Source organism: Gopherus evgoodei, chromosome 8, assembly GCF_007399415.2.
Source record: "Gopherus evgoodei ecotype Sinaloan lineage chromosome 8, rGopEvg1_v1.p, whole genome shotgun sequence".
NCBI lineage: Eukaryota > Metazoa > Chordata > Testudines > Testudinidae > Gopherus > Gopherus evgoodei.
Window position 1 is genome coordinate 427,716 of NC_044329.1, and position 60,948 is coordinate 488,663.

At 48.8% G+C, this 60,948-nt stretch overlaps 1 protein-coding gene across 2 annotated transcripts; it reads left to right on the forward strand.

Annotated features, from left to right (window-relative positions):
• The first annotated feature begins 14,772 nt into the window (after positions 1-14,772).
• Positions 14,773-60,742, forward strand: CDC23 (cell division cycle 23). Of its 2 annotated transcripts, XM_030572874.1 has the most exons (16): positions 14,773-14,918; positions 15,252-15,324; positions 32,228-32,365; positions 32,631-32,673; positions 33,567-33,672; positions 46,563-46,695; positions 54,132-54,309; positions 54,400-54,497; positions 54,775-54,856; positions 55,436-55,589; positions 56,123-56,242; positions 56,546-56,621; positions 57,088-57,149; positions 57,591-57,669; positions 57,767-57,886; positions 59,923-60,742. In XM_030572874.1, the coding sequence occupies exons 1-16, from the start codon at positions 14,782-14,784 to the stop codon at positions 60,091-60,093; spliced, it is 1,770 nt and encodes a 589-aa protein (XP_030428734.1). In that variant the 5' UTR covers positions 14,773-14,781; the 3' UTR covers positions 60,094-60,742. The 2 variants fall into 2 exon arrangements, with proteins under 2 accessions (XP_030428734.1, XP_030428735.1); XM_030572875.1 differs by lacking the exon at positions 15,252-15,324 and having other exon boundaries at positions 14,845-14,918.
• The last annotated feature ends 206 nt before the right edge of the window (positions 60,743-60,948 follow it).

Sequence of the window (60,948 nt, forward strand, 5' to 3'; positions counted from 1 at the left end):
GGCTGCACACTCTGGCAGATCAAAGCAAGTTTGATATAACGCAGATTCACCTATAAGATTTTTTTGGCTCCCGAGGGCAGCGCTGCATTGGGGTAGGGGTGTATAATTTTAAATTTTCTCCCCTTCAATGTACTTGAATGTCCCCTTGTTCTTGTATCATAAGAAAGGGCGATTAGCAGTACCTGATCCACTTTCTATAAGTCACTCATAATTTTGTATACCTTAATCATGCACCTTCTTATTTGTCTCCTAAGGAAAATAATCCTAATATTTTAAATTTCTTAAGATTTGAAGTATTCCCCCCACCCCATTCACCTGTTAATGTCAAAGCCTTGTTCGGGTTTATTCATAGACTTTAAGCCCAGAAGGGATCACTAGATCATCCAGTCCATGCGGCCTGCGGGGCTCTTCTGTGCGCCCCGCCAAACTCCCCTCGCCCCCCCCTCGCCCCTCTGTCTACCTCCAGGCCAGGGGTGGGCAAACTACAGCCCACGGGCCGGATTGCCCCCCATGGTGCTGCAAGCCCCGCGCCACTCCCTTAAGCGGCTGGCAGCACTTCCGGCCGTAGGGGAGGTGAGAGGAGGCAGAGGGCTCCTGTGTTGCCCCGCTTTAAGGTACCGCTCCCCACAGCTCCCATTGGCCGGGAACAGGGAACTGCGGCCAATGGAAGCTTCGTGGGAGGTACCTGGAGGAGCAGCAGTGGAGCCCTGTGCCCAGCCCTGCTCCCCCAGGGGCCGTGGTTCCGGATGCTTCCTGGAGTGGAGCGGTGCAGCGCAATGTGGGGCCAGGAGCCTGCTCTGGTCCCGATGCGCGCCACTGCCACCCCGGAGCCACTCTAGATAAGCGGCGCCGGGCCGGAGCTCTCACCCTGAACCCTTCCTGCACCCCAACTACCTCCCTGGGCCCCCTGCTGCACCCCACACCCCTCATGCACCCAACTCCCTGCTCTGAGCCCCTTGCCGCATCCCAAACCCCTCCTGCACCCAACTCCCTGCCCTGAGCCCCGACGCACTCCACACTCCTCCTGCACCCAACTCCCTGCTCTGAGCCCCTTGCCGCATCCCGCACTCCTCCTGCACCCAACTCCCTGCCCTGAGCCCCGACGCACCCCACATCCCTCCTGCACCCAACTCCCTGCCCTGAGCCCCCTGACGCACCCCACACCCATCCTGCACCCAACTGCCTGCCCTGAGCCCCATCTCGCATCCCACACCCCTCCTGCACCCAACTCCCTGCCCTGAGCCCCGACGCACCCCACACCCCTCCTGCACCCAACTGCCTGCCCTGAGCCCCCTCTCGCACCCCACACCCCTCCTGCACCCAACTCCCTGCTCTGAGCCCCTTGCCACATCCCGCACCCCTCCTGCACCCAACTCCCTGCTCTGAGCCCCCTCTCGCTTCCCACACCCCTCCTGCACCCAACTCCCTGCCCTGAGCCCCCTGACGCACCCCACATCCCTCCTGCACCCAACTGCCTGCCCTGAGCCCCCTCTCGCATCCCACACCCCTCCTGCACCCAACTCCCTGCCCTGAGCCCCGACGCACCCCACACTCCTCCTGCACCGAACTCCCTGCTCTGAGCCCCTTGCCGCATCCCGCATCCCTCCTGCACCCAACTCCCTGCCCTGAGCCCCCTCTCGCATCCCACACCCCTCCTGCACCCAACTCCCTGCCCTGAGCCCCCTGACGCACTCCACATCCCTCCTGCACCCAACTGCCTGCCCTGAGCCCCCTCTCGCACCCAACTCCTTGCTCTGAGCCCCTTGCCGCATCCCGCACCCTCTTGCACCCAACTCCCTGCCCTGAGCCCCCTCTCGCATCCCACACCCCTCCTGCACCCAACCGCCTGCCCTGAGCCCCCTCTCACATCCCACACCCCTCCTGCATCCAACTCCCTGCCCTGAGCCCCCTCTCGCATCCCACACCCCTCCTGCACCCAACTCCCTGCCCTGAGCCCCTGCCACATCCCATAGTCCTCCTGAACTCCCTGTACTGAGCCACCTGCTGCACCCTGCACCCCAACCCCCTATTGTATCCCTCACCCCTCTTGCACCCCACACACCAACTCCCTGCCCTGAGCCCCTGCCACACCCTGCACCCCTCCTGCACCCCCTGGTGACAGGGAAGGGGCAGCGTTGGGGTGGGGACTTTGGGGAAGGGGGTGGAAAGGGTAGGGAAGAGGTGGGGCAGGGACAGGGCCTCATGGAAGGGGTGGAGTGGGAGCAGGGCTGGGGGCAGTGAGGGTGGTGGTGTCAGTGATGAAGCCCATGGGCCAATGCACTTACCTCTTGTGGCTCTTGTGATCATTTGAGTTTGAGACCCCTGATCTAGTCTAACCTGTATATCACAATCAATTAAATTTCACCCAAATACCCCTGTATTGAGACTACTAACTTGCACTTGCTTGACTAAGCATTATGTATATTTGGCTAAAGCATATCTTTCAGAAAGGCATCCAGTCTTTATGTGAAGAAATCAGAGATGGAGAATCCATCACTTTTCTTGGTAGTTTGTTCCAGTGATTAATCATCCTCATTGTTAAAAATGTATGTCTTATTTCTAATCTGAATTTGTCTAGTTTCAGCTTCCAGTACCTGGTTATACATTAAATAACTATTTCATAGCCGGTATATTCTCCCCATGAAGGTTCTTAGACACTGTAATCAAGTCACAGCTTAATTGTTTTGATAAGCTATACAGTTTGAGCTCTAAGGGTCTCACTGTAAGGCATTTTTTCCAGCCCTCCAATAATTTTGTGGTTCTTTTTTTACACTCTCTCTAATGTTTTCCTATTCTTTTTTAAAATATGGACACCAGAACCAGATGCAACATTCCAGTATCAGTCTCCCCAACGCCATATACAGAAGTAAAATTACTTTGTTACTCCTACTCATTACTCCCCTGTTTATACATTCCAGGATCACATTAAGTCTTTTTCCCCACAACATTGCACTGGGAGCTCATGTACAGTTGCTGGTGGATGATGACCCCCAAACCTTTTCAGAACCATTGCTTTCCAGGGTACAGTTCCCTGTTGTGCACTTGTTCCTAGATGTACAACTTTGTATTTGGTTGTAATAAAACATATTTTATTTGACTGGGTCCAGCTTACAAAGTGATCCAGATCGCTATTACATCCCTATCCTCAGCATTATTCACCATTCTGTCAATCTCTGTCATCCAAAATTTTATCCTCAGCAACTTTATATTTACTTCCAGACAATTGATGAAACAGTGGAATATTGTCAGGCTTAATGCCAATCCCTGCAGGACCCCATTAGAAACACTCTCATTCAGTTATGAATCCTCAATGAAAGCAGGCGCCCCTGCTCTCAGCCCTGGACGGCCGACAGCAGAAAATCACGGAAAAGTAATAATGGAATTTATTACCACCAATTATAAAGGTCCATTATTACTTTTCTGCAATCTTCCATGGCTTGTCTGCAATTCAGCTGCAATTTTTTTGACAATTTGGCAATTCTTGTAGGGCCTTAGTAATAAGCAAAAGTCAACATGGATTTGTCAAGAACAAATCATGTCAAACCAAACTAATATCCTTCTTTGACAGGTAGCAAGCCTTGTGGATGGGCGGGAAGCGGTAGATGTGCTATCTCAACTTTATTTAGGCTTTTGATACTGTGTCACATGACCTTCTTATAAACAAACTAGAGAAATATAGCCTAGCCTAACCTACAAAAAAGCTGGGTGCACAACTGGCTGGAAACCCATACTCAGAGTAGTTATCAATGGTCCACAATCAAGCTGGAAAGGCATATTGAGTGGGGTCCCACCAGGATCTGTCCTACATCTGGTTCTATTCAATATCTTCATAAATGATTAGGATAAGGGCACAGAATATACTTATAAAGTTTGCAGATAATACCAAGCTGAGAGGGTTTGCAAGCACTTTGGAGGACAGGATTACAATTCAAAATGATCTTGACAAACTGAAGAAATGGCCTGAATTAAATAGGATGAAATTCAATAAGGACAAATGCAAAGTACTATACTTCGGAAGGAATAATCAATTGCACAAATACAAAACAGGAAATGACTGCCTAAGAAGCAGTATCACAAACTAAATGAGTCAACAATGTAATATTATTGCAAAAAACATGAACATCATTCTAGGATGTATTAGCAGAAGTGCTGTAAGTAAGACACGAAATAATTCTTCCATTCTACTCAGCACTGACAAGGCCTTAATTGGAGTACTGTGCCCAGTTCTGGGCACCACACTTTAGGAAAGATATAGGCAAATTCAATAAAGTCCAGAGGAAAGCAACAAAAATTATTAAGTCTAGAAAACATGACCTAAAAGGAAAGATTGAAAAAACAACAACAACTGGGTTTATTTAGTCTGGAGAAGAAGTGTGAGGGGGGACATGATAATATTCTTCAAGTACATAAATGGTTCTTATAAAGAGGAGTGTGATAACTTGTTCTCCTTAACCACTGAGGACAGGACAAATAGTAATAGGCTTAAATTACAGCAAGGAAGATGTGGGTTAGACATTAGGAAAAATTTCCTAACTGTAAGGGTAGTTAAATATTGGAAAAATTACCTAGAAGGTTGTGGAATCTTCATCATTCATCAGGTTTTTAAGAACAGGTTAGTCAAAGACATGTTAGGGATGGTGTTGCGGGGAAGGTACAATCCATCCCATGTGCCAGGTCACGTATGGTGATAAGAAGAGAAACTGTATAGCAGTCAGTTAGGTCCTTTGTTCATGACCCTGACTATAAAACGTGGCCAGGGTCCACAAAGCAGCCTTTCTACTCAGGGTAGTGTGGCCTAATGGCTGGAGTCAGTAAAGATTGTGCGACCGATTGTGGAAGTGGGGCATCACTCAGAGATGTGTGGCATGCAGGGTAGGGGGACTCAGGCCTTCCCTGCTCCTCCGAATCCCAGCCCAGGTCCCTGGCAGTAGTGGGGGTGCTCACCAGCAAGTCAGTGGGAATCCTCATGGAACATGCTGACTGGTTCACTCACCAGAGAAAAGTCTAAGTCCTCTGGGCTGCTTGCTACCCTTTCTCCCTCAGCGAGGCTCCATGGTTCCCCCAGGTCTCTGAAGTCCTCAAGTGGCATAGCTCATGCTGGCGCAGTCCCTTCTCTAGGCTCGTCAGGCAGCCTTGACTCCATCTGGAACTCTGCGTGCTGTGGCCCTGTAGTCAGAGCCTGTAGCAGCTTCCTGGAGAGAGCATGCCCTCCCCTTTCAGCAGGCTGCCCAGACGGAGTTGGGTGCTTCCTTTTATACTCTGCCCGCTGGCTGAGCATGTGCAGCAGAGTCACAGTGATGGGGCTTCCTCAACCTGCAAAGCACAGTTAATCCTTTTGGGGCTGGTGCAGGGTAGGTGCACCCTGTCACAGATGGTCTAGATCCGGGGTTCTCAAATGTCATGACCCCAGGAGGGGGGACCAAAGCCTGAGCCCATCCAAGCCCCACCACCCCATTCGGGGGGGGAGAGGGCAAAGTTCGAGCTCCACCACTCCAGGCGGGAGGAGGGCCAGAAGTCCAAGTGCTTCAGCCCCAAGCTCAGGGCCTGTAATCTGAGCCCTACCACCCAGGGCTGAGGCCCTCATGCTTCGGCTTTGGCCCTGAGCAGTGGGGCTCAGGCTTCAGCACTGGGCCCAGCAAGCCTAATGCCAGCCCTGGCGACTCCATTAGAACAGGGTTGTGACCCACTTTGGGATCCTGACCCACAGTTTGAGAACCGCTTGTCTAGGTAATATTTAGTCCTGCCTCAATGCAGGGGATTGGACTAAATGACCTAACAAGGTCCCTTCCAGTTCTACATTTCTATGATTCTGTGTCAATTTGCTAAAGGCACAGAGAATTGAGAAGGGCTCCTGGTAAAACTGTTTTTCCCAGGAACTTGGGCCACAGGCCACCACATCCCCCAACCTATAACCAAGTGCCAGTGGGAGAAGAGCTGTGGAAAGAATAAGAACATCTGATCTGAAAACTTGCACAGTCCTTTTCTGTGGTGTTTTCAGCAGTGCCCGGACAGACACATTTGATGTTTCACTACACAGAGACTGAGCCAGGAAAAAAGGTGTGAAAGAATTTTGAGCCACTGCTGAAACATGTGGGAGACAGTGTGAAAACAGCTGCATGCCACGTTGGACCACAAGGTAGAAGAGAACAAGGAGTACTTGTGGCACCTTAGAGACTAACAAATTTATTTGAGCATAAGTTTTCAAGGGCTAAAACCCATTTCATCAGATTCATGGAGTTGAAAATACAGGAGGAAGATAGATAGATAGATAGATAGATAGATAGATAGATAGATAGATAGATAGATAGATAGATAGATAGATAGATAGATAGATATACACACACACACACACACACATACAGAGAACGTGAAAAGATGGGAGTTGCCTTACCAACTCTAACAAGACAAATCAATTAAAGTGGGCTATTATCAGCAGGAGGGAAGATCACTTCTGTAGTGGTAATCAGGAAGACCTGTTTCAAACCGTTGACAAGAAGGTGTGAGTAACAGCAGGGGGAAAAATTAGCATGGGGAAATAGTTTTTTAGGTTGTGTAATGATCCATCTACTCCCAGTCTTTATTCAGGCCTAATCTGACGATATCCAGTTTGCAAATTAATACCAGTTCTGCAGTTTCACGTTGGAGTCTGTTTTTGAAGTTTTTTTGTTGAAGAATTGCCACTTTTAGGTCTGTAACTGATTGACCAGGGGGGATGAAATATTCTCCGACTGGTTTTTGTTATAATTCTTGACCTCTGATTTGCATCCATTTATTCTTTTGCGTAGAGACTGTCCAATTTAGCCAATGTACATGGCATAGGGGCACTGCTGGCACATGATGGCATGTATCACGTTGGTAGATGTGCAGGTGAACGAGCCCCTGATGGCGTGGCTGATGTGATTAGGTCCTATGATGGCATCCCTTGAATAGATATGTGGACAGAGTTGGCAACAGGCTTTGTTGCAAGGATAGGTTCCTGGGTTAGTGTTTTTGTTGTGTGGTGTGCGGTTGCTGGTATTTGTTTCAGGTTGGGGGACTGTCTGTAAGCGAGGCCTGGCCTGTCTCCCAAGGTCTGTGAGTGTGATGAATCGTCTTTCAGGATAGGATGTAGATCTTTGATGATGCGCTGGAGAGGTTTTAATTGGGGGCTGAAGGTGATGGCTAGTGGCGTTCTGCTACTTTCTTTGTTGGGTCTGTCCTGTAGTAGGTGACTTCTGGGTACTTTTCTGGCTCTGTCAATCTGTTTCTTCACTTCAGCAGGTGGGTATTGTAGTTTTAAGAATGCTTGATAGAGATTCTGTAGGTGTTTGTCTGTCTGAGGGATCAGAGCAAATGTGGTTGTATCTTAGAGCTTGGCTGTAGACAATGGATTGTGTGATGTGGTCTGGATGAAAGCTGGAGATATGTAGGTAAGTATAGCGGTCAGTAGGTTTCCGGTATAGGGTGGTGTTTATGTGATCATCGCTTATTTGCACTATAGTGTCCAGGAAGTGGATCTCTTGTGTGGAGTGGTCCAGGCTCAGGTTGATGGTGGGATGGAAAACATTGAATTCCTGGTGGAATTCCTCAAAGACTTCTTTCTAATGGGTCCAGATGATGAAGATGTCATCAATGTAGCACAAATAGAGTAAGGGCGTTAGGGGACGAGAGCTGAGGAAACATTGTTCTAAGTCAGCCATAAAAATGTTGGTATACTGTGGGGCCATGCGGGTACCCATAGCAGTGCTGCTGACTTGAAGGTATACATTATCCCCAAATGTGAAATAGTTGTTGTGAGGACAAAGTTACAAAGTTCAGCCACCAGGTTTGCTGTGACAATATTAGGGATACTGTTCCTGACAACTTGTAGTCCATCTCTGTGTGGAATGTTGGTGTAGAGAGCTTCTACATCCATAGTGGCTAGGATGGTGTTTTCTGGAACATCACCAATGGATTGTAGTTTCCTCAGGAAGTCAGTGGTGTCTCAAAGATAGCTGGGAATGCTGGTAACATAGGGCATGAGGAGAGAGTCTACATAGCCAGACAATCCTGCTGCCAGGGTGCCAATGCCTGAGATGATGGGATGTCCAGGATTTCCAGGTTTATGGATCTTGGGTAGCAGATAGAATACCTCAGGTCGGAGTTCTAGGGTGTGTCCATGCAGATTTGTTCCTGTGCTTTTTCAGGGAGTTTCTTGAGTAGACGGTGTAGTTTCTTTTGGTAATCCTCCGTGGGATCAGAGGATAATGACCTGTAGAATGTGGTGTTAGAGAGCTGCCTGGCAGCCTCTCTTTCATATTCCAACTTATTCATGATGACGACAGCACCTCCTTTGTCAGCCTTTTTTATTATGATGTCAGAGTTGTTCCTGAGGCTGTGGATGGCGTTGTATTCTGCACGGCTGAGATTATGGGGCAAGTGATGCTGCTTTTCCACAATTTTAGCCTGTGCACGTCAGCGGAAGCACTCTATGTAGAAGTCCAGTCTGTTTCATCCTTCAGGAGGAGTCCACACAGAATCCTTCTTTTTGAAGTATTGGTAGGAAGGTTTCTGTGGATTAGTATGCTGTTCAGTGGTGTGTTGGAAATATTCCTTGAGTCGGAGATGTCGAAAGTAGGAATCACATAATGAATCGCGGAGCCCCACTGTGCTTAAGCCTGACAAGCTATGACATACTCTAGCCTCAAACAATGGGTGGTGCAAAAAACACTCTGTCATGAGGATGATATGGGAGTGAACACAATATTTTATATTGGTTAAAACATTTTGTAGTTTGATGAAATTACAAACCAGGATATTTCATACATCCCAAAGTAAGATTCCAGGACATCATATGAAAAAATCAGGACTACCCTGGTAAAACCAGAACCTCTCCCAACTCTAACATCTCCCAACTCGGGGAAGGGCTAGTACAAAATGTACTATGTATATATAGCTACATATCCCACAGTTTTTATTCTGGGGGAAAAAAGCAGCCTCACCACATGGGGGCAGATTAGAGTGGTGGCAGTGGGAAAGGAAAGACCTGTCCCTATGGATTCAAAAACCTGAAAAATCTCACCCCTTTAAAAACGAACAACCCTCCATAAAATAGCAATTTTCAAAGTGCTGACACAGATTCCCAAATGACCTGTTTCAGCTCTGGCTCACAAGAGACAGTGTATTGTAGTTACCATCCTTGATCTATGAGGGTTTGCTCCTCAGTCAGGGTGTAAATCAATTACAAATAGTTTCCCTTACATTTTAGGGTCATGTGGTTTCCAAGATCTAATCTGAATCGTATCCTGGCAGACACTGTATTACAAGTACCGATAACAGTCACATGACTATAGCAAACAGGGAATGCAAACACTATCAGACAAAAAATTATGTGTAATTTCACACTGAGAAATCTGGTATAATGAAGCAAGAATCTGCATTCACTGTAGTTTTTCTGTACAGGTTAGAAAACACTTTACAATGTAAGCCACCTAACTAACAAAACAATCCTAATGTAGATAAATGTGAATTATTAGCTGCAGTAAAAGAACACAATTTTCCAATTCTCTAAGAAGGCTAGGAATCAGGTTTATAACTGTATGATGCTCCCCATGTCTGCAAAATGCTCTTTACCACTTATAAAGCTCAGTCCCATTTCTTTTAGCTAACACTGTGGGTTTGAAGACTTTAACCTTAAAAATGAACCCTTGTAACATGACAATTACTGTGTCCTTAGCAATATATTTCTCTAACAGACGCATTAGCCTTCATTTTCCCATTGATCTCCAGTAGATTTTTGTTACCAGATTTTCTAAGGGAGACTAGAGTTTATTAGTCTAAATCATGCAATTGTGCAATGGTGTGATGAACGAAACTTCTGCTTTTCCAATAGTCCCTCAATTAGTGTCAGCTAAGTTAATCTGCAGCTCTCTGAGATGTTATCATCTTCATGCAGAGTATTTAATTAGCCTCCTGCTTTAAAAGCCAGCCCTGGGTGTCACTTAAAAGATGCAGCTATTACACAATGGAGTGGCAGAATGAATTACGATTTCTCATTATGAAGCCAGTCTTAAGAAATTGAATTACTGAACTCTTAGCAATCAGTACCCTTTCACCCTCTTACTGCAGTTCCAAATAAAAGACTAGAGCACCACCTTCTGCTCAACAACTGGAACCAAACCTAATGATGTAGGCAACGGACTCTGACTGAGAAGAATTACTGACATAATTGATCTATCTGGTTGTCAACTGAAAAAAAGTTTTTCTATTAAATTCATCTATACATGCCATACTAGTCAAAATTCATGCTCCTTCAAATCAGCAATCTGTAGACCATCTATTCTAGAACAATTAAATTATCACACTCGAGAGTTAAACTTCTGAGTATGGGAGCTGCCCTAGCACATGGTCCACGACTTTGGAATGCATTGTGAAGAGAGAGCAGACAGCAGAATGACAACAACATTAATTACCTACAGAACAAAATATAACACCAACTTCTTAAACTTCACATTCCCAAATAAATATATTATTTAAAAATTTCTTGGGGGGGGGGGGACTGAGACAGATCCTTTGTACTCTCTGTACCAGAATTATATGTGCCACTCCACAAGCACTTAAGATTCCATTTACATTTCCAATGTATAGGCTGAAAGAGTCTGGAAAGCAATACACGTATTTATGTTGCAAGTTCTGTTAAATCTTTAACAGCAATCAGACATGGAAATTAATCTGAAATAGAAACAAAAATGTAGTATTAAAACAGACCCCATCATCCTCCAGACTGATTTGTTTGGTCTATTTGAAAGAGCGAGAGACTAAAAATACCTCATAATTTTCCATTTTAAAGACAAATTAACTATCCATTTCTGTCAATCTGTAAAAGACAAGACAACCCTCATTTCAGCAGTCAGCTCCAGATGACATGGGCCTGAATCACTGTACAATTACAACTGCAATATCTCTGTACAGTTCTCATCAACAGACACTTGAATAACCGGTGGTGGCGGTCATAGAAGTTAATTTGGATTCACAGCAATAAGAAACAGATGACATTCAGCAATAGCAGCTTTACAAAGGATCACAGAAAAATTCCTCCATTATGATAATTATGAATAAAGTGTGGTGACATCATGCTAATCAATTATTCTCCTTTTATCACCAATTCATGTTCTGTGACCTCTGACTGAAGTCACTTTTGTTATGATAGAAAGGACACATGAGCAGAGTCGAGGAACCGTTGCTTCCCCTGATACAGATAACATGGAGTCTTCATGGTCATGAAAAGAGATGGCAGCATGATTAGGATGCGACACTGCAGCCAAACAGGAAAAAATATTCCCATAATACTCTTTTATCACCTCTCTTTAGAGAATAAGCAAAGCTGCTGTTCTATGCAGCTAGGCCAGCCTGTGCACTTTAACATATTGACTACCTTTCTGAGAGAAAGGGCTAACAAGATGTTGGTGCAGTGGAAGACTTGTGTAGAATGGTTTGGAAACATCTACTTTACACAGCTCAGATTTCTGTAATGGTATAACCAACGTAAAAACGTGCTAGGCCAAATTAACCTCTAGTGCTAGGATCTCAAACTCAAATCACCATGAGGGTCACGTGAAGACTGACAGAATACATTGGCCCAAGGGCTGCATCACTGAAAACTTTTCATACAACGATACAAAAGTATAGTAAAAAATGAAGAGTAATATAGTATGCTATTAAAAGTCAATGTATTTACTTTTTTAAAACTGTAATGCGAAGAGGGGTTTTAATAAAATATAAACATCTGTAACTATTCCTTATGTGGTCAGTAACACTGATGATGATCTACACTAACAGTCTATCAACTAAGCTGTAATGGCAGAAACTTTTTAAAGTAACTATTCATACAAAATACGTTGCCACTTTTAACAAACATTCTTCCCAACTACTCACAGCAAAGAATCATACCTTCTGAACTTCATACCTCAGACTGCTCATCTAGTCCATGAGGCTCCACCCCTACCCCATCTCTCCCAACCCCTTTCCCAAAGTCCCCGCTCCAACTCCACCTCCTCCCTGTCCCTATTCCAACCCCTTCCCCAAATCCCCACCCCAGCCTGGCCTCTTCTCCACCTCCTCCCCTGAGCATGCCACGTACCCGCTCCTCCTTCCTGAAGAGTCCTAAGCGCTGCCAAACAGCTGCTTGGTGACAGGAAGCACTGGGAGGTAGGTGGAGGAGTGGGGATGTGGCACCCTCGGAGGTGGGAGGGTGGTGAGGGGAGCTTGGCTGCCGGTGGAGTTGGTGCCTATAGTGGGCCGCTGGAAATAACTCTGCAGGCCGCATCTTTGAGACCCCTGCTCTAGTGTAACATCAAATAGGTCTATGGAGTGTGTCTAGGCTAAGACCAAACATGGAAACTTCTGGGAATGCTGACTCTGTATACATTATAGAGCCAGTCCAGAGAATGGAGCACCAGGGTGCTGCATTCACAGCAATGCATATTGCTAAATAGAGAAACTACTGTAGGTTGTATTACGTGGAGGTTTTTCAGACTGTGGCTGTATTATTGCTATAACAAACTGAAGTCTGAAGGTGGCAAAAGCTCGTTTGTTGAAGATAGGTTTGTGTCCAACAGGTTTAGGTACAATAAGCAGGCCAGTCACAATGGAAGCGGATGCTTTTTTGTCATCATGGTTATTTAGGCATCCAGAAGTACTGAGGAATCCAAAAATTTCCCCAGGCTGTGAACCTACTTACTCTGCCTTTGATAACGGGGAATGCTATAGAGGCATGTTCTTCAAAGCAGTTGCTCTCTCCTTAGCAACATCACCTCTGTTGCGCCCAGATTCATCTTTAGCCAGTTGCTAATATTAACTAGGCATTGAGAACACAGGATGCTATTCGTATTTTGTGTATAGGAAATGTAGAGTTGGGCATTGTTTGCATACTCATAATGCTGGCGCTTCAGCCCATGTTTCTCCAGCTCTCCCAATGGCTTTATATATATGTTGAATAATATGGGGAGAGTAAGATTATACATAAGATGCCTACACAAGTTGCATCTGTTAAATTTAAGGTGCAATTTCAAATTATTATAGTTAAATTGATGCAAATCACCATGTGGACACTTATCTCAGTTTAAGCATGCCTTATTTTGGTTTAACTTAATTTATTTTGGAATAGATTTAAGATAAATTGAAATAAGTCACCCTTAAACCAAAAGAAAAGTGTTCATGCAGGTGGTTTCTACAGTTTAACTAAACTGCTTTAAAAACTGATATAAGCTGAAAGGGTGCAATTTTCCTGAGTAGACAAGGACGGAGTTGCAGGTGTTGGTCCTGACTTCTATCAGTGCTTCCATAACTACTACTAGTTTCCAAGGATACCTGCAAGCTGAGCAAACAAGAAATGCAGGAATTACCATACTAAAGCAAAACAGTGGTCCATTCAGTCTAGTAGCCTGTCTCCAGGGGAAATCGGTGACTGAGGGGAGCAGGATGGCAAAGGGGTGCACAGAGTGACCAAGCAGGCCTGGCAGAAGGCGAGAGAAGTGATTTGGCAGGTAAGGTGAGAGAAAGGGGGAGAAATAGAGGTGATGGGGAAGGGGAGATAGAGAAGACAGAAGTGCAAGAAACCCTGCAGCAGACATTTTTGGAATAACATGCCCAGAGGGGAAGTTTCTTCCTGACTGCGGCCAGTTAATGATTGTTTATGCCCTGAAAAATTAGGATTTACATCTCTTACATTCACCAGTCTAATGTAACTGTAGATGTTCTCATCCATAAAATGTTGTTTTGAGGACTACTAAGATCCTTGCCCCAATGATATCTTGTGGGAGTGAGTCCCAGCACTTATGTGTTGTGTAAAAATGTTTATCAGTTTTAAGTATTTTCTTGTTCTTTTGCACATCTGTGCCCTACCATTGCAACATAGAGACAAGTTAAATACAAAAAACAAGGACTAAAGCTTACCCTGAAAAGATCATCTCGGTGCTAAGCCTGGTGGTGAGATGATGACCGTAGCATGACATGATACAAGCAACCGGCAACAGCAAAGCACCAGGGGAACTCAATGACTGAGGGGCACAGGGTGGCAAAGGGGTGCATAGAATGACTGAGTGGGACAGGCAGACTTAGAGGTGAATGACTTGGCAGGTAGCATGAGAGGATGGGTGAGAAATTGAGGTAATCAGGGAAGGGAGGATGGCAAAGAGACAGATATGAACACACAGGACAGATGGAGCAGTCAGAGACACAGGAGAAAAATGCTTGGAGAAGGGCCCTATGCCTGGTTCCTCAAGCCCCTAAACAGCAACCTGGGTGGGCTGTTCCATAGTTGTGGGGATATAGGAGTCACCTTGTGAGGGCGGCACCTGGGGGTTCACAATCATCCTGTGGGGAAGAGAAGTGATGGGTGCAGGGTCACCCTGTGAAAGGGACACTGAAGGATGCAGATGGTTCCAGGGTCACCCTGTGGGGGAGCAATGAAAGGTGCAGGTTCACCCCGCAAAAAGGGCTTGGGGTCACCCAGTGGGGTAGGGGCTCTGAGAGATGCAGGGTCACGCTGTAGGGTAGATGGGGGGGGCAATGACTCGGCAGACAAGCCCTAGTCTACCCATAGCCCCGACTTCCCAGCGAGGGAGGGAGGCACCCAAAGGCGGCAATTAACCCCCTTCAGCTTTCTCGCACAAAGCATTCAATTTCTCAGCCAATCAGCAGTCATGAATCTGTGTCTCTTGCTTTGATTGGATGAGCTGCACGGGCTGTTGCCCAATAGGAATAATAGTTGTTAGTGCCGCTAAGCGCGTTGTGGATGTCGTGCTGCGATTGGTCTGAGAGGGTATGGGCAAGATGGCGACTACTGTGGTTGTGCCCGGTTTGGGAAGCTGCGATTTCTCTGACTTGCGCGAGATCAAGAAGCAGCTTCTGAGCGTGGCGGAACGGAGCCGCGAGCGGGGCCTGCAGCACAGCGGGAAATGGTGAGGGGAGCGGGGCCCGCGGCACAGCGGGCAATGGTGAGGGCAGCGGGGCCCGCGGCACAGCGGGCAATGGTGAGGGGAGCGGGGCCCGCGGCACAGCGGGCAGTGGTGAGGGGAGCCGCGGAGCGCAGTGGGGATGGTGTTGGTGTGCGTCTGCCGTGCTGCCAAGACCTTCTCCCTGGTTCTTGGGCATGCCAGGTGCCTGGGCTCCTTGCTGAGCGTTGCAGCTGCTTCTGGGTTGTGGGAGCTGGCTCCGTGCCTGCGTGAGGGCTGGGGATGTGTGCGCGGTGTGGTCTGTAGGGTGCTAATGTGTCTGAGGTCTCTTGGTTTCAGGGCCTCTGAGCTGGCATTTGCCCTGGATCCTCTGCCACTGAGCGAGCTGCCTGCTGCTCCTATGCTTACAGAGGTATGGATGGCAAAGACAATGACACCAGCCAACAATGAGCAGAAGGGGCTGTCTCTCTTGGGTGTCCTTGCCTTACACCCAAAATGTTTTAATATGCCTTTTAATATGTGAATGGTCCTGTGCGAGGAGACCTCAAGGCCTAGCAGTGCATCCTGCTATGCTCCATTTGACAGAGGCAACTCCATTTTTCTTACTGGTGCATTAGGACTGCTGTGGTGTTGCCCTTGCTATATTACGACCAAAGCAGGGGATCATCTTATCACACTGTTGTTCCTTGACCTGGTTGCAATGCCATCCAAGTTTGTAGTGTAGGTAGTACCTCAACTATGTTCTGAACCACAATAAAACTCCAGACACAAATTTAAAAATGTTGGTCTGGGGCAATGTTTCCCAAACTGTGTTCTGTGGAACACTGGTGTTCCGCACAATGTGAATAAGTGTTCCGTGAAAGACTCTTGCACTTGATTTTTGTACTATTTTGTACATGCTTTCCAGTTAGAAATTGTTAGTTCAAGTTATTTTTAATTTGTATTTTTGCTTTGTTTTATAAAATAAAATATATTTGAGCATAAATAACGCAATTTTTTACTTGAAAACCAAACTGCTACAAAATAATATTATAAGTGTTCCGTAATAGGCTAAAAAGTGTTCTGTGGCCAAACAAGTTGGGAAACGCTGGTCTGGGGAATACGACTGAAGTCTTATCTGTGCTGTGGAATAGAATCATATTATAACTAATTGCGGGCCGCTCCCTGTAGTGTAGAGGGCTTTGCATTGAGACCACTTTCTCCGATGGGTGTTAAACCTTCCCAAACAATTACCCTTTGACTCAAATTTGGGGAAGTTTGTTCTCTGCCCAAAGGTGAATGTCTATTGGAAAGTTGTTAGCATTCTCTTCAGCTCTTCTTTACTCATCTGTAAATATATATGAGAGATGATGGAGTCTTTCACTTCAAGAACGTTTCAGGTGTTTTTATTTGTATTCGGCTACCCAAAAACTCTTCAACATCAAGTTCAACCTTGGCCTTTTCATCGTCCTTACTGAGGAATATACTTTGCCAGAGCTGTAAAATAAAATATAAATGGTTGGAACTAGCACTGTTAGTTGATATCCTTGATGATCTATAGTCACACTAAGGACAGTATCCAGATACATGTGGGAGATTTATTCTAATATGCAATTGTTTGTGCTTTTTTTAGTTATTTTTAAACAGGGAAAGTGCAAAAATCTGTATTAAAACAGCATTATAGAAGTGCATTCCACAAAAATCAGAAATTCCAAATTTGAGTCCCATAGCAACCATAACTCGGCCTCCATTTATGTGTACTTACTCTTAAGGCAACAGTATACATTGAAATTATGCTTTAGTACAGTGGTTCTCAAACTGTGGGTTAGGACCTCAAAATGGGTCTTCACCCCATTTGAATTGGGTTGCCAGGCCTGGTGTTACACTTGCTGGGGCCCAGGCCTGAAGCCCAAACCCCACCACCCAGGGCTGAAGCTGAAGCCCAAGATCTGTTCTGAGGGCTGGGCTCAGGTTACAGGCCCCCTGCCCACGGGCCTTCTTTGAATGCTTGCTCATATCCATTCCAATTAGGTGCGGGGGCGCCGCGTGCACGTTCGTCGGAAGATTTTTACCCTCGCAACACCCGGCGGGCTGGCTGGGCGCCTCCTGTCGTGGCGCCGTTATGACACCGAATATATACCCCTGCTGACCCGTCCGCTCCTCAGTTCCTTCTTACCGCCTGTGTCGGTCGTTGGAACAGTGGAGCGCGGCTTAGCTGATCTCCACTTCCCTAGCTATTCACTCGTTCTAGTACTTATTGTGTATATAGTTTAGTTTTATAGTTGTAGTTAATACTTTTAATACCCTTTTGTAAACGTAGTTAGTGTATATAGTTCAGAGGGTTGGGGATTAGCCCCTTCCTCTCTCCCGGTGCCCAGGCCCATGCCTGGTTCACCAGGTTTCAAACCGTGCTCGGCCTGCCAGCGGCCGATGCCAGCGGGAGACCCCCACGACTCCTGCCTTGAGTGCCTGGGGGAATCCTATCTTGCAGATAAGTGCCAGATTTGCAAGTCGTTTAAGCCGCGGACAAAAAAGGAGTGGGACTTTCGCCTTTAGCAGCTCCTAATGGAGGCAGCCCTCACTCCTCTGTCTTTGGCACTGAGTGCCGCACAGTCCGCACCGGGGAGAAGTGCCTTGTCGGCACCGGAGAGCGCCGGCACCGCGAAGATGTCCCGGCACCAGCCGTCACCGGCCCAGAAGCCAGCCTGGTACCGCTCCCTCTCCCCGCGTGCCAGAAAGCTCAAAGCTCCTGTGGCTCCAATGTCTGCACCGCAGTCTGAGCAGCAGCCGAAACCGAGCCGCCCGGCACCAGCAACTGCCGTGGCAGTTGCAATCTCGGCACCGTTGATTCCAGCCATTGAAGAGCCGTCGAGTCTGGTGCATGACAGCTCCCTGGCACACGCCTCGGTAGAGCTTATCGTTCCCACCACGCCAGAGACCTTTTCGATGGCGAGGGAACTCATTGCCCTAACGGAGCCCACCCTGCCTCAACCCCCGGCACTGGCGGTGCGGGTTGTTACGTCAACAGGGGAGCCTGCCCTGGTCAGGCCACCTTCCATCGATGCCGCAGGCAGGCAGCACTCAAGATCAAGGTCCCGCCAGCGCTCCCAATCTCGCCACCGGTCCCGATCTAGGCGCCGCTCACAGTCCCGGTACCGTTCTCCTTCTCGGTACCGGTCATACTTGCGGCACCGCACAAGATCCCGCTCTCTGGACCGATATGCCAGATGGTGGTCCAGCTCCCGGCACCGTTCACGCCGCAGCCGCTCTCACCATAGAGCTTCACGATCCCGGTCGACCTCCTGGCACCACACTGGTCGCAGGTCCTGGTCACCCTCTCGGCTCCGGTACGACTCCTGGTACCGCTCTCCAGTGCGGCACGACATACGGTACTCTGCGCACAGGGCTCCTCCTTACGTGCTCTCTGCTCCGCCATGGCCATCACGGCACCCATCTGAGTCTTCGCACGCTGATAGTGCCACCTACGGGGATTCAGAGACGCATAGCCGTGTCCTCCAGGAGGCTCAGGGCCCAGAACAAGCACCTCAGTGGTCCTCCTGGATGCCTTGGGCATATCACCAGGCCCAAGGCGAACCCTCGGTACCATCTCGTTCTGCCCCATCGGAACATCGCGCTCAGAGGCCACTGTTAGCCGCCCTCCTCTAGCGGGTACAGACGAATTGGCTCTGGTGCCGGACCTTCAGGTGTTCCCGGACCCTGATGCTCCTCAGGAACAGGAGATACTGCATGAGCCAGTCGTGCCAGGTCTGTCGTCCTCTTCACCAGATGTGGCAGTAAACGGTACTTCTTCATCGGGCCCACCCCTGATCGACCTCCGAGCCCACCAGGACCTTCTGAGGCGAGTCGCCTTAAATATCAATCTCCAGGTGGAGGAAGTCCCCGAGGTGGAAGACCCGGTCATAGACGTACTGTCGGCGGATGCGCCAACTTGCGTGGCTCTGCCATTCATCCATTCCATCCAAGCCAAAGCGGACACCATTTGGCAATCTCCGGCGTCTATCCTTCTCACAGCCAGAGGCGTGGAAAGGAAATACTTGGTACCCTCTAAAGGGTACGAATACTTATATACCCATCCTCCTCCATGCTCTCTGGTCGTTCAATCTGTGAATGAGCGAGAGCGCCATGGCCAGCAAGCCCCTGCCCCAAAATCGCGGGAGGCTAGACGGATGGACCTATTGGGACAAAAAGTCTACTCCGCCGGAGGCCTCCAACTGTGGGTGACTAACCAACAGGCCCTGCTCAGCAGATATAATTATAATACCTGGCAATCGATGGGTAAGTTTGCTGAACTGGTCCCACAGGACTCCCACCAGGAATTCCAGGCCCTTCTGGAGGAAGGGAAGAAAGTGGCACGGACTTCCCTGCAGGCCTCACTCGACGCTGCTGATTCGGTGGCCAGAACCGGGACCTCGGGAATTACAATGTGGAGGATATCGTGGCTGCAGGTTTCAGGCCTACCTCCTGAACTGCAACACACTATCCAGGACCTTCCGTTTGATGGAGAGGGCCTTTTCTCTCAGAAAACGAACCCTAGACTCCAGAGTCTCAAGGATAATCGCGTCATCATGCATTCCCTCGGGATGCATACTCCGCAAACCCAATGGAGGTCCTTCCATACCCAGCCTCAGCGCCCTTACTCCCCACCCAGGCCACGACAAGACTTTGGCAGAAGGCGTGGTCGCGGGAACCGTAGATGGCAATCGGGTTCCCAAGGGGGCCAGAATAGCGGTCCCGCCAAACCATCAGCGGGACCCAAACTGAACTTTTGAAGGTTTGCCCAAGAGCAGAGCACCAGTCCTTCCCCAGGATCCCCTTCAGTTTTCCAACCGCCTTTCCTCCTTCCTCTCTGCGTGGGCGCAATTAATCTCAGATCATTGGGTCCTACGCACGGTGGAATTTGGATATCACCTCCAATTTATTTCACCCCCTCCCTCCCACCCCGTCCCTCTTCAGGGACCCCTCTCACGAGCAATTCCTCTGGCAAGAGGTTCGTACACTCCTTTCTATCAGAGCTATAAAGGAGGTACCGGAGGAATTCAGGGGCAAGGGATTTACTCCCAATATTTCCTAATCCCCAAGGCAAAAGGAGGTCTCCGTCCCATCCTGGACCTGCGCGGACTCAACGTCTTTCTGAAGAAGTTGAAGTTCCGCATGGTGTCCCTGGGGACCATCATCCCATCCTTGGATCCCGGGAGACTGGTACACTGCTCTCGACATGAAGGACACATACTTTCACATCGCCATTTACCCTCCGCACAGACAGTACCTGCGGTTTATGGTGCACCATCAACATTTTCAATTTGTGGTCCTTCCGTTTGGCCCCTCTACTGCCCCGTGTGTGTTTACAAAGTGCATGGCTGTAGTGGCCGCCTTCCTCCGTCGTCAGCGAATAGACGTCTTTCCTTACCTAGACGACTGGCTTATTCGTGGGACCTCCGAGGCCCAAGTCACCAGGCATATTGCCATCATCACGGACCTATTCGAGCAGTTGGCCTGATGATCAATCTAGAGAAGTCTACTCTAGTGGCCACTCAAAGAATAGAATTCATTGGGGCCATTCTAGACTCCAAACTCGCAACAGCCTGCCTTCCACTACCCCAGTTTTGGGCACTAGTTTCGGTTATAGAAAGCCTCCAAACTTTTCCGACCACCTCGGCCTGCACTTGCCTCAGCCTTCTCGGTCACATGGCCGCATGCACTTTTGTAACCAAGCACGCCAAACTATGCCTGCGTCCCCTTCAAATCTGGCTCACCTCAGTTTACTGCCCAGGCAGGGAGGCCATAGACGTGGTTGTCACCGTTCCTCAGAGCGTTTTAGGCTCCCTCAACTGGTGGCTAACACCTTCCCTGGTATGTGCAGGAATGCCATTCCAACCGAGACAGCCCTCAGTATCCCTAACGACGGACGCGTCGTCTCTTGGCTGGGGGGCACACCTAGGCCATCGTCGCACGCAAGGCCTCTGGTCATCTCAAGAGCTAGCGTTGCACATAAACGTCTGGGAGCTGAGAGCAGTCCACCTCGCATGCCAGACGTTCCAACATCATCTGCAGGGCCGTTGTGTTGTCCGTAAGTACTAGAACACAACAGCAATGCACTACATAAACAAGCAGGGAGGGACTCGATCCTCCCCCCTTTGTCAGGAGGCGATCCAACTGTGGGAATTTTGCATAGCCTACTCTATAGACCTGGTAGCGTCCTTCCTCCCAGGGGTCCGGAACACTCTCTGGCAGACCACCTCAGCATATCCTTTCTCTCCCACGAGTGGTCGCTTCGTCCGGACATTGTACATTCCATCTTCCAGAAGTGGGGCTTTCCCCACATAGACCTCTTTTCTTCCTGCAACAACAGGAAGTGCCAGAGGTTCTGCTCCTTCCAAGGTCTCGCCCCAGGCTCAATACCGGACGCCTTCCTAATCTCTTGGGCGAACCACCTGCTTTACGCCTTTCCCGATGGTGCACAGGGTTCTCGTAAAGCTTTGCAGGGACAGGGCTCGCCTGATCCTGATCGCCCCTGCGTGGCCCCGGCAACACTGGTGCACTACGTTGCTGGACCACTCGATAGCCAACCCAATCCCCCTGCCCCTTCATCAGGATCTGATAACGCAGGACCACGGCAGGCTTCACCACCCGGACCTGCAAACCCTCCATCTCACGGCGTGGCTCCTGCATGGTTAACCCAATCGGAGTTACGCTGCTCTGCCCCGGTGCAAGAGGTACTCCTGGGTAGCAGAAAACCTTCCACTCGGTCTACTTACTTGGCCAACTGGACGCGGTTTTCCTGCGGGTGTCAAACGTGGAATGTCGCACCTACGGAGGTTCCCATCCCCACTATTTTGGACTACCTCTGGTATCTTAAACAGCAAGGCCTCGCTATCTCATCTTTGCGAGTGCACTTGGCGGCTATTTCTACTTTCCACCCTGGAGAAGGTACTCACTCTGTCTTCTCCCACCCTATGGTCTCGAGGTTTCTCAAAGGCTTGGAGCATCTATACCCCCTAGTACGACACCCCACCCCTTCCTGGGACCTCAATTTAGTCCTGACGAGATTTACGTCCCCTCCATTCGAGCCGTTGGCAACCTGCTCGCTCCTATATTTGTCATGGAAAACAGCCTTCCTTGTAGCCATCACATCGGCTAGGAGAGTCTCTGAGCTTCAGGCTCTGATGGTGGACCCACCATACACGGTGTTCCACAAGGACAAGGTGCAGTTACGCCCACATCCGGCGTTCCTCCCTAAAGTAGTCTCGGCCTTTCATCTCAACCAGGACATATTCCTCCCGGTCGTCTTCCCCAAACCGCATACATCTCGTAGGGAGCAGCAGTTACATTCGCTCAACGTCCGTAGGGCGCTCACCCTCTATATCGACCAAACGAGGCCCTTCCGCAAAACGCCCCAACTCTTTGTTGCAGTGGCGGACCGGATGAAAGGCCAACCTGTCTCTTCTCAGAGGATTTCGTCCTGGGTAATGGCGTGCATCCGGACTTGCTATCATCTAGCTCATGCCTCTCTGGGTCATATTACCGTACATTCTACCAGGGCCCAGGCCTCGTTGGCCACCTTCTTAGCTCGAGTACCTATTCGGGAGATATGTCGAGCAGCTACATGGTCTTCAGTACACACCTTTACTTCCCATTATGCCCTGGTGCAACAATCCAGAGACGGTGCAGCCTTCGGCTTAGAAGTTTTGCATTCTGCAGTATCTCACTCTGACCACACCGCCTAGGTAAGGCTTGGGATTCACCTAATTGGAATGGATATGAGCAAGCACTTGAAGAAGAAAAGACGGTTACTCACCTTTGTAACTGTTGTTCTTCGAGATGTGTTGCTCATATCCATTCCAAAATCCGCCCTCCTTCCCCACTGTCGGAGTAGCCGGCAAGAAGGAAAAGACGGTTACTCACCTTTGTAACTGTTGTTCTTCGAGATGTGTTGCTCATATCCATTCCAGTTAGGTGTACGCGCCGCGCGTGCACATTCGTCGGAAAACTTTTACCCTAGCAACTCAGTGGGCCGGCAGGTCGCCCCCTAGAGTGGCGCCACCATGGCGCTCCATATATACTCCTGCCGGCCCACCCGCTCCTCAGTTCCTTCTTGCCGGCTACTCCGACAGTGGGGAAGGAGGGCGGGTGCGGAATGGATATGAGCAACACATCTCGAAGAACAACAGTTACAAAGGTGAGTAACCGTCTTTTCTTCTTCGAGTGATTGCTCATATCCATTCCAGTTAGGTGAATCCCAAGCCTTACAAAGGCGGTGGGGTCGGAGTGAAATGTGGCAGAATAAAACTGCTGAGCCAGAGGCTACAGCCTCTCTTGACTGCTGAACCAGGGCATACTGCGAAGCAAAGGTAAGGACCGAGGACCAATGGAGCTTCGCGACAGGTCTCGTGGGTAGAAACACGAGCCAGCAAGGCGGCAGATGAAGCTTGAGCCCTGGTAGAATGCACGGTGATGTGGCTTGGGGAAATATGAGCCAAATCATAACAAGTGGGGATGTCCGCCATCACCCAAGATGAGATCCTCTGAGAGGAAAACAAGCAAGCCCTCCCTTTGGCCCGCTACCGGGGCAGAGCTGGGGCACCTTAGGAAATGATTCTGTCAGCACAATATAATGCGAGCACTCCACAGATGTCCAAGGAGTGCAACGGTTATGCCCATTGCGTTGAGCTGTGGGTAACATGAAAGGCCAAAACACCTTAGGGAGGAAAGCCGGGTGCGGTCATAACTGCACCTTGTCTTTGTGGAACCTTCGTAAGAGCTCTGATCTCAGAGACCCGTCTGGCCAAGACTAGGTTGAGGTCCCAGGGCGGGGCTGGGCGGCGCACCCGAGGGTGCAAGCGCTCCAAGCCCTTGAGGGACCTCGAACCCATAGAGCGTGGGACACTGAACGTCCATCTTAGCCTGCTGGAAGGTAGGGATGGCCACTGAGAGTGTCCTCAGCGATGATACCGCCAGATCCTGCCGCTGAAGGCCAGAGGCAGGCCAAATAGAGGGGATCGAGACCTCAGCAGGAGCAAGATCGAGCGTACTGCAGCTGTAAAGGAAACGCTTCCACCTGGCTCGGTACGTTGACCAGGTGGAAGGCTGCCTGTCACCCCGACTCAGGTACGCAGGAGCCACCGTGAGGCGAAGAGGCTGCAGGTCCGAGTGACGAAGCCTGTCATTGCCCTGAGTGATGAGGTCTGGGCTGACAGGCCGAGCAACGTGGTATGTCAGTGCTGTCTGGACCACTCTGGAGTGATCATGATGATGCACGCTCTGCCCCTGTGGAGTTTGAGCAGGACGTAACGAACCAGCGGGAACAGTGGGGAGGCATAATGCAGTTGGCCGTTCCACGGCATCAGGAATGCGTCCAAGATCGATTCCGAGGAGAGACCTTGGAAGGAGCAGAACACCTGGCATTTCCTGCTCTCGCGGTGAGCGAACAGGTCTGTGTGAGGAAACATCTCCACTTCCGGAAAGCGGGACGCCTCACATGGGGCAGAGTGATCACTCGTAAGACAGGAAAAACCTGCTGAGTCAAAGAGTTAAGACGTTCCGAATGCCTGGGAGAAAGGACGTCGCCAGCTCCATCGAGTGGGCCATGCAAAAGACCCGGAAATGGATGGCCTCCTGACAAAAAATGGGGGAGGACTATGTCCCCCCTGAATACTTATGAAGCACCTGGCCCTTGTGTTGGCTGTAAACACCGAGATACAACGGCCTCGCAGCTGCCGCTGGAACCCCTGGCATGCCAGGCGGACTACTCTCATTTTTGGGGCATTAACGAGGAATGCCAGCTTCTTAGAAGACCAAAGGCCTTAAGCTCGGAGGCGACCATGAGCACTCGAGCAGAGAGATGATGCGTCCGCCGTCAGGGGCAGTGAGGGCTGGGGCGGATGAAACCGCATCCCTGTCCACACCAAGGAGGGAGTTAGCCACCACTCTAGGGAGCCTAAGACGTTCGAGGGAACGGTGACTACCATGACCATTGGCTCCCTGACCAAGCGGTACGCCAAGGTGGGCCGGACTTGGAGAGGACGGAGGCGGAGCTTGGCGTGTTTGGTTACAAACTTGCGGGCAACCATGGACCCAGGAGACTGAGACAAGAGCGAGCTGAGGTCGTTGGGAAAGCCTTCAGACCTCAGATGATTGTTGCCCTCGCCTAAAACCGCAGTTGTGATAAGCAGGCTCCGGCTAGGTAGGAGACCAGGATAGCCCCTAGGAAGCCCAACCTCTGCGTGGGAACCAGAGTGGATTGCTCTATAGTAATCATCAGGCCTTGATCTGTGAATAAGACCGTGACGATGCCCACGGCTGAGCGGTTTGTGTCTCAGAGTCTCCTCGGATAAGCGAATCGTCCAGATACGGAAAAACGCATATCCGACATCAGCGACGGAAGGCGGCGACTATGGCCGTAAACCGGGAGTATTCACCGCTGGCTATAAAGCGGAGGCATCTCCCGTGTGGAGGGAAGATGGCACTGCGAAAGTACGCGTCCTTCATATCCAGGGCGGCATAGTAGCCCCCAGGAGGCAAGGATGGAATAATGGTTCCCAGGGATACCATGTAGAACTTCAACCTTATCCTAAACCGGTTGAGTCCATGCAGGACCAGGGAGGTCTGAGACCTGTGTTCGAGTGGGGGACTAGGGCATAACGGGAGTAAAACCCCTTGCCCCTTTCATCCGCTGAAGGGGGACAGGGCTGGAGCAAATTAAAGGTGGTACCTATGCTCCATCGTGCGCAGGACCCAGCGATCTGAAAGTAACTGGGGCCATGCCAGGAGAAAACGGGATCGGGATCCCGTCCTGCGACTGGTACACCGCCCTCCGGCGAACCTTGGAAGGTCCGTCTTTGGTCCCAGTGGTAATTGCGAGGGACCTTGACTTTGGCTTTTTAGGGGGCCTGACGTTTGTCTGCAACCACCTTGGCCTTGCCGTTTTCCAGAGTTCTGCCTCTGGCTAGGCACAGAGTATGGCGGCTGGGGCCATAAAGGCCTGCGTTTGGTCGCTGGCGTATACATGCTGAGACGCATTAGGACCCTATTGTCCAGCAGGCTTCGCAGTCTGGGGCTGTCTCTGCCGCGAAGATGCCTTTACCAACAAAGGGTAAATTCTTTCCCCCGTCCTCCAAGACGGCAGCGAACTCCAGGTGGGAGGTTCGAGGGAGAAACTCCTCCACCCAGGTGCTATAATTATCGCAGCTAAGCAAGGCTTGTTGCTTTGCTACCCAGAGGTGCAGGGCCCCTGCAGAGTACACCTTGCATTCACCAAGGCTCTTTCTGCTTCGGGGCTGGCGCCCGCTGGCCATCATATCAGGATCGTGGTCCTGAGCATAAAATCTGCGCATATGGGCTGACACGGATGCGTGTCCGGACGGCCATGGAGGTACTAAAAGAAGGCATGGGCCGAGTCTCTGACTCACTCGGACCTTGCCCAACTCGGCACCGGGGACCGGCATCGGGAGGCGTATCGGTACCTGGAACGAGATCCAGACCCGCAACCAGAACGGTGTTGGGAGGTCGACCGAGATCTCGAGGCTCGGAGAAGAGCTACAGGAGTCAAGGTACCTGCCCCGGTGCCAGATGTCGGAACGGTGCCGATAGCGGGTCGGCGAACGGGATACCGACCGGTGCAGCGAGTGTGACCAGTACCGAGGAAAACAGCACCGGGACTGCCAGTGGTGTCCGGCGTGCCGACAGGACTTGGAGTGTCTGCGGGACCGTGATCATGAACGGTGCCGCTCTGCTGTACTGACAGGGGACAGTCCCTTGAAGAGACTGTATTACCCGTACCGGCGGTGCCCGGGTCAGGCAGCACTGACTCTGTCATGGCACTGAGAGCCCTCGCCGTTGGTAACATCTCCGGCGTGCAGGGAACAGCAGGCTCAACCACAGTGCGTACTGGGGAGCTGTCAGGCACCGGATTCGACGGCCCTCGTGGGGCCGGGATCCACGGTACCGAGGTCATCAGAGCTTCGGTAGGAGCCGGTGCCGGGCGAACCGATTTAGATAAGCTGTCTGGCTGCGGTGCCGTCAGCACTGAAGCAGCGGGAGTAATACGCTCAACCACGGCGCGTGCCGGGGAGCCGTCGGGCACCGGATTCGATAGCCCTTGTGGGACTGGAATCGACGGTGCCGATGTTGTCGGTGCCTCAGAGGCTTCGGTTGGCATGGAAGCAGCCGGAGCAGGAGCTCAACCACGGCGCGTGCCGGGGAGCCATCAGGCACCGGATTCTACGGCCCTTGCGGGACCGGGATCGACGGTGCCGACGTCATCGGTGCCGCAGCAGGTGTCGGTGCCGGGCGATCCGACTTAGACTAGCCCTCTGGCCGCGGTGCCGTTGGCACGGAAGCAGCCGGAGCATTAGCTCGACCACGGCGCGTGCCGGGGAGCCGTCAGGCACCGGATACTACGGCCCTTGCGGGACCGGGATCGACGGTGCCGACGTCATCGGTGCCGCAGCAGGTGTCGGTGCCGGGCGATCCGACGTAGACGAGCTCTCTGGCTGCGGTGCCGTTGGCACGGAAGCAGCAGGAGCAATACGCTCAACCACGGCGCGTGCCGGGGAGCCGTCAGGCACCGGATTCTACGGCCCTTGTGGGACCGGGATCGACGGTGCCGACGCCATCGGTGCCGCAGCAGGTGTCGGTGCCGGGCGATCCGACGTAGACGAGCCCTCTGGCTGCGGTGCCGCTGGCACGGAAGCAGCAGGAGCAATACGCTCAACCACGGCGCGTGCCGGGGAGCCGTCAGGCACCGGATTCTACGGCCCTTGTGGGACCGGGATCGACGGTGCCGACGCCATCGGTGCCGCAGCAGGTGTCGGTGCCGGGCGATCCGACGTAGACGAGCCCTCTGGCTGCGGTGCCGCTGGCACGGAAGCAGCAGGAGCAATACGCTCAACCACGGCGCGTGCCGGGGAGCCGTCAGGCACCGGATTCTACGGCCCTTGTGGGACCGGGATCGACGGTGACGACGTCATCGGTGCCGTAGCAGGTGTCGGCGCCGGGCGATCCGACTTAGACGAGCTCTCTGGCTGCGGTGCCGCTGGCACGGAAGCAGCAGGAGCAATACGCTCAACCACGGCGCGTGCCGGGGAGCCGTCAGGCACCGGATTCTACGGCCCTCGTGGGACCGGGATCGACGGTGCCGACGTCGGCGGTGCCGGGCGAGCCATCTTAGACGAGCTGTCTAGCTGTGGTGCAGCTGGCACAGAAGCAGCAGGAGCAGTAAGCTCTACCACGGCGCGAGCCGGGGAGCTGCCAGGCACCGGATTCCATGGTCCTGGGGGACTGGAATCGACGGAGCCGAAGTCATCGGTGCCTCTGCAGGTGACGGTGCCGGATAACGCAACTTAGGCGAGCTCTCTGGCTGCGATGCAGGTGGCACGGAAGTAGCGGGAGCAGGGGGCTCAACCACGGCGCGTGCCGGGGAGCTGCCAGGCACCAGCAGGAATCGTAGACTCTCTCGACCTCGGAAGAAGGGAGCGGTGCCGAGTCGACATCGGTGCCGGCGACAGTCGGTGCCGAAAGGCCTTGGTGGTACCGGCGGGGTCCGGTGCCGAGGAGGCGCTTCTGCCCGCCGCTTGAACATCGCTCGGCGCCCAAGGTGGAGGGATAAGTGAAAGTCCCGCACCTTTTTGTTCTCGGCTTAAAAGCCTTGCAAATGGGGCACTTATCTATTAAGTGTGATTCCCTGAGGCACTTCAAACAGGAGTCATGTAGATCTCTCTTCGGCCGCGGCTTCTGGCAAGCCGGGCCCCTTTTAAAACCGGGTGAGCCATGCATGGCTCCGGCACTGGGCTCATGGAAGGGCTACTTCCTGAACCCCGCTAACTAAACTAACCATGTTAGCAAAGAAACACGTATAACCATACAAATATATATATAAAAGTGTTATAACTGCATAATTATATACGAGAAAACGAGTAGCTAGGGAAGTGGAGGTCAGCTAAGCCGCGCTCCACTGTTCCAACGACCGACACGGGCGGTAAGAAGGAACTGAGGAGCGGGTGGGCCGGCAGGAGTATATATGGAGCGCCATGGTGGCGCCACTCTAGGGGGCGACCTGCCGGCCCACTGAGTTGCTAGGGTAAAAGTTTTCCGACGAATGTGCACGCGCGGCGCGTACACCTAACTGGAATGGATATGAGCAATCACTCGAAGAAGAACTGAGGAGCGGACGGGTCGGCAGGGGTATATATTCGGTGCCATAACAGCGCCATGCCAGGGGGCGCCCAGCCGACCCGCCGGGTGTTGCTAGGGTAAAAATCTTCCGACAAACGTGCACGTGGCGCACGCACACCTAATTGGAATGGATATGAGTAACACATCTCGAAGAACAACAGTTACAAAGGTGAGTAACCGTCTTTTCCCATCCCTAAATATGGCAGTTGATTGGACCCTGAGAATTTTGGCAAGACCCAACAGCTGGGAAAGAATTCTCTAGTAGCAACAGAGAACCCTCCCCATCTAGTGTCCCATTACTGTCTGTTGAAGATTTGCTGCTATTAGTCGCAGATCGGTTACATGCCATTGTAGGTAGTCTCATTATACCATCCTCTCCACAAACTTATCAAGCTCAGTCTTGAAGCCAGGTTTTTGGGTTTTTTTGCCCCACTGCTCTGCTTGGAAGGCTGTTTCAGAACTTCACTCTTCTGATGGTTAACTTCATCTAATTTCAAGCCTAAACTTGTTGATTTGCCAGTTGATTGCCAGTGGGGTTGTTGCAGGGGCACCCCCTAGAATGGCATGCAGCTCATCATTTCTGCAGGATCTGACAGAGAACGGCTGTGCTCTCTGTAAAAGCAGCAAAGAATCCTGTGGCACCTTATAGGCTAACAGACGTTTTGGAGCATGAGCTTTCGTAGGTGAATACCCACTTCGTCAGATGCATGTAGTGGACATTTCCAAGGGCAGGTATATATAAGCAGGCAAGCTAGAGATAATGAGGTAGTTCAATCAGGGAGGATGATTACTGCTAGAACAGGGCCTCATCCTCCCTGATTAAACTACCTCATTATCTCTAGCTTGCCTGCTTATATATACCTGCCCCTGGAAATTTCCACTACATGCATCTGACGAAGTGGGTATTCACCTACGAAAGCTCATGCTCCAAAATATCTGTTAGTCTATAAGGTGCCACAGGATTCTTTGCTGCTTTTACAGATCCAGACTAACATGGCTACCCCCCTGATACTGTGCTTTCTGGTTCTCTAGCAGACTTGCCCCATATTCTAGGCAGGACTGACTCTAGTTTTAGATAAAACATAAAGGAGGGAATGATCCGGGAAGTCTTTCCTACTTTTGTCTTTGCACCCCCAGCCAACCTCCGCGAAGGCCAGCCAGGAGCACCCATGACAGCAGCAGACGGTACAGAACGACTGCTAATTGCCAATTTCATTGCCAATTTACAATGGCACGGCAGACGGTACAGTAGGGATGGTAACGGTCTCTGCTGCCTTGCAAAGGCAAATGAATGCTGCTGTGTAGCACTGCAGTACCGCATCTGTCAGCATCATCCAGTACACATACGGTGACAGTGACAAAAGGCAAAACGGGTTTCATGGTTGCTATGCTATGGCGTCTGCCAGGGCAATCCAGGGAAAAAGGGCGCAAAATGATTGTCTGCCTTTGCTTTCACTGAGGAAGGAATAAGTGACGACATTTACCCAGAATCACCCACGACACTGTTTTTGAACCATCATGCGTTGGGATCTCAACCTAGAATTCCAGTGGGCGGGGGAGACTGCGGGAACTATGGGATAGCTACAGGATAGCTACCCACAGTGCAATGCTCCAGAAATTGACGCTAGCCTCGGTGGTACATGGACGCACACCGCCGAATTATTGTGCTTTGTGTGGCCGTGTGCACTCGACTTTATACAATCTCTTTTACAAAACCGGTTTATGTAAAATCGGAATAATCCTGTAGTGTAGACGTACCCATAGTTATCCTGTGATCCACCAATACACCCGAGTGTCTCTGCTCCTCTGTCGCTTCTAACTGATGAGTCCCCAGTTTACAGCAAAAATTCTTGTTAGTCCCTGAGTGCATGACTTTGCACTATTAAATTTAATCTCATATCTATTACTCCAGTTTTGAAGATTGTCCAAAAAAACCCTGTTAACACAGGCATTAAGGCAGCAGAGTTAAAATCATAAAAACAATAATGTAGTAATTGCTGTAACTGATCAGGGATGCATCTACTACAGTATCCTGTTTTCTACAGGGATCAATACCAGATGCTTCAAAGGCAGCTATAATCTCTGTAACGGACAGCTGTGGAATACCTAACTACAGGAGAAGTTTCTTCCTAATCCTACATGTTCCTGTCATATCTCTTCTCTGAACTGTTCTAATCTTAATTTCTGACATGGAAGTCTTCTGGTCTCTGATAACTTTCCTGGCTTGTCTCTAGACCCCTTCTGTTTCTTTTGTATCTTTTTTTTTTTTTTTTAAATATGGAGTGATCAAAACTGAGCAGTTTTCCAAGTGAGGACATACCACTGATTTATAAAATGACATAGTAGATCACATTATGCAGATTGAACTTGGAAATCATGGTTATTAATATTATTCACAACTTTTCCCAGTCTTTTTAAAAGCCCAAATCAGTATAATCCTAGAAGAAAAAAATCATAACGTGAAACTTGTAGACGAATGTTAACCAGCATTTTTAGTAGCTCAAGACCATTCTGCAAGAAACAAATTGTGTACAGGCCTCCACCATTTTGTAGGGAGAGTGAGGCAATAATTGGGCAATGATTAAAGATGTGCTTCTGCAAAAGAGAATCTGTTTTCTCACTACACCAATTTAGTTTATAATTGATGCGTTATAAAGCATGGCTAACTATAAGTCTTACGGTGAGGCTGTATGGAGGCAGTTATAATAAAGGAGATTTTAAAATTCTCTGACTTTAAGTTTAAATTTGCAATCTTAAATTCTCAGTTAAATTACTTGCGTTCCCTTCTCTCCCTTCCCCCACCTAAATTTATACTCTGCATTCATTTCTGCTCGGCATTCAGCTAACTCATCTATTCTAGTGGTTGATCACTTTAATATTTTATTTTCTGGAATTTCACTGTTTTCATACATAGTTTGAAACTAAGATTTAAATCTGTTTTATATAAAAGGACTGGGTGGTTAGGATGAAATGAGGAGTGAGGGACAATGTCTGAAAGTATTCAATTTTTATTTGGTGTGGCAGAGAATATTAAATCTGAGCTTCCAAGGCTGTATGTTTCTTTTTTCCTTCCTAACCATTTTTCACCATGAGAAGACTTTCAAGGAACTCAAAACTGTTGATTTAATGAACTCTCTCCTCTTTAGGAAGATGCTCGTGATTTGGATGCTTACACATTAGCTAAATCTTATTTTGATCTAAAGGAGTATGACAGGGCTGCGTACTTTCTGCGGGGATGCAAGAGCCAAAAGGCCTACTTCCTGTACATGTACTCCAGATACCTGGTAAGACAATGAGGAAAGCCATCCTTTAATATTGAATTTGCCACTTCTGTCTTCCCACAGAGCCTTGCGGGTTATAGTCTTCCACTTATTCTCTTCCCAGCAACAATCTAGAAAGCCGGGTTAATCCCTTGTTTCCTTGCTAAACCTAACGGAATTTTTTGTTGGTGCTGTTGGGAGCTAGACTCGGGTGCTGTTAGCAGAATTATACTGCAACCTGTGAAATAGTGTATTGTAAAACTAGGTTTTTTTTCTTCTCTTTTTACAGTCAGGAGAAAAGAAGAAAGATGATGAAACAGTGGATAGTCTGGGTAAGGATTTGCTTTTCTCACTGGGAATAGAGAACTCAAACTAATGCAGACAGAACTGCCAACATCATCTCTTTATGCAAACCATAATGGCTTTGTGGCCTGAGAGACTGTGGTTGGGCAGTGTAGCTCTGTCTGCTGGGCCTAAAGGCATTTGCTACAGATTCTCCATGGCTGACCCATTTCTAAAGAATGTAGGTCACACTTAATTAATTGGGAGGGCGAGGGGATTGGATGTCTTTCTAAGAAGAAGATATGGTCTAGGAATTATTTTGGGGAAGTTCTACGGCCTGTGCTGTACAGGAGATCTGGCCTTAGAAGCTGTCAGGCCTACATGCCTGTTACTGAAAAGGATTAGAGGTCATAATAAACAAGCAACTGTGATACTGTAGCAAAAATAGCTAATGTGATCCTTGGACGTATAAACAGGGGAGTAGGGAGGTGACTTTTACTTCTATATACAGTACAGGTCAGATCAGTACTGGAATACTGTGTTCAGTACTGGTGTCAACATTTTAAAATGTGTTTAGTTTACCAAAAACATTAAGAAGTGATTAGATTAGTATATAAGTAACATTATTTTTAACAGTGAAGGTGATTAACCATAGGAACAAACTACTAAAGGATGTGGTGGATTCTCTATTACTTGCATGTCTTTAAATCAAGACTGCATGTCTTTCTAAAAGATGCTTCAGTTCCATCAGAAGTTATGGACTTGATACAGGAATTACTAGGTGAAATTCTGTGGCCTGTTATGCATGAGATTAGACTAGGTGATTGCAATGGTACTTTTCTGGTCTTCAAAAATCTGACTCTCTAAACTGGTGAAGCCACAAGCCAATGAAGAATCCTGAAAGGCAGGCAATCACTGAAAGCCAGTTGTGTGCTTTTTGCAGGCCCCTTGGAGAAAGGACAGGTGAAGAATGAAGCACTAAGAGAGCTGAGGGTGGAGCTTAGCAAGAAACACAAAGCACAGGAGCTGGATGGTTTTGGCCTTTATCTGTAAGTATCTGGGAGTTTTCATATGAACCCTTCCCTGAGGAGGTGGGACGGGGATGCAGTAACCTCTGGAGCACTCTGTTCTTCCTCTGCCCTTTTCCTAAGGGAGAAGTAGTATCTTTTTGGAGAATTAACAAACATCCTGTTTAGTGACTGGTAAGATTGCAGCAGGACATGCCCTATCCACATTAACGGGAAAGATTAATGTATTCCTATCCATCTTTGTCTAATATTTTGCATGAGAGTGCGGGGTTCGTGATGCTTTTTGATATCTGGAGATGTGTGTGTGGATGTGTTTTTGACAGCATTGTGTATTCCTTTCCATCTCTATATTGATAAGTCTATCCCCTTAACTTATTTCCACTCTCAAGGTTTGGGGTCAATAGTATGTCCTGCTGCAATAGTAAATGCCACTGAATTTAGGTTTTTTTGGTCTGCCAGTTTCCTAGAGGTGTGCATATGTGGTGTTTTGTGTTTTTTACAGCTTTGTTTTACCTCTGTTAAGGCTCTCTAGATTCGGGGAGAAGGGAAGCTGCCCGTGCTGGGGAATATGGGAGAAACTGCACTACTTTCTACATTTTATCCCTGTTTAAAAATTGCTGTTACAGGGTGGATTAATTTAAATTACAGTTGAAATCACCAAATGGAAAGTCTTGATTTAAATTGATGATATAAATTGATGCTTCCATTTGTACGTCTGTTATTTTCTAAAAAAGATGCGGTCTCATTGGTTGATATAACCATTAATACTTGGGTTTACAACTAAATAGAGATTTTATACTACCTTTGGTACGTCTCTTTACTACCAGAGAAAGTACACTAAAACTATATACACTTAAGCAATTATATAGCTTAATATTTTCAGGTTCTTCTTAATTTTTGTTTTTAGTATGTTAGAAAATAGTGAATGACATATTGCTTATTTACTAGATAATTAACTTTTTGCTCCTAATTTGTGCCAAGCGGCATGAGGATAGTAACTGGACTTTAATTAAACTCACAAAATACCATGTAAAATATATTTTTATTAAACAAAGCAAGACCATAATACAGTGCTGTATTACAAAATATTGTACCATATTTATAAACCTTGACCTCAAAATTTAGAAAAACAGCCATTAACTCAAAGATTTTGATAGAGGTTCATGGATTCAACATATTTATTTAAATATTTTAAGAGATTGTAATAAATGAAGGCCTTAGCACATTTTGTATTAAATTCAGATTTCATTTAAAAAAAACTTTTAAAAATTTTTTACTATAAATACCTGATTTGAATAAAATTAGCTGAATGCTGATGCACATTGAGCAGATGTTTTCAGAGAATTATCTACAGTGACTCCAAGCTGTTTCTTGAGTGGCAACAGCTAATTTAGATGCCATCATTCTGTCTGTAGAGCTGGGGTTATGTTGTATTTGTCAGTGTTGAATTTCATCTGCCATTTTGTTGCCCAGTCACACTGTTTTGTGAGATCCATTTGTAACTCTTCAGTCAGCTTTGGACTTAACTGTTTTTGTGTGATTTTTATATCATCTGCAGATTTTGCCACCTCACTGTTTACCCCTTTTTCCAGATCATTCATGAATATGTTGAACAGCAGTCGTCCCAGTACAGGGCCCTGGGGGACACCACTATTTAACTCTCTACATTCTGAAAGCTGACATTTATTTTTACCTTTTGTTTCCTACCTTTTAACCGGTTACTGATCCGTGGGAGGACCTTTCCTCTTATCCCATGACTGCTTACTTTACTTAAGACCCTTTAGTGAGGGACAGTGTCAAAGGCTTTCTGAAAGTCAAGTACACTGTATTGACTGGATCTCCCTTGTCCATGTGTTTGTTTGACACCCCCCCCCCCAGGGAATTCTAATGTATTGGTGAGGTATGATTTCCCTTTATAAAAGCTGTGTTAACTCTGCCCCAATAAATCGTGTTAATCTGTGTCTGATAATTCTACTCCTTACTATAGTTTTCAATCAGTTTGCCTGGTACTAAAGTTAGGCTTACTGGTCTGTAATTGCCAGGATTGCCGTTGGAGCCTTTTTAAAAATTGGCATCTTATTAGCTATCCTCCAGTCATCTGGTACAGAAGCTGATTTAAGTGATAAGTTACATACTACAGATAGCAGTTCTGCAATTTCACATTTGAGTTTCTTCAGAACTCTTGGGTGTCATGTGGTCCTGGTGATTTATTACTGTTTAATTTATCAGTTAGTTCCAAAACTTCCTCTATTGACACCTCAGTCTGGGACAGTTCCTCAGTTTTTTCACCTAAAAAGAATGGCTCAGATGTAGGAATCTCCCTCACATGCTCTGCAATGAAAATGGATGCAAGGAATTCATTTAGCTTCTCTGTAATGGCCTTGTCTTTCTTGAGTGCTCCTTTAGCAACCTGATTGTCTACTGGCCCCACTGATTGTTTGGCAGGCTTCCTGCTTCTGATGTACTTAAAAATGTTTTTGCTGTTTGAGTCTTTTGCTAGTTGCTCTTGAAATTCTTTTTTGGCCTGCCTAATTATACTTGACTTGCCAGAGTTTATACTCCTTTCTGTTTTCCTCAGTAGGATTTGACTTCCAATTTTTAAAGGATGCCTTTTTGTCTCTAACCACCTTTTATTCTGTTGCTTAGCCATAGTCGCTTTTTTTTTTTGGCCCTCTTACTGTTGTGTTTTTTTTTTTAATTGGAATATAAATTTAATTTGAGCTTCTCTTATGGTATTTTCAGAAAGTTTTTCCAGGCAGCTTGCAGGCATTTCACATTTGTGACTTTTTCCATTTAATTTCTATTAACTAGCTTTCTCACTTTCGTGTAGCTACCCTTTCTGAAGTTAAATGTTATTGTGGTGGGCTTTATTGGTATTTTCCTCCCCTAAGGATTTTAATTTTAATTATATTGTGGTCATTATTACTGAGCAGTTTAGCTATATTTACCTCTTGGACCAGATCCTGTGCCCCACTTAGGACTAAATCAAGAACTGCCTCTACCCTTGTGGGTTCTAGGACTCTCTGCTCCAAAAAGTAGTCATTAATGACATCTAGAAACTTTCTCTGTATCCCATCCTGAGGTGACATGTACCAGTCAATATGGGGATAGTTGAAACCCCCCGTTATTATTGGGTTTGTTTTTGTAGCATCGCTAATCTCCCTGAGCATTTCACAGTCACCATGACCATCCTGGGCAGATGGTTGGTAGTATATTTCTACTACTATACTCCTCTATTATTCAAGCATGAAATTTCTATCCATAGAGGTTCTATGGTACTGTTAGATTCATTTAAGATTTTTAGTATATTTGTCTCTATGCTCTCTTCCACATATAGTGACATTCTCCCACCAGCACAACCTGCTGTCATTCCTGTCTATTTGGTACCCTGGTATTACTGTGTCCCATTTACTGTCCTCATTTCACCAAGTTTATGATCTCAGTATCCTCATTTAATACCATTCAAATTCACTCATCTTAGTATTTTAGACTTCTAGCATTTGTATATGAGGACTTATAAAATTTGTCATGTTTTAGTTATCTGCCTTCATATGATGAGAGAGAATCCCATTCAATTACATTTGAGTGTTTCTCTTCAGTTCCTACCTGTGCTTAATCAACTTCAATCCTCTCCTCTTTACTAGGATCTAGAGAATCCTTTAGGATATAGAGAAGCCTGCTAAACAATCAGTGGGACCCTTGGATGACAAAGATGCTAAAGGAGCACTCAAGGATGATAAGGCCATTGTGAAGAAACTAAATGAATTCTTTGCATTGGTCTTCACGGCTGAGGATGTGAGGGAGATTCCCAAACCTGATCTATTCTTTTTAGGTGACAAATCCTGAGGAACTGTCCCAGATTGAAGAGTCATTAGAGAAGGTTTTGGAACAAATTGATAAACTAAAGAGTAATAAGTCACCAGGACCTGATGGTATCACCAAGAGTTCTGAAGGAACTCAAATGTGAAATTGTAGAACTACTAACTGTAGTTTGTAACCTGCCATTTAAATCAGCTTCTGTACCAAATGACTGGAAGATAGCTAATGTGACACCAATTTTTAAAAAGGGCTCCAGAGGTGATCCCAGCAATTACAGGCCTGTAAGCCTGATTTCAGTATCGGGCAAAATGGTTGAAACTATAATAAAGAACAATACTGTCAGACATATAGATTAACATAATTTGTTGAGGAAAAGTCAACATGGTTTTAGTAAAGGGAAATCATGCCTCAGCAATCTACTAGAATTCTTTGAGGGAGTCAACAAGCATGTGGCCCAAGGGGATCCAGTGGATATAGTGTACTTAGATTTTCAGAAAGCTTTTGACAGGGTCCCTCACCAAAGGCTCTTATGCAAAGTAAGCTGCCACAGGATAAGAGGGAAGGTGCTCTCATGGCTTGGTAACTAGTTAAAAGATAGGAAACAAGGGGTAGGTATAAATGGTCAGTTTTCAGAATGGAGAGAGGTAAATAGTGGTTCCCCCCAAAGGTCTGTTCTGGGACCAGTCCTATTCAACATATTCATAAATGATTTGGAAAAAGGGGTAAACAGTGAGGTCAGAAAATTTCAGATGACACAAAATTATTAAAGATAGTTAAGACCCAGGCAGACTGCAAAGAGCTACAAGAGGATCTCTCAAAACCGGAGGACTGAGCAACAAAATGGCAGATAAAATTTAATGTTGATAAATGCAAAGTAATGCACATTGGAAAGCATAATCCCAACTATACATATAAAATAATGGGGTCTAAATTAGCTGTTACAACTCAAGAGAAAGATCTTGGAATCGTCATGGATAGTTCTCTGAAAACATGCACTCAGTGTGCAGCGGCAGTCAAAAAAGCGAACAGAATGCTGGGAATATTTAAGAAAGAGATAATAGGACGGAAAATATCATGTTGCCTCTATATAAATCCATGGTATGCCCACATTTTGAATACTGTGTGCAGATGTGGTTGCTTCATCTCAAAAACGATATATTGGAATTGGAAAAGCTTCAGACCCTAAGGGCAGCAAAAATGATAAAGGGTATGGAACAGCGTCCATATGAGGAGAGACTAATAAGACTGGGACTTTTCAGCTTGGAAAAGAGACGGCTAAGTGGAGATATGATAGAGGTCTATAAAATCATGACTGGTGTTGAGAAAGTAGATAAGGAAGTGTTGCTTACTACACCTCTACTCCGCTATAACATGGTCTTGGGGAGCCAAAAATCCCTACCGCATTATAGCTGAAACCCCGTTATATAGGGATAGGGGTGGCAGGGCTCCAGCAGGATTTAAAGGGCCCGGGGCTCCCTGCAGCAGCCAGAGCCCCAGACTCTTTAAAGCGCCACCGGAGCCCCGCTGCTAGGGCGCTATATGTGAATCCATGTTACATCGCGTTGCATTATAGCGGGGTAGAGGTGTACTTCCAATAACACAAGAACTAGGGGTTACTAAATGAAATTAATAGGCAGCAGGTTTAAAACAAATAAAAGGAAGTATTTCCTCATACAACGCACAGTCAACCTGTGGAACTCCTTGCCAGAGGATATTGTGATAAAAATAACTAGATAAGTTCATGGAGGATAAGTCCATCAATGACTATTAGCCAGAGGCTGGGAATTGGTGACAGGGAATGGATAACTTGATGATTACCCGTTCTGTTCATTCCCTCTGGGGCACCTGCCATTGGCCACTGTCAGAAGACAGGATACTGGGCTAGATGGAGCTTTGGTCTGACCCAGTATGGCTGTTCTTATGTTCTTACTGTTTGAATTAGTTGCAACCATACTGTTGCCCCTATCCCCACAGAACTGCAGCAGGATTTGAACCCCCTTGATCTTTAGATCTATGGCTTAGACTCTTACTACTTGCTGAAGTGCAGGCTCCTTTGAAACAAGTCATTGGAGGTGGGCTTGATGCAAACTTTCCCTGAGGGTTCTTAAGCATTTATTAGTCAGCTGTAGAACACTGATGTTCGGGAATTCTAGATTGTATCCCTGGCTCTGGTACAGGAGTGTGGTTTACTGTGGTTAAAGACAGGATAACCAAAACGGGTTAAGTTACTCTGAAAGGCTCTGTGGTGCAGTGGATAAAATTGGGGTTAATCTTGTTAGAGACCTGGGTTGTGGGCCTGCAGTGACCTTCCATAAGGTCTCTGCTAACTTATTTTTTAAAATGGGATGTGTTCAGAAACTCTTCCCTGGGTTTTAGGTTGGGGTTTATGACCTTAGTCAATAACAAGGTTAGTTAATTGCATGAGAATTCAACCAGTTAGGTGTGGCATTTGAACTCCTGGCCTCTTATTTCACAGCTATCTGCTAAAATTTTATGATTAAAATTTTCTATAGACACACATTACCTATGTATAAAAGACGGTTACTCACCTTTGTAACTGTTGTTCTTCGAGATGTGTTGCTCACATCCATTCCAGTTAGGTGTGCGCGCCGCGCGTGCACGTTCGTCGGAAACTTTTTACCCTAGCAACTCCAGTGGGCCGGCAGGTCGCCCCCTGGAGTGGCGCCGCCATGGCGCCCAATATATATCCCTGCCGGCCCGCCCGCTCCTCAGTTCCTTCTTGCCGGCTACTCCGACAGTGGGGAAGGAGGGCGGGTGTGGAATGGATGTGAGCAACACATCTCGAAGAACAACAGTTACAAAGGTGAGTAACCGTCTTTTCTTCTTCGAGTGATTGCTCACATCCATTCCAGTTAGGTGACTCCCAAGCCATACCTAGGCGGTGGGGTCGGAGTGAGAAGTCGCGGCACGGAGCACTGCAGTTCCGAAGGCCGCATCCTCCCTCGACTGCTGGACCAGGGCGTAGTGGGAAGCAAAGGTGTGGACCGATGACCAGGTCGCTGCCCGACAGATTTCCTGGATGGGCACACGGGCGAGGAAAGCCAGCGACGACGCCTGCGCCCTGGTAGAATGCGCAGTCACACGGCCCGTAGGGACATGGGCCAAGTCATAACAGGTCCTGATACAGGACGTAACCCAAGAGGATACCCTCTGGGAGGAGATAGGAAGCCCTTTCATACGATCTGCTACCGCCACGAAAAGCTGGGGGGATTTTCGGAAGGGTTTAGTCCTCTCTATGTAGAACGCGAGGGCCCTACGGACATCCAGCGAGTGGAGCTGCTGCTCCCTGCCTGAGGAGTGAGGTTTTGGGAAAAAAACTGGAAGGAAAATCTCTTGGTTGACGTGGAAAGCTGAGACCACCTTGGGCAGAAAAGCAGGGTGTGGTCTCAGCTGCACCTTGTCTTTGTGGAAGACCATATATGGGGGGTCTACCACAAGAGCTCGGAGTTCCGACACCCGTCTAGCTGAGGTGATAGCCACTAGAAAGGCAGTCTTCCAAGAGAGGTAGAGCAGGGAGCAAGTAGCTAACGGCTCAAAGGGGGGCCCCATGAGCCGGGATAACACCAGGTTAAGATCCCAGGTCGGAGCAGGGGGACGGACGTTAGGGAATAAACGTTCCAGCCCTTTGAGGAATCTCGGGTGAGAAAAAACGGAGCGACCGTCCGCACCCGGGTGAAAGGTGGAGATAGCTGCTAGGTGGACTCGCAACGACGATAAGGCCAGACCTTGCCCTTTGAGGGACCAAACGTAGTCTAAGATTTCGGTTACCGAAACTTCCATAGGGCGGAGATTTCTCTCTACGCACCAAGAGGAGAAGCGTTTCCATTTCGCCGAATATGTGGCTCTTGTGGACGGTTTCCTGCTGCTCAAGAGCACCTCTCTCACAGGCGTGGAGCAGCGCAGCTCGGAACCAGTCAGCCACGCAGGAGCCACGCCGCCAGGTGCAGCGACTGCAGGTCTGGGTGACAGAGGGTCCCGTGGTCCTGGGTAATCAGGTCCGGATGAAGGGGCAGGGGAACTGGGCCGGCTACGGCCAAGTCCAGCAGCATGGTGTACCAGTGTTGCCTGGGCCATGCCGGGGCCACCATGATCACGAGAGCCCTGTCTCTGCGCACCTTCAGGAGGACCTTGTGGACCAGAGGGAACGGGGGAAACGCATAGTACAGGTGGGTCGACCACTGGATGAGGAAGGCATCCGCTATCGACCCCGGCTCCCTGCCCTGAAAGGAGCAGAACGCTTGGCACTTCCTGTTCCCCTTGGACGCGAAGAGGTCCACCCGGGGATAACCCCACCTCCGGAAAATGGAGAGAGCGACGTCCGGGCGAAGGGACCACTCGTGTGACAGGAAGGATCTGCTCAATCGATCCGCCAGCGTGTTCCATACTCCAGGGAGGAAAGAAGCTCTGAGGTGAATGGAGTGGGCTACGCAAAAGTCCCAGAGTCGTATCGCCTCGAGGCACAGGGAGGAGGACCTGGTGCCGCCCTGCTTGTTGATATAGTACATGGTCGTCGTGTTGTCCGTGAACACGGCGACACAACGACCCTGAAGCTGATGACAGAACGCTTGACAAGCAAGGCGGACCGCTCTCAACTCCCGCATGTTGATGTGTAGCCCCACCTCCTCCTGGGACCACAGGCCCTGTGTCCGCAGGGTCCCTAGGTGGGCCCCCCAGCCTAGATCTGAGGCATCCGTTGTCAGGGATACCGAGGGCTGAGAGGGGTGGAAGGGAAGACCCGCACATAATACGGACTGGTCTAGCCACCAGCCGAGAGAATCTAAGACCTTCTGGGGATTGTGACTAACATGTCTAACGGTTGCCTTGCCGGCCTGTAATGACTGGTAAGCCACAGCTGGAGAGGCCTCATGCGGAGCCGAGCGTAGTCGGTCACAAAGGTGCAAGCCGCCATGTGGCCTAGCAGGGTTAGACATGTCCTCACTGACGTCAGTGGGGCTGACCGCAAACGTTGAACGATCGCCACCATGGTCTGGAACCGTTGCAGAGGCAGCGAGGCCCTGCCCACAGTGGCGTCCAGGACGGCCCCGATAAATTCCACCTTCTGAGTGGGCCTCAGGGTGGACTTGTCTGTGTTTATCAAGAGGCCCAGACTTGCAAACATGCCGGTGATCACGCGGACATGGCTGTTGACTTGTTGTTCCGACGTGCCCCGAATCAACCCGTCGTCCAGATAAGGGAACACGTGGACACGGTTGCGCCGAAGATGCGCCACGACAACTGCCATGCATTTTGTAAACACCCTCGGGGCCGTGGACAGGCCAAATGGGAGGACTGCAAATTGATAATGAAGAGCCCCCACAACGAAGCGGAGAAAGCGTCTGTGGCGCGGCCAAATGGCAATGTGGAAATACGCGTCCTGCATGTCGAGGGCGGCGTACCAGTCTCCCGGATCCAGGGATGGAATAATGGTCCCCAGGGATACCATGCGGAACTTCAACCTCACGAGGTATTTGTTGAGCTCTCGCAGGTCGAGGATAGGCCTGAGGCCCCCCTTGGCCTTGGGGATCAGAAAGTAGCGGGAATAAAACCCCTTGCCTTTCTCGTTTTCCGGAACCGCCTCTATAGCTCCTTTGCTGAGGAGCGTCTGCACCTCCTGCCGAAGGAATTGCTCGTGAGAGGGGTCCCTGAAGAGGGACGAGGAAGGAGGGCGGGAAGGAGGAAATGAAACAAACTGCAGGCGGTATCCCGTCTGCACCATGCTTAAGACCCAGCGGTCCGATGTTATTTGGGACCACGCCGGGAGGAAAAACGAAAGGCGGTTGGAAAACGGGGGGGAAGGATCCATAGGGGAAACTGTTACTGCGCCCTCGGGCACACCTTCAAAATGAAGGCTTAGGTCCAGGCGGGGGTTTTGAGGAGCCTTGGTTCTGCCCCCCTTGGTTCCCCGACTGCCTGCGCCTTCCGTTCCTGCCGCGGCGCCTGTAAAGGTCCTGCCGCTGGCGGAACTGGGAAAACGGCCTGCGTTGTTGTTGTTGCTGCGACCTAAAGGGTCTACGCTGCGTCACGGGGGTGTGCATCCCGAGGGACCGCATAATGACCCGGTTATCTTTCAGACTCTTGAGTCTGGGGTCTGTCTTGTCAGAAAACAGGCCCTGGCCTTCGAAAGGAAGGTCCTGTATAGTATGTTGGAGCTCCGGCGGAAGGCCGGAAACCTGCAGCCAGGAGATGCGACGCATCGTAACTCCTGACGCGAGGGTAGGGCAGCCGAGTCCGCAGCGTCCAAGGAGGCTTGTAAGGCCGTGCGTGCGACCTTCTTGCCTTCGTCCAAGATGGCCGTAAACTCTTGGCGAGCATCCTGTGGCAGCAGCTCCTTAAATTTGTCCACTGCCACCCAGGAATTAAAGGCATATCTGCTCAGCAGGGCCTGCTGGTTGGAGACCCTGAGCTGCAGCGCCCCAGCCGAATACACCTTACGGCCAAGGAGGTCCACCCGCCTGGCTTCTCTGGATTTGGGGGCTGGAGCCTCCTGGCCATGACGCTCCCTATCGTTCACTGATTGCACCACCAGTGAACCCGGAGTCGGGTGTACATGGAGATATTCGTATCCCCTAGAAGGGGCCATGTACTTCCTCTCGACTCCTTTCGCTGTCGGAGGGATGGAGGCCGGGGACTGCCAGATGGTGTTGGTGTTGGCCTGGATGGTCCGTATGAAGGGTAGGGCGACCCTGGTGGGAGCATCAGAAGAGAGGATGGTTACAATTGGATCCTCTATCTCCGAGACCTCCTCTGCCTGCAGACTCAGATTTTGAGCCAATCGCCTGAGGAGGTCTTGGTGCGCCCTGAGATCCAGCGGGGGGGGACTGTTGGAGGAGGTACCCGCCACCGCCTCATCCGGGGAGGAGGATGAGGAGACCCCAGGCACGAGAGTGTCTAACTGAGGGTCTTCCTCAGCCCTCGCCTCTGCCTCAGGAGCCACAGCGGAGTCTTGCTGCTTGGACCCTTCCTCCCCTTCCGGGGAGGGAGGGGGGCGAGACAGCGAGGCTTCAGGAGCCCTACGCTCCGCAGTCGCCGGCCTAGCAGGGAGCTGCTGGGGGCCCTGGGCCTGATGGTATGCCCAGGGTGTCCAGAATCCCCACTGTTGTGGGCCTTGGTCCTGCAGCGGCGGATCACCGAACAGCGCCGTCTGCCAGTCGGTGCCCAGCGCATACCCGCTGTCCGTCTGGGAGGATACGGACGGCTGTCTAGAGGGCCATGGAGGGGCCGACCCTGGATGGTAAGGGTCTGCGCGGGCCGGCACGGAGGATCGTCTCGGTGCCGGGGACCGGTGCCGGGAGTCATAACGGTGCCGGGATCGGGATCGGGACCGAGTTCTGTCGCGGTGCCGGGATCCTGATCGGTACCGGGCGCCGCTCCGGTGCTGGGACCTGCCACCGGCTCGGTGCCGGGAGGTCGACCGAGACCTGCCACCGGCTCGGTGCCGGGAGGTCGATCGGGACCGGGACCTGCCACCGGCTCGGTGCTGGGAGGTCGACCGGTGCAGCGAGTAGCGTCGGGACCTGCTCCTAGAATCGCGGTGCCGGCCTCGGCCACTGGAACCTGACCGCGATCGTCTCGATGTCGACCGGTGCCGCGAGTGCGACCGGTACCGCTGAGGGGAGCGGTGCCGGGACTGCGAGCGGCGGCGGGATCTGGAGCGCCCAAGACGTCGGGACCTGGATCGTGAACGAGATCTTCTGGGCGGTGCCGACATCATGGGCTTGCCTCTGGACACAACCCGCACCGGAGGTACCGGGGGTGGCAGCCGAGTGGGCTCAGTCAAGGCTATGAGGTCCCGAGCCGAGGCGAAGGTCTCCGGTGTGGATGGGACCAGAATCTCAACCCCAGATCTCATGGGGGAGCTCGGCGGTACCGGACTCGACGGACCCGCTGGGCCCGGAGTCGACGGTGCCGGCGGCGCCGCGGCCGATGTCGAGGCCGGGCGCTCTAGCTGGGTCTGCCTGGCCGGAGTATTGGACTTCGACGGCCTTGGTTCTGACTCCGGTGCCGGAGAGGGCCGGTGCCGGGGAGTCTTCTCAGTGCCGGTGCGATCTGGTGCCGGCGCCGAGATCACGGCCTGCGAAGCCGTCGGGTCAAGTGCCGCCTCCATGAGGAGAGTCCGGAGCCTTTGATCCCTCTCCTTCTTTGTCCTTGGCTTAAAAGCCTTACAGATGCGGCACTTGTCAGATCTGTGCGATTCCCCGAGGCACTTCAGGCACGCTTCGTGGGGATCGCTGGTAGGCATGGGCTTCTTGCAGGCCGCACACTGCTTGAAGCCCGGCGAAACAGGCATGAGCCTGGCGCCGGGTGCCGGGAAGGGCTAAGCCCCCGGCGAAGAACTACTTAACAACTATTTAACTTAACTATCTACTTAACCAACTAATTAACAACTATAATGGACTAGAGATGAACGATAGATAAACGATAGAGAACTAGGAGAGCTAGGGACGTGGAGGGCAGCTATGCCGCGCTCCACAGTTCCAACGACCGGCAGGGATATATATTGGGCGCCATGGCGGCGCCACTCCAGGGGGCGACCTGCTGGCCCACTGGAGTTGCTAGGGTAAAAAGTTTCCGACGAACGTGCACGCGCGGTGCACACACTTAACTGGAATGGATGTGAGCAATCACTCGAAGAAGAACTGGTATTAAAGGAATCAACACGGGAGAAGCAACCATGTGGCCAAAAGACAGGTCCTGGCATAAAATAGGTATTTTGCAAAATGAGAGACAAAGAAAAGTGAGACTGATGGAAAAATTTCCAGAAGGATGACTTTTTAATTTTTCTCTCTGTACCATTTTTCAAACCGCTATGAAAAATTCAAATAGGGCTCAAAGTTTATATTCTTTGGTTTGGTTTTTGCTATTTCAATTTGATTTTTACAGAGTAAAGATGTAAGGCTCCTGTTAAGCTGAACTCTTGTGCTGTTGCTGCGCCATAATAGGGAATTTGTCACTGGGGAATTTGATTTTTCCCTTCTTGTAGCTCTGTCACTTGTTTGAGGTTATGACTAGATGGGTACAACTAGTAGAGGTGGGTGATGCAAAGAGTTACACTGGTCTCTTTCTCTACTCAGGTATGGCGTTGTGCTGCGGAAGCTGGACCTGGTGAAAGAGGCGACTGATGTGTTTGTTGAAGCTGCCCATGTTTTGCCTTTGCACTGGGGAGCCTGGCTGGAGCTCTGTAATCTGATCACAGACAAAGAGATGGTAAAACTTGTCTTGTATCACAAAATTAAAGCTAATGGTTGATGGAATAATGTCCTGGGATTGGCATTGCCCTTGGTTTTATTCTTAGTTCAGAAGCTCATCAGATAGGCAAGGGAACCTTGACATTGTTTATCTTGTTGAAATCACTGCTATACTGCACCTATTTACTGCCACGTAGTCTGGGATGCTTTACTGCAGGCAGGATCTGGTAACCAATTTTTCTTATCTCCGACTTTTCCATGTGAGTCCAACCCTCTGTGTAAGTGAAGGCAGCACTTAGAAACAAATGATAATAACAAATCGAAAGGTAGACAGCAGTCAATATAAATTAGAAGTTATTGAAGTATAAAAAGTTGAGAAGGGAAGCTAATAACTTCAAGGCAAAATCTCTGATTGTCATGGGCAAGAACATCAAGATGACTTTTTTTAAAGTATATCAGGAATGAAAGAAATCCTAACACTGCCTAGGCCCATTGCTAGATGACAATGGTAAAATTTAGTGAAAAGTCAGAAGTGACTCATAGACTCTAGGACTGGAAGGAACCTCGGGAGGTCATCGAGTCCAGTCGCCTGCCCTCATGGCAGGACCAAATACTGTCTAGACCATCCCTAATAGACATTTATCTAACCTACTCTTAAATATCTCCAGAGATGGAGATTCCACAACTTCCCTAGGCAATCTATTCCAGTGTTTAACTACCCTGACAGTTAGGAACTTTTTCCTAATGTCCAACCTAAATCTCCCTTGCTGCAGTTTAAGCCTATTGCTTCTTGTTCTATCATTGGAGGCTAAGGTGAACAAGTTTTCTCCCTCCTCCTGATGACACCCTTTTAGATACCTGAAAACTGTTATCATGTCCCCTCTCAGTCTTCTCTTTTCCAAACTAAACAAACCCAATTCCTTCAGCCTTCCTTCATAGATCATGTTCTCAAGAGCTTTAATCATTCTTGTTGCTCTTCTCTGGACCCTCTCCAATTTCTCCACATCTTTCTTGAAATGCGGTGCCCAGAACTAGACTTAATATGTTTTCTGTTCTGTTGTTTGGAAAGAAGCAGAATTATTTCATACTGAATGAGGATGAACTACCGTACTTTCCAGTGCATTAGTGACTAAGGATGATACTAAACAGCATCTGCCGGGGTGAATATTTTTAAATCAGCAGGCCTGTATAACTCAGGAGTCCTACAAAAATTGTCTGAGGTGATCTCTGGCCTGTTAATGTTAATTTTTGATAAATCTTGCCATAGTGGAGAAGTTCCTGAAGCCTGGAAGAGTGCTAATGTTGTGCCAGTTGTGATGGGGCAAGGCCAGATGGCTACAGTAAAGTAGTGAGGAACAGGTATGTTAGCCCCAGGCTACACAAATCCCTGGTACCATGGTAAACAAATGGCAGTTGCTCCAGGTTAATCAAGACACTACATTGACTGGGACACCTGAAGCCAATCAAGGGCTGGCTGGAACTAGTTAAAAGCCTTCCAGTTAGTCAGTGAGATTCGCATGTGAGGAGCTGGAAGCAAGAGGCACAAGGAGCTAAGAGTGAGAGGGTGTACTGCTGGAGGATTGAGAAGTACAAGCATTGAGGAGTACAAGCATTATCAGACACCAGGAGGAAGGTCCCGTGGTGAGGATAAAGAAGGTATTTGGAGAAGACCATGGGGAAGTAGCCCAGGGAGTTGTAGCTGTCATGCAGCTGTTACAGGAGGCACTATAGACAGCTGCAATCCACGGGGCCCTGGGCTGGAACCCGGAATAGAGGGCGGGCCTGGGTTCCCCCTAAACCTCCCAACTCCTGATCAGAGACAGGAGGAGTTGACCCAGACTGTGGGTTCCACCAGAGGGGAAAATCACTGAGGAGGAAATCCGCCAATAAGTGCAGGACCCACCAAGGTAGAGGAGGAACTTTGTCACACAATATTCAAAAAGTACCTGTTTGAGTTGGATTTTCTATTATTTTGTCAGACCAACTGGCCTATTACTATCTGATTAAATAATTAAAGCTAATCAACATAGTATTATGGAAAATGTCTTGTCAAACCTGATTTCATTTTTTTTAAGTGATGATAAATTTGGTTGATGAAGGTAACTGCATAGATGTAACTTATTGTTCACTGTTTGTATTGCTGTAGTGACTTGGAGCCAGTGCTTATTTTGTAATGAAACAGGTTCTGGGGCTCAAGCAATGATTTCCTTCATAACTGATGTGGCAAGCCGAGAGGTTCCAGGGCTTTGAACTGCCGGGGCTCAGCCCTGACACAAATTAAGCACTGCTCAGAGCCCTAGTCATGGACCAGAACCCCACTGTGCTACGTGCTCTACAAACAGAACAAAAAGGTGGCACCATGCTTAGGATTCTATAAAGTGTCTGATATTAGATCACACTCTGATCTAAAAAAAAAGAGCACTGTACAATTTCAGTAAAGCCTGTCTCAACTGGATTAAGAACTGGCTGACAGACGGATCTCAAAATGTAGCTGTCAAAGGAGAGTCTTCATCAGATAGAGGTGTTTCTGATGTGGTTTCACAGGAATTGGTATGAGGCCTGATACTATTCAACATTTTCATCAGTAATCTGGAAATAAATATAAAATCTATAGATGACACAAAGATTGATGGAATGGTAAATAAGGAAAGGGCAGCCTTGTTTGTAGAGCAATCTGGATCTCTTGGTAAGCTGGACCCATTCACACAAAATGCATTTTAATAAAGTCAAGTATAAGGTCATATCTAGCAACAATGAATGCAGGTCATTCCTACAGAATAAGGACTCTATCCTGGACACCTCTGACTCTGAAAAGGGTTTAAGTGTCCTAGTGGACTCTGACAAGGGGCCCTGTTATTGGGCCGGGGATGAGTGGAATAACAGGATGCAATCACTGGGTTCGAAGGTCCAGAGATGGGTTCCCTGACTGTATCTCTGCTCCTGAGTCTGTTGTGTTTTCATTAAATTTTCACGAGCAAATCCTCCGACCTTCCTAAGGCGCTCCTGCAGTTCCAGTAAATGTGGAACTGACCCCGTAACCTGAGACTCTTGTTCCTCCCAGGTCTGTTGGAGGAGGTCCAAGATCCCCCTGGGTTGCCTACCATACAGCAGTTCAAACTGGAAGAACCCCATAGATGCTTGGGGTACCTCCTGCACTGCAAACAGCAAGGCAGATATCAGTTCATCCTAATGTCTTGGATCATGCTCAACAAACTTGCGGAGCATTGATTTTTAGGGTCCTGTTAAACCTCTCAATGAAGCCATCCATTTGGGAGTGGTAGATGGAAGTCTTCAGGACCCGGATGTTTAGTAGTTTGCACAGCTCCTCCATTAGTCAGGACGAAAAGTTGGCTCCCCGGTTGGTCAGTATCTCTTTTGGTATCCTGACCTGGCTGAACATTTCCAGGTTCTTTTGCTATGGCGGTTGTGGTTGTTGAACATAAGGGGACAGCCTCAGAATATCGGATTGCATAGTCTACCACCACCAGTATGTAGCAGAACCTCAAACTGCTTTTCTCTAAGGGTCCCACCAGCTCCATATCTATCCTTCCAAATGGTACTCTCCCCCCACTGGAAGGGGGATCAGGGTGCCTTGCATATCCCTTTGGAGCTAGCACATTGGCATTCTGGACAGGAGGCACAGAAGTTGCTCACTTCCTTATGGATGCCTGGCCAGAAAAAAACTAAAGGCCTCTCGGTGTAGTCTTCTCCTGCCCAAGGTATCTGGCCCAGGGCACCGAGTGAGCCAGCCGCAGCAAGTTACGGCGGAACTTGTTATTGGATCTCTTCCTGGGTTTGGCGATCTTTGGCCATCTGGTGTAGGCATTCATTGTGACCCTCGAAGTGGAATTCTTGGGGTGTTTGTAGTTTGATGCCCCTTTCCTCCTCAGCATTGGGCAGTTGCTCCTAAGCACCACTCAGGATGGGGTCCTCCCTTTGCTCCCTCAGGAAGTCTCCATCAGCCATTCACGCTCCACCTCCTCCAGCATCTCTCCTCCCATGGGATGTGGTCCAGGACCTTGTAAAGGATCAGGGAGTTCCTTCTCTCATCCTTCCTATTCTCTTTGGTTCAGGAGCCCCCTTGCTCATGATCTTGGGTTTGTTTCCACCGGCAGCCGATGCCCCCATTCTTTCATAGCCTCCCTGAACCACTGCCATTCCTGACCTGGGACCACGAGATATGCAAGCTTTTTGGCCAGGCCAACCTAGTAGGTTTCCTCGTGACAGCCAGCCTCTGGCTTTACCCTCATGGTGGGGTATGGCTATATGTCCTGGTGGATACTCTGGAGGTATATAGGGGCTTCTGTCTGATCCAATGACTTCATCAGATCGGCCCACGTGAGTGTCTGGCTGCACACTGAGTCGACAAGATATGCTACTTGGATGCCATTGGCCTACACAGGGATTATCAATTTGAGTGAGTCTTTCTTCGAGGCCCGAGTGCCTGCTACTCACACCTAGCCAAGCTGCAGTCCATAAAAGGGCAATCACGTCTGAAGTGCCCCTCCTGGCCACATTCATAATGTCGATCCTTCAATATCTCTGTTGTGGAGTTCTGTGGCGCTGGTGTAGGTCCACCGGATGGGGCCTCTTCCCCTCGGGGTCTCATGTTGGGTTTTTGCTTAATTCCCGGGTGGGAGGTTACCCTCTGTGGCCCCAGTCCTACTAAAGGGTCCCACTTCCTTGGAGTTGAGCTATCTCTCATCTGGGTCCCTCTTGTGGCCTCCAGAACTCCATGGTTTAGGAGATAGAAGTCAGGGGCCTTCTGTGGCTAAGTAATCCTCCATCAAGGACACTGCCTCTGCGAGTGTCGTCAGTCGATGTTGGTGGACCCACTCCTTCCCCACAGGGGGAGGCTCTGTGTAAACTCAAGGATGATGGCCTCTGCCACTTGAGGCCCAGTCAACTTCTCAGGTTCCAACCACCTCCAGCAATAATCCTGGAGCCACTGAGCCACTGCCTGAGGTCATGCTCGAGGGGGACACCTCTTCCATCTAAATCACTGACAGAACATTTCGGGGCTCACCCCGTGTGGTCTGAGATGGCGGCCTTTACATTGGCATAATCGAGAGCTTCTGTAGGGTCTCGACTCCAATAGGCAGTCTGTGCAGTTCCAGTTAACTATGGAGCCACTAGGGTAGCCCAGTGCCCTGGAGGCCAATGGGCTGCAATGGCTACCTACTTAAATGTGACCAAGAAGGCCTCCAGGTCGTATCCGAGCCCCATCTTGGCCAGCCTCACTGGTAACCCAGTCAGAGTGCTCTCTGAACCCTGGCTCATCCCAGCAGGTCTGAGTGGTCCCCTCAGTTACAGGAGCGCCTCCATCTGCTGAATTAGCTGCTCTTGCTGAGATTCGTGCTGTGCTGCTAGCTCCCTAATCCACTGCTGCTGTTGCTCTTGGTGCTGGGCCATCTGTTGTTGTTGGGCGGCCATTTGCTGTAGCAACTGGGCTTGTTGTTGCTGGGTAGCCTGCTGCTGCTGGCTTTCCAGCATCCATTTTAATATCTTGTTGGTATCCATAGTGGCTGTGGGGTTTTCTCACCCAGCTCTCCTCATATTAGTCATCTTAGCAGGACCCGACTGATGCCCGCATTCTCTAGCACGTGTGACAAGAACAGTTAGAGTTCTGGCCGTCTGGATAGGATGGAACAATGGTCAGCCTGTAGCCCCCAGGCAGGGCTGGGCAAACAAATAGTCTATGGTCCCCAAGCCTCCTGGCTGCGGCAGGTAGTAATAATTGGGGTTCTGGTCATCTGGGTAAGACAGAACAGCAGTCAGTCTATAGCTCCCAGGTGGGGCAGGGAAAACAATTAGTCTGTAGCCTGTAAGCTTCCTGGATGGGGCAGACAGTAGCAATTGGGGAATCAGCCTCTGGGGCAGGGCAGAACAGGAATCCATCTATAGCCCCTGGGTGAATCAGAACAAACAGTCTATGGTCCCTGAGTTCCTGGGCTGGGACCGAGAGCAAACAGCAGCCACACTTAGTGATCTGTGGGGTGTGGTAGGGGAACCCGGCCCCTCCCTCTCCACCAGGTTCTGACCCAAGGCCCTATAAAGCCAGAGACTTTCCCGCTGAGGGTTTAGGCATCTGCTTCCACTACAGCCCCTGGGTCACTTTCCTACCACAATTTGCATCCCAGGCATCTCCTTGGCTGGTGACAGCTTGGCGCCCTTGTCAGTCTCTGCAGTCGGCGAGTTGCCCATAGCGTAGTCCAGGTCCATGGACTCTACTGCTTGGAGAGTCACCGGGCCCTCTGGAGAAACCTGCAGTACACATCCTTCCTCCTCTGCAGCCAGCCCTGACTGAGCTGGGCTTCCTCCTTTTATCTGACTCTTCCACCTCAAGCATGTGCAGCAGGGTGCGGCCTCCTGGGCCCACAGTGATTGGTCCGTCCCCATTAGCCTAGTGCGTGGTTGGTACACCCCATCACATGGACCAGTAACTGAACATCAGCTCCCAGGACAATGTTATGGCAAAAAGGGCTAATGTGATACTTGGCTGTGTAAACAAGGGAGTAGTGAGATGATTTTACCTCTGTAAAGGGCATTGCTGAGACTGATATGGCAATACTGTGTATGTGTGTGTTTGTTTTTTAGTGGCCATAGTTTAAAAAGAGTATTGAAAAAATTGAGAGGTCCAGAGAGGAGCCACAAAAATGACACGAGGGTTGGAGAAAATGCCTAAAAGCGAGAGACTTAAAGAGCTCAATCTGGTTAGTTTAGTTTATCAAAATGATCAAGTGGTGACTTGATTATCGTGTACAAATATCTTACTGGGGAGAGAATGCCAGGTGCTAAAAGGCCTTTTAATCTAGTGGAGATTGTTTCTTGTTCTGACCATCAGTGGAAGTGACACAAATTCAAATTAGAAATGAGGTATATGTTTTTAGCAGTGAGGATTATTTAGTAATTGGAACAAACTACCGTTTGTTACTGTGGATTCTCCATCTCCTGAAATCCTTGGATCAGTGCTGGATACCTTTCTGGAAGATATATTTTAGCCAAGTAAGTTATTGGGCTCAGTGCAGGAATACCTGGATGACATTTTATGGCTTGTGTTTTTATATAGGATGTTGGACTAGATGTCTAAGAGCCCTTTGGGCCTTAAAAAAAAATCTATTAATCTGTGGTCAGGATTGAATTCCTGCTATAGAATGTCTGATATTAAGTTGATAGAATTCTTTAGTTCACACTTTTGTTTCTTGGTCTTTGCACCACTGAGTGGAGTTAGCTTATGCTCAAATAAGTTTGTTCGTCTCTAAGGTGCCACAAGTACTCCTGTTCTTTTTGTCTAAGGAGAAGGCTTTGTTGCGGGAGGGAGGGAAGTGTTGCCCTTTGTCCTCTAAAGATCCAGCCACTGGGTGAAGAGAGAGCTGATGTTTTCCCTTTTCTGCAAGAGGCATTGAGATGATGTGGATTGTTCTCTTAGTGTGTGTTTTGTTTGGTTGTTGCCAGCTGAAGTGCCTGTCCTTGCCAGATACCTGGATGAAGGAGTTTTTCCTGGCGCACATTTACACAGAGCTGCAGCTAATAGAAGAGGCTCTGCAGAAGTACCAGAGTCTCATTGATGCAGGATTCTCCAAGAGCACCTACATCATTTCCCAGATTGCAGTTGCCTACCACAATATCAGAGGTCAGTGAACTCAGCTAAGGGGGTGCCTCTTGCTACAAACTCTGCATCAATCAGCAGCACTCACTGATGTTTGCCTTCCTCTGTCTGCAGATATAGACAAAGCTCTCTCTATCTTCAATGAACTAAGAAAACAAGACCCATACAGGATAGAAAATATGGACACCTTCTCCAACCTGCTGTATGTCCGGGTGAGCAAACTTTCTTTCACCCATATTCCGATGCTATAAATTACACCAGCTCACATAGCAAGCATTTTATGGCTTCCTAGCAGAATACCTGAATTAAGTCTGTCCAATCATATGAATGCTAACGAGTCCCTCTGGCCATAAACTTGCAGCTGTCTTCTTTCCCCTTCCTCCCAGTGGATTGATATGCTTGGTGTGCGTTTCTAATCTCCCTACCCCTCTTCGCTCTAAGTAGTGTCACACTTGTCCCCCCAGCAATCTCCTTCTTCTTTTCTACCAGAGCATGAAGCCTGAGCTGAGCTACCTGGCTCACAATCTGTGTGAGATTGACAAGTATCGTGTGGAGACCTGCTGTGTGATAGGTGAGAGGCTGCTCTTCTTCTAGTTTGTCACCCAGGCTACAGGGAGTGGGAAGGCAGCTTACTGATCTCTCTCCACAGGAATTGTTAGCAGGTCTGTTGAGGCTAGGCTGGCTGAAGCAGCTCTCTCTCATGGTAAAACAGCAGATGAAATGATACAGCAGCAAAAGAAGTCAATGCGGTGTTGGCAGTGCACAGAGATGATGATGCAGGCCTTTGGTAGAGTGTATTGGTGGTGGGTTCTCTATGCAGCTCTGAGATACTGGAATACTGTTGTTTGGTTCTGGGCACTTAGTACCCAAATAGATAAGTGGCATTTATTAGTTTGTGGGATAGTTTTCCAAGGTAAGGGCTGGGAGCTTCATTGGTTTGCACAAATGAAATGGATTGGACAAAAGCACTGGAGATCAAACTGAGTTCAGACTGGGGCTTGGAGTTATGCAGTGAACTGGATCTGATTTAACAGGTTTCTCTCCCTTCTCTAATTTATATGGAAAAAATAATAGATGCTGCAGCTTGTATCTGTTTCCTAATCGCCTGCTTCCTTTTCCTGTTCACTTGATTGCTCTGATCATCCTCTAGGGAATTACTATAGTCTACGCTCTCAACATGAAAAAGCAGCACTCTATTTCCAGAGAGCCTTGAAACTGAATCCTCGGTATCTTGGAGCCTGGACCCTCATGGGACATGAGTACATGGAAATGAAGAACACATCTGCAGCTATCCAGGCTTATAGGTGTGTGTGCAGGAGCTGTGCAAGGCAGAGAATGGTCTCTGGGAGTGCATGAAGTAGTGACAGGTTTGGGCGGAAGGGGAGGAGTATCTTGTGTGGCCTTGTTAGGAGCCTTCTTTTGTTGGTCCATATTCCAACCCCTCTATGCAGGGGTTCCATAGAGGATGGAGCTCGGCTGTTCTCAGTGGTGGCAGATGGCTGGACAAGAAGCAATGGTCTCAAGTTGCAGTGGAGGAGGTCTAGGTTGGCTATTAGGAAACACTGTTTCACTAGCAGGATGACAAAGCACTGGAATGGGTTACCTACAGAGGTAGTGGAATCTCCTTCCTTAGAGGTTTTTAAGGCCCTGCTTGACAAAGCCCTGGCTGGGATGATTTAGTTGGTATTGGTCCTGCTTTGAGCAGGGGATTGGACTAGATGACCTTGTGCGGTCTCTTGCAACCCTAATATTCTATGATTCCTAACCCCGTGAACTCACTTGCTTTGGATCCTGCCTGTTTCTGAACACTTACACCACTTTCTCTTTTCTTTGGCAGACATGCAATAGAGGTGAACAAGAGGGACTACAGAGCCTGGTATGGACTGGGACAAACCTATGAGATCCTCAAGATGCCATTTTACTGTCTGTATTACTACCGACGGGCCCACCAGCTCAGGTAAAACTGGGAACGTAGCCATAACTGTTGGCAGTTCAGAGTGAATGATATAAGCTGAGTTGCAGGAGGTATCAGTGACTTAGTGTATGCAGTGTCATTTAAGTGATTACATTCTGTAGAGATTCTATTCAGTCTCTTCAGAGGCATCAATAAAGGTTTAGTATTCCATGTATCAGCAGGGTATAGAAGAGCGTGGTTAGGTAGTGTATGTAGGGCTGGATTTCAGTGGTAGGATCCATCCTTCAGTTAGCTTGAGATAATACCATGTTCTGAGCTAGCTTGACTGGCTGTTGTTTCTCACAGACCTAATGATTCCCGTATGCTGGTTGCTCTGGGAGAGTGTTATGAGAAACTCAATCAGCTGGTGGAAGCCAAAAAGGTAAGTGAGGGCACAGATGTGCTGCAGGGCAGGCTGGGTATCCAGGTGGCTGCCAGGAGAGCAGGCAGAGGCACAAGTCTCGTTAGTACTTCGGGTCCTCCTGAGTTGTCTTCCTCTGCATACCTGAAAAGTAATGGATGTGGGATAGTGCTCAGAATGGCTATTCTGTCCTCCTTCAGTCATGACCTTGATCCCAGGGTGAGAGTGGGGAGCTGTGTGCAGTCTGGGCCTAATCTTAGCAGGTTTCTGTTATAATTGTGACTTCAGGGGAAGTTCTGCACTAACCATCTGCCCTGAGCAGTTGGTGAATTTGTCTGCTGCAGCCTTCCAGAAAACCAGCTCTCTTCATGCATCTCTGCTTGAGGGCACTGCAGTACTGGGTCTGTATGTGACCAGCGTGAACCCACTTCATGCTCGAGAAGACATTTTGCTGAGGTGCTTGTGTGACTTTTTCCCTCCTTGGCAGTGTTATTGGAGAGCATATGCTGTGGGAGATGTGGAGAAAATGGCATTGGTGAAACTAGCCAAGTGAGTATGGCTCAGAATTTATTCTCAGTGTTCTGTGAAAAGCACTTTGAGATCCAAAGAGCTAGGTATTGTTTAGATGTGGTATCCCTAGGTCTATGGAAACTACAACTCCTATCCTAATGTCCTGCCTCAGCTATGAAAAAGAGCCTTGTTTGCATGGGTTGTCAGCTAAGGAACCTAGAAACCATAGTAACATTGGCAGGCAATGTTAGTAACTAGTTGCTATCCTGGTGGGTTGTCTGTTACCCTGTCCCTCAGGCGTGGGGTGTTGTCTGTCTGCTTCTAGGGGACTGGGCCTGGCTGCAGCTAGTAAAGCATGGTCCAGAACTTGCTCATGTTTGGGAGAGGCCCTTTCTAAAGGCCTGTCCAGGGCAGACAGAAATTCTTGCTTTTGGGTCTCTTCCATGCTATGTTTTTGACCCAATTTCTCTCCTTTCCCAGGCTGCATGAACAGCTGAATGAATCAGAACAGGCTGCTCAGTGCTACATCAAATACATCCAGGATATATATTCCTGTGGGGTGAGTCAATGGTAGGGAGACAGGAGGGAGAAGTGAGGGAGAATGATGTAGAACTATCTTCCAAATCAGCTCTTGCTGTTTCTTTACTGTGCTGTAGGAGATAGTGGAGCACCTGGAGGTGAGCACTGCCTTCCGTTACCTAGCCCAATATTACTTCAAGTGTAAGCTCTGGGATGAAGCCTCTGCCTGTGCTCAGAAATGCTGTGCATTCAATGATGTGAGTAGCCAGTCTCCAATGTCCCTTTCTTAGGGGATTCTTACCTTGATCTCTGTTTCTTCTGGGAATCAGAGCAGTCCTTCTGTTGAAGGAGCATGGGCTGCATCCACCTGGAGTGGACGATCTTCATCCTATGTGAGAAGACCCCCAGTGCTGCTGCTCACCTATTTCCTGCTGCTGCTTCTTAGTAACTAGTTGAAGTTCTGGGGCTAAGGGTTGCACTGGTTTGGCATTCAGTAGTACAAAAATAACTTAGGACTTGTAGTGGTCTGCAGATCTATAGCAGGAAACCCTGCCATCTTTCTGCAGGAACTAATGGACTTACTGTACAATGTGCTCCTGGAATCCCCCATGCTTCTTGTTGTTATCTGTGATCTTCCCCATTGATAGTGCAAAGAATACAGAAGTACTTGGTATCCTGGCATGTGTGGAATCTGAGATTCTCTCAGGCCATATTTGGGCACTCTGGATTTCCATGTCAGCAGAGGCGGGAATGTTGTGGGCATTACTAGGCTAAAACTTGCCCCCTCTCCCAAGCAAAGCTGTCTAGAATTTGAGAAGACAAGACCAGAGCCTGAGTCTCTTAAAGTCTTTGCTATTGCCAGTCTGTTTTGTGGAAGGTGGCAGTATAGACATGTAAGATAATCAGGTGTGCAAAGCAAGTAACCTATGTGCCAAAGGGCTGGGAAGAGGATATTAAAGGGGGTCTGTTTTACCTTAAACCTTACTGTTAATAGCTGGAAAACCAACATCCTTTACTATGTGATATTGTGTCTTGCAACCCCAGTGAGAGCCAAACTAGTGGTGGTGTATGGTTGTTCACATGCTGCTGAATTTGACTCTGAAGCTGCTTTGCCGCAATCTACGTTAAGTATGGAATTGACCTACTAATAGATTCATAGACTCTAGGACTGGAAGGGACCTTGTGAGATCATCGAGTCCAGTCCCCTGCCCTCATGGCAGGACCAAATACTGTCTAGACCATCCCTGATAGACATTTATCTAACCTACTCTTAAATATCTCCAGAGATGGAGATCCCTCAACCTCCCTAGGCAATTTATTCCAGTGTTTAACCACCCTGACAGTTAGGAACTTTTCCCTAATGTCCAGCCTGCTGCTGCAGTTTAAGCCCATTGCTTCTTGTTCTATCGTTAGAGGCTAAAGTGAACAAGTTTTCTGCCTCCTCCTGATGACACCCTTTTTAGATACCTGAAAACTGCTATCATGTTCCCTCTGTCTTCTCTTTTCCAAACTAAACAAATCCAATTCTTTCAGCCTTCCTTCGTAGGTCACGTTCTCAAGACCTTTAATCATTCTTGTTGCTCTTCTCTGGACCCTTTCCAGTTTCTCCACATCTTTCTTGAAATGCAGTGCCCAGAACTGGACACAATACTCCAGTTGAGGCCTAACTAGCGCAGAGTAGAGTGGAAGAATGACTTCTCGTGTCTTGCTCACAACACACCTGTTAATGCCTCCCAGAATCACGTTTGCTTTTTTGCAACAGCATCACGCTGTTGACTCATATTTAGCTTGTGGTCCACTATAACTCCTAGATCCCTTTCTGCCGTACTCCTTCCTAGACAGTCTCTTCCCATTTTGTACGTGTGAAACTGATTGTTCCTTCCTAAGTGGAGCACTTTGCATTTGTCTTTATTAAATTTCATCTGGTTTACCTCAGACCATTTCTCCAATTTGTCCAGATCATTTTGAATTATGACCCTGTCCTCCAAAGCAGTTGCAATCCCGCCCAGTTTGGTATCATCTGCAAACTTAATAAGCATACTTTCTCTGCCAACATCTAAGTCGTTGATGAAGATACTGAACAGAGCCAGTCCCAAAACAGACCCCTGTGGAACCGCACTTGTTATATCTTTCCAGCAGGATTGGGAACCGTTAATAACTACCCTCTGAGTACGGTTATCCAGCCAGTTATGCACCCACCGTATAGTAGCCCCATCTAAATTGTATTTGCCTAGTTTATCGATAAGAGTATCGTGTGAGACTGTATCAAATGCAGTATTCTGACTCTTTTCAGACAAGAGAAGAAGGGAAAGCCCTGCTGAGACAGATTTTACAACTACGCAACCAAGGGGAAACCTCCTCCACAGAGATCTCTGCTCCCTTCTTCCTCCCTGCATCTCTGTCGTCCAACAACACTCCCACACGGAGAGTATCCCCACTGAACCTGTCTTCAGTTACACCATGAATTGTGCTAATACTTCTCTGGGCCAGCCTAGGGCAAATGAGGAATTGAACCCATCCTCCAGAAACAACCACCTCATTCCCGCGAAGCTTCGGTCTGGTACTGCCTTCTGTTGAAGGTAGAAATTCTGAGAACACATAGCTGAAGCTAGCTGTTGTCAGTGCAGGCAAAGATCATTGTGGAACCAATGTGAAGTGCCTATGCTGAGATGTCACAAACCCCTATGCTTCTCACTGTCGCACTCCAAGTGTGTGAGAAGCAACTGCTCCCTAGATGAGGAGGTTTTGTCTGCCTGAGTTGAAACATGTTTGAAAGTGTTGTCTCTGCTTTGTTAACTCTGAACTTCACCGAACTCCTTTCAAGGGCCTCAGTGGGACTGCTGCTGCCTACTACAAGAATTGTCCCTTGCTGGCTTCTCTGTGGACTCTTTTCTGCAGCTGCACCCAAGCAAGCACAGTAAGAGGGACATTTCGGCTTCACTGCTGCCGTGAAAGGGAAACAGCATTTGGGGATTGAGAGGTGGTGTCAGTCTTAAGTGGCCTCACCCAGTAACTGGTTGCTGTTAGGTCTGTGGCTCAGATGTCTTGGCTTTGCTGGTGAGTGGCAAACCAGCTAGTGGGAAGTACATCATTAAATGGTGGTAGGCATGTTACCGTCCCTGGGTATTGTCTTCGCACAAATATCCTTCCCATTATAACAAACACAATTGAACCAAATATAGAAAAGATCCGATTTTCCGTAAGTTCATTGCGAGGGGAAGGGGTGGCTAGTAGCTACCTCGTTCAGACTTGAGTAGCCCTGTTCAGTGTCCTGTGTGGCAGTCAGAGTCCTTCAAACTAGTGCAGCATCTTGTTTAGA

Bases quoted from the DNA above. Each gene is read 5' to 3' on its own strand.
- CDC23 (XM_030572874.1), top strand. From the start codon at position 14,782: ATGGGCAAGATGGCGACTACTGTGGTTGTGCCCGGTTTGGGAAGCTGC. The intron at 54,310-54,399 runs GTCAGTGAACTC...CTCTGTCTGCAG, and splicing joins TGCCTACCACAATATCAGAG to ATATAGACAAAGCTCTCTCT. The intron at 54,498-54,774 runs GTGAGCAAACTT...CTTTTCTACCAG, and splicing joins CCAACCTGCTGTATGTCCGG to AGCATGAAGCCTGAGCTGAG.